General features: G+C 36.0%; 1 long non-coding RNA gene across 1 annotated transcript; it reads left to right on the top strand.

Annotated features, from left to right (window-relative positions):
* The first annotated feature begins 29,609 nt into the window (after nucleotides 1-29,609).
* On the top strand, nucleotides 29,610-68,157 carry LOC134475760 (uncharacterized). The gene is made up of 4 exons (XR_010046995.1): nucleotides 29,610-30,154; nucleotides 58,072-58,174; nucleotides 59,362-59,559; nucleotides 63,433-68,157. It is a non-coding gene; the product is annotated as an uncharacterized LOC134475760 (long non-coding RNA).
* The last annotated feature ends 3,932 nt before the right edge of the window (nucleotides 68,158-72,089 follow it).

The raw sequence follows: 72,089 nt of genomic DNA, 5'->3' as shown, positions 1-72,089 counted from the left end.
TTGCTTTGACTGAGGCACTAAAACTAGCCACAGGAAAGAGGGTAAACATCTATACTGACAGGAGATATGCTTTTGCTACTGTACATATACATGGAGCCATCTATCAGGAGCGAGTTCTCTTAACCTCAGCTGGGATTAAGATTAAAAATGCTCCACAGATTCTAGACTTGCTAGCAGCTGTCTGGCTACCTCAATGAGTTGCTATTATTTATTGCAAGGCTCACCAGACAGCAGGTGGCCCTGTCACCCTGGGAAACATTTTGGCAGATCAAGCCACTCAAAGAATAGCAACCACATCAGAGGGGCCAACCAAGGAAGTAACTGCTCTGATGGTAATCCCTACAACCTTGTCAGAACCAGTCTACACAAAGAAAGACCTAACTCGGGTTTTTATTCCAAAACTCTACAAACTGACCACCTCTTTGAGCTTCAGATGCCCACAGTGCTTGATAGTCAACTCAGCCAAGAGCTCTATGCTGGAGATAACCCAACATTGAGGAATTGTTCCAGAAGAACATTGGGAAGTAGACTGCACAGACATGGTAAAGCCTGGTTCACAGGGGCACCACTATTTCTTGGTATTAGTAGATACCTTCACTGGCTGGGTAGAGGGTTTCCCTACTAAATCTGAGTCAGCCTTAATGGTAGTTAAAAAGCTATTTCATGAGATCATACCTCAATTTGGCCTCCCACTATTAATGGGGTCTGATAATGGCCCAGCTTACATAGCCCAAGTCACCCAAAAGTTAGCCCAGACATTAAAGATTAATTAAAAAACTCCACTGTGCCTATCAGCCCTATCGCTCAGGACAAGTAGAATGTATGACCCAAACATTCAAGGACATTTTAGCTAAGCTGTCTTGAAAAACTGGTGATAATTGGGTGAGCCTTCTTCCCTTTACACTGTTAAGAGCTAAATGTACCCCAGATGTTTCTAAAATTTCCCCCTTTGAAGCTATGTTTGGGAGGCCCCTGTCATTGGTTCCAAATTGTCAGAAGATAAACTAGCTGAAATAACTAATCAAGATCTCATTAAGTCCCGGCAGACTCTCCAACCCATGTTGACTTCAATCCATCAGTTGTTTAGACAAAAACACCTGGATCTGACTTCAGAGACGCCCATCAAAGTGCCAATCGAGCCGGGGACTCCAGTCTTGGTGCCATGTCACCATTGAGACTCTCTCAAACCCCACTGGGAAGACCTTTTCACCATGGTGCCCAACCCTCCCACCGCCATCAAAGTAGCAGAAAAAACTACATGGATTCACCATACCCATGTCAAAACACTGGAAGCAACAGACATCGAGGAGTGTTCTCAGTGGACTGTACAGCAGACTGGTAACCCCTTAAAGTTAAAATTAACTAAAACATAGTTAGATTATGCCAATCATGTACTGCTTTAGCTTGGTTGTTTTGATTTTAATAACATTGATGCTGACCTTGCATGGTGGCTCTGGCCCCCTGTAAGCAAAGAACAATTGTTAAGATCTTTATATGGAAACCCCTGTGATTGTGGAGAGGGCTATATTACTAAAGGTAAAGACACCAACTGGGGGGGAATTATACATACAATAGGAAACAAGGATCAAGATCCTTCCCACACAAATGATAAATTGTATACATATAGTCTTCGGACAGATTGTAAGGACGAGTTAACATTCCTTGTTGCTATATTATCAGTTACAGGGGTTTTGACTAAAAGATGTGTATGTTAAAGCCCTGCGTGATACCTAACAAAGGCAGCCAGCCAGGGCCATGCCCTCAGAATTGTTCTTAGTATTCAGAAATGCGTTCTTCCTGCTATGGCTCTGTACAAAAATATATAGGCATAGATAGCAAAACTTACTTCACTGCTGAGCTTATGAGGACAAGGGCTGAAAGAGTTAGAGGTGATTGGTCCACCAATCTGACAGTAATAGGAAGTTCAAAGTATACCCAAGCCTCATGTCTCGGCATGGTTGGTAAAACATGTGCTAGAGCAGGGTGGCCCCTGTACATGTGTCTGATGGGGGCAACCTGCAAGATAAGATCAGAAAACTCATGGTTGAGGAACGAGTCAAGCAGCTAATAAAAATAATGTTTCCCCAGATACATTACCACTCCTTGATGCTGCCTAAATTGCAGGGGGTTGATCTGGATGCTCAAACTTCTGATATTCTAGAGGCCACTCATAAAGCCTTAAATGCTTCCAACCTAATTTTGGCTGAAGAATTGCTGGTTATGCATGGCACAGGGCTTCCCTGTGCGCCTTGCAATCCCCACCAATGTTTCTCTGACTATGCTGGAGGAACAAGATTACTTAAATTATAGTGCTGGTTCCCTCGCCCCCCTTTAGAGTACAACCAGTAGGATTCAAGGCCTCTATCCCCAAGGAGGTTTTCATAACGATACCTCCAATACTGACATGGGGTTCATTGCATTTACTAATTGTAATTCCATAGTTAACTGGACAACCTCCCTTTATCCCGCTGAAGTACAAGTATCTATTTGTGGAGGAAATATGGCCTATACTTTCCTCCCAACTAACTGGACAGGGATATGTGTAACAGCGGTCCTATTGCCTGATATAGAGATCCTACCCGGGGATGAGCCTGTCCCCATTCCTAGTTTAGATTACATTACAGACTGCTCAAAGAGGGCACTTCAATTTATTCCTTTATTGGTAGGCTTTGGAATATCAGGAGCCTTAGGTATGGGGGCAGCAGGAGTAGGAGTTTCTGTCCAACTTTCCAACCAGATCGTTAGTGATGTGCAGGCATTACCTAGTACCATTCAGGTCATTCAAGACCAAATACACTCATTGGCTAAAGTAGTTCTCCAAAACAGAAGGGGATAAAATCAAGAGACTACAAGAAGACCTAGTTAAAAGGAGGAGAGAGCTATTTGAAAACCCTTTATGGAGTGTCTAAAATGAAATCCTGCCCTATCTCCTGCCCTTGCTTGGACCATTGTTAGGGGTACTGCTCATGGTCACAGTAGGTCCTTGTATACTCAATAGAATAACTACATATGCCAGAAAACAAATGCAAAGCATAAAGTTGATAATGTTGTGCCAGAACACCTATGAGCCCGTACCTCAAAATCCTTAAAAATTATGTCAAAGATTTGACCTCAGTCACAACATCAGAGGAGAATGTTATAGCCTAGTTTTAACCATTGCACCCCCTTCCTGTTCTGTATGTGCTGTTTTAATAGAGATTAAAATTCCATCTTCAGTAAAGACTTAATTTTCAGCTCCTTGTAAATCCCTTTCCCTTCCTATCTTTCTAGGTTAAGTTTCAATTTCCTGAGAAAGCTGTAAAAGCCTTAGGTATCAGTTTCCTGTAACCCTCTCCCCTATCCCTCATCCAGCTATCTGTAATAAAATGTGCTGTTCTTTAAGAAATGCTTAACTTCAAGGAAATTACAGGAAGTTCTATAAAGCCCAGATGCTACATAACTGTGTCAGCAATTACAGCATTCTTGTGGTTTTTGGCTTTAAAACCCAACCTTCTAGCTGTAAGGCACGCAGTCTTCAAATTGGCTCCTGGAGACTGTGACGCCAGGCCTGGCCTAAAATAAAGCATTTGCTCCCCAAATTTTAATTTCTTGCTTCCTTAGGTTTTATTCCGGGGCCCGAGCTATCACAGTTAGAAGAAAAAGAAGGTAAAATTTTTGAAGACATAAGTGTAGACAGAGGCTTCATGAACAAAACCCAGATTGTATGTGAGACACTGCAAGAAATCTACAACTGGAATCTCATGATACTTCAAACCTTTGCACATAAAGAAATCACCAACAAAGTGAAAAGCCAACCCACAGAGTGAGAAAAAATCCTTATCCAATTGTACCTCAAAGCACTTATATCTAAACTATTTAAGAATTGAAAAAAATCTGACCCCCCCCAAAAAAAAACCAAATACCCTATCCAAAAATGGCTATCTAAGATAGATGAAATATAAACAGCAAATGATTATATGAAAAAATGTTGCACATCATTGGTCATTCAAGAGATACAAATTAAAACAATTCTGAGATTCTATATCACTCCAGAAAGAATGGCTATTTCAATGAATCAACCAATACAAATGTTGGTGCAACTGTCACTAAAAAGGAATCATTCTCTGTTGTTTGTTGGAGTGTTAACTGGTGTAACCAGTATGGAAATCAGTTTGGAGATTTCTCAAAAAACTAGGATTAGAGGTCCCATTCTATCCAGCTATTTCACTTCTGGTTATTTCCACAGAAGAATTAAATGTATCATACCACAGCAGTATGTACCAAATGTTTATAGCACCACAATTGTAACGGCTAAATCTTGGAAACAACCTAAATGCCCATCAGCTGATGAATGTATAAAAAAAGATGTAATACTATTTACAATGGAGAGCTACGCAGCTATAAATGAAGATAAATTGAGGCTTTTATAGGTAAATGAATGCAACTTGAGAAGATGTGCCTCAAACTTGCATATGTAAGCAGATGTCTCCGGAGTATAAGAATCTGAGTCAATAGGATCCAAAATGTGTAATAGATATTTTGAAATAGAAAAAAACTATTCAAAAGAAAGGAGAAACTACAATGGGGGAAAGGAGAAAAGAAACAAGGGAAACATCTTAAAAAGTAATAGTTAACAATAGGTAAGATGATTATACTGCTGATTTCTATTATTTCATTAAAAAGAAAGGTTTGTGTTATCTATTTTGATCTGTTTTTCAAGTCTATGGCTTGTAATCTGAGTAACTACTTTGAAAATAACAGCACACAATGTAGCAACGATTGCTACTCTCCTATTATCTGGTTTTGAAATGTTGTATTTTTGTTTCTCTTGGTTTTCTCCTTAAAATAAAAAAAGTCCCCATTGTGCACACTTATGATGTTTTTCACTTTTTTGTATTTTTACTTGACTTTGGTAACTGGGTTAACATTTGAATTTTAACTGAGTGGTGTCCCATTCCAAGTTTATTTATGTACTTTTGAACAATTGTTGCACAGACTAGGGGGTACACAAGATTTAGCTCATAGATGAATGCTTCTCAGAAGCAGTTTCAAAAGCACATTGCCTTCATCAGAAAACTAACTCTTACAATTATTGCACCAGTGACCACGGGCAAAGCACTTAATCTTCCTCAGTTTCAGTAACTGTGAAATTGGAAAACTAATAAATCTTCATAAGGTAGTTTTGATCCAAATAAAATGAACTTGACAAGGACTTCACTTAGTGTAAGTACTCCATAAACATTGATTGTTGTTAATTACTGAAAAACGCAGACTCTGGCCTTAGTTTTGCCAGTGTAAATGTTAAATGACCTTAATTAAATGATAATCTGAGCCATTATAAATTATTACTGTTTACTTTTCAGTTTAGTAATGATTTATAAAACTTATAGAATTTCTGATGATTAAATTTGTTGTTACATAAAATATTTTATCATCTGAAAAACTCTATTAAAGTAGAAAATATCACATTGAGACATATGGAATACAAACATCAATAAAAATATAAAATGAATATAAAAAAGAAATAGTAAATTGATTTAGTTTCAGCAAATATATATAATTGTCAGTATTTTCTGATGAGACTTCTTACATATAAAAAGTAAAATATTAGCACAAAAGCTAAGGGAAACTTGAAAAACCCTGGGAAATAAGGATAATAACAACAAAAGAAATCATCATGAAATTTATTGCTTGTATCTAACAAGCACTTGCAACGGCATCACAGGAGAGAGAAGCTAGACATGCGGTTCCAGGGTTGTGATTATTTTCCCTTCACTTCCTGTCTTCCTGTTTTGATGATTGCAATTCAGATGTGAAAACACAGTTCAATCTATGAGTAAGGTGGATGGACATGCTGACTGAGAAAGCAGCCCTGGTGCTTCCCATGACTTTCAATTGTCAGGGACAGCACGAATGTCACAGTGGAGGGGGAACTGATTTTTATCCTGGTACCGATAAAAACGGAAAAAAAAAAAAAAAAAAAAAAAAAAAAAAAAAAAAAACAAGAAAAAAAAAGTATTTTACGTTAATATTTTACGTTAGTATTTTACGTTTTGTTGTTATATGATAAAGAACTATCAGTACAGCATGACCTCTTGTTGGCAAATGGATGACAATATCAATAAAACTTCTGAATGATTCAAATTTTTGTATATAATTACCAAAAGAATTTCAAAATTTAAACTTATAAATGTTATTTTTCCCTAAACACTTAGTTAGACAGGATTTTGGCTACATATGTTATGGTCATTATATGTTAAACATTAAAACATTTGGAAATCTCTTTTTCTTTTTAATACTATTTTCTTTTTAATAGTACCTTGGAAGATATATCAGGTAATTTTCAAAATTTATATGTGCATGTGTGCACAAGTGCACGATTTCTGATAAATAGGGATCACATTAACTATGTTAGACCTCATATGTTTGATATATAACATAGATTTCATCTAAATTATAAGGATGTGGTTATCTATAGCACTATTATTCTGTATAACATTCTAGTTGATTGATGCATAAGGGTTTATTGAGTCTTCTATTGATAACCATATATATTTCAGTAATTTATACTGCCTATTTGTTTGGCCTTGTGCTTTCTATAGTCATTGTAATATCTGGTATGAAAATGAATAATAAACCAGTGTAAAGATTAATGTCCTTTAGCTTGTTAGGAGACTTGAAGGAGATGCTTCTTTTACTTGGGCTTTAGATTTCTGATTTATTTAAAATTATATTAATTTGAAAGTAGAAGACATGATTTAAGGGTCTTCCACTTTGGACAGACAATGAATGTTGAAAGCAACATATTTTTTTTTAATAAGGATACATTTCAATTATCTGTAATGCTGATAAGTTGTGGAATATTCCTTGCATAGCTGATTTGGGGATATATAAGAATTTATATAATCAAAGACAAATACATGGTAGATTAAAAAGGTACGTAATAAATATAAAATATGAAGTAAAGCCTAAGGAAAATAAGATTTTAAGAATGTGTGTCACAGTACACGCTGAGACAGAAATTTGACTTTCAGTTTCCTGGAAGCTAGCACATCAAAAAACACAATCAGCACAGAATTCCTCCAGAAAGTTACAGTGCTTTGAGAAATTTTCAAGCTAACAGAAAGAAAACAAATATTGACATTACACTATCTTCACATACATGCAGACGCACACAAACCATAAAAAATCAAAAAATCTTCTCTGAGCAACGGGAGATATAGGCTGCCCTCTTTTCTAAGCTACCAGTTATAATGCAAGTAGTCACTTACTCATCTAACCTTAAAGAGTCTGGCTGCATTCAGATTAAATGAGCAACAAAACACAAGCACAACCTAAAAAATAATTCTCCTCAAGAAATAACTTTCCAAAGGTAATGTAAAAATTTTCCAAAGGTCAATGAAAAACACATGTCTGGCTGGTCACGGTGGTACACACCTGAAATCGCTTGCTATTCAGGAGGCCAAGAAGGGAAGTTACAGATTGAGACCATCCTGGGCAACTGAGCAAGATTCTGTCTCCAATAAAAGGAAAAGGACTGAGGATGTAACTTACTGGTAAGACATTGCTTGGATTTGCAAGTTCCTAGGTTTATCCCAGAAACTTCCCCTGGGGAGCTGTGTGTAATGGTGAGTACACAGCCACAGGGAGTGGGATTTAGATTTAATAAATTTTATTTAAATTTCCTTTGGTCAGTATGGATCGTTGACGTCTCAGATGACCATAAGGAGCAGGAGTATTGCACCTGCCTCTCCGGCTGTCTCGTGGAAGTATAGGCAGCTTCACCTGAACTGTGACTGCCTGAAGGGATTCAGACAGGAAATACCTATGTGTGTGCCACTGCTTTAACACGGGAGGCCCTTGATAGCCCTTGTGATCCTGCAAGGTGATTTCTTCAAAAGACAAACTTGACACTGAGGCTAAGATGTTGATTTTGTGTTTTAAGCAAAAACATTTCCAAAATAATATAGCTATTCTAAAACTTCAAACTAAAAAAAAAAAAAAAAAAAAAAAAAAAAAAAAAAAAACCACCTGGAAAACAATGCTCAGTGTTGGCCGTGTTTATTATGTTTTACACCTGGAACAAAGAAGTCACACAGAGTAGGTAAAAAGCTATTGACAACAAAGATTTAAAAGCTGTTTCTTTGATGGAACATCAACAACCACAAGTGTCTCCTATTTGCATTTGGATCTTTGGCTCTGGTCTAATTTCAGCCATCCACAGACAGTGTAATAATGATCTTCATGATAAATAGATAACTAAATAGCGAACAAAGGAAATGCACAACTAGTAAAATACGTTGGGTTTTCCTAAGTGTTAGTATCTTTCTTTGTGTACAATGACTGGATTGATTAGCAATTGGTTAGCTACTAAGCAGAGCTTCATTGTGGAAACCAGCAATATTTTTCATCACATTTCATGAGCACAAAGGGAGAAGGAATGATTCAAAACAGATCAAGTGTTATGCTTTTAATCCTTCTCAATCATTAAAAAATGAAATGTGGAAAAGAAATTAACATAAAAATGGACTGGAAGCTCAAAAAAAAGGAAAGCCTGGCATGACAGTGCATTTGTAATCCCAGCACCCCAGGAGGCAAAGGAAAGAGCATTCTAAATTCAAACCTAATTCAGCTACTTGGCAAGACCCTGCCTCAAAAACAACCCCCCCAAAGAACAAACAATAAATTGGATTAATATCGTAGGGATGTAGGCTCCCCGAGAAGACCCTGTGTTCAATTCCTAGTACTACAGAAAAACCCAAACCAGAACAAACAAACAGAATGCAAAACTAGGTACTGGGGTATAGTTCAGTGGTGAAGCTCATGAAGAGTGTGTGTGAACCCCTGGGTTCTATTCCGAGCACCCAAATAAAATACCAAAATCAAATAAGGTTAAACAAAACATCTTCAGGAAGAGAAATATATTTGAGCTCCAGCTCATTTATTTATTCTATAGATAGAAAAAGAACATATTGTAGTGAATTGGGAGATAATGGATACTCTACGATTTTAGAGATTAAAAGAAAACTGAATGAGACAGGCAATGAGGAATTGATTGTTATGTTTATTGCATTCATAAATGCTTACAAGTAGTATAAATTTGCATATACTTGACTTAGGAATATGGGAAACAAATTTGGGTAAATATCTGTGTGATTACAGTAAAATTAAAAAAAAAAAAAACATTAAGTACCAGTGTATTTCACCTATTGAGAAGTGTTAAATTATTTTAAAGGTAGTTACTACAGAGTTAATATTCACACATTTACTATTAACATGGTTCTTTGGCTATACTTCAGCTTAAATCCACATCCTAAAAGCCACATAGAATATCTGGCAGCACTACTGAAACAAGATCATGAAGTCATGAAGTGTTACTCTTGCCCTAGGAAGTAGCACATTTCTGTAATTCTAGCACATAGGCAGGCTGAGGCAGGAAAATCCTGATTTGAAACCCAGCCTTGGAAATTGAGGGAGACCCTGTCTCAAACTAAAAATATTTTAAAAAGTGGGTACAGGTGAGGCAACTCAGTATTGAAGGCCCTGAGTTCAACCCAGATACCACATAAAAACAACACCACCAACAAACTATATTCTTAATAAGAATGTTTAATGCAAGGAGGAAAAAAATCTTGCTTCAATATTTTCATCTGTACCACTAGACACCTGAATATAATAAAACAACATTTTTAATTATGCTGAGGCAAAATGTAAGGACTCGAAGTTCTCTTCACTGTTGTGCTTTGATTCATATGTAACTGCAGTGAAAATATATGTCTGAGGTCTTTAGTCACTTAGCAAACTGATAAATATGTACTTTAAATGGAAAAACTACTATAATTAGAAATACTGCATTTAGTAAAGGCTGTTGAACAGTGCGTCAAATGCAAGACTACTAAAACAATATAGGAAAATGTTGACATTCCAGAACCAAACTTAAAAACATTAAGAACTACTTGTGTCATTGAATATCATCAGATGGTAAAAATGCATTACTAATATTGAAATACTCCTGATTTAAAATGATAACATGAAAACTGCAATCTGTCATTTTGTTTTTCTTACAAATATTGACAAATCAGCGAGGATGGAAATACTTTATCTTTTTTTGGCACTATTGAGGATTAACTCCAGTGTCTTCACACTGAGTTATAGTCCCAGATCTTTTTTTATTTTGAGACAAGGTTTCTCCAAAGTTGTCCAGGTTAGATTTGAACTTGTCATCCTCCTACCTCAGCCTCGTTGGATGAGGTCACATCTTAACTACATAGCATGAAAGAGCAGCCTCTAAACACCATTTCAAGCAACTTAGTTATCACTGAGATCAAGTTGTTAAACTAAAGTCTAAGTTTTTAAGAACTGTAAATATAGTTATCAGTGGATGTTTATAGGTAAAGAAGAAAAGACACAGAATACTTTAAATCAATGGAAAACATGAACTGGTGAAATGCTAGGACTCTTAAGCAATTCAATTTAAATTTTAGAGTACTTCTCAGTTTTTATGGAAGAGAGAAATTGAGTTTTTCTTCACTTTTGTTACCTATTCATTAAAATGTTTTATGAGAAAAATAGAATGATGTAAATCACTCAAGTCCAAGCAGTTGGTTGCATGCTTTTACCTGATTTCACTGCAGTCTCTTGGAAGTTACGATGGGGTCTGAGCATTGGATCTTGAATACCTCATGTTTTCTTTAGGAGCATCTGAGGAAGGGAATGTCGTAATGGAAAGCTGAAGAAATTGAGTAAAGTTTCATCAAGAGCATAATCTTCATTCATAGATTTGATTTGCTAATTAAAAAATATAAGGAGGAGAGCAGAGAAGCAGGGAAACATAAATAATCATGGCTGGAGTTTAAGGCTTATGTTTGCAGAAACGAGTGACAAATTTGAAAACAGAAATGAGGCTGTAGTTTTAAGGTTTAGAAGATGTAAGTCGCTGTATTTTCAATTGTATTCCAAAAGTGCTGTTTGTCTCCTCAAGCACTGGCAAGTTATATGATGTAAAATACCCCATGTTTGACCTCTTTCTATGAATGCTACCTACATGTGAAAAGGGATAAATATTATAATACTTATTCCTAGGTTTTCAAAATTTATTGTTCATCATCTATAACTCATTTTCCTCACTAAATCATTTGACAGCTTGTTAATCATAAAGTTGAGTGTCATTGCTGTAATCAGTATAAAATCATTGTAAATCACCTTCCTGTTTTTTTTTTTTTTTTTTTTTTTTTTTTGTCTTTTTCCTTTTTATCGGTACCAGGGATCAAACTCACGAACTGCCTGCTTACAAGGCAGGCGCTTATGCTGCTGAGCTAAATCCCCAGCCCTCTGAGCTAAATCCTCAGCTCCATAAATCATCTTTTTCATTAAAAATTACTTTGAGAGAAAAATGCTAGCTGTGTTATTTTAAAATACAATAATTAAGTGGATAACCAAAGAATTGTCCTCTAGACTTTGAAACTGCTTGTTTTCTCATTTGAAGAATAGTCTTCAGAGAGCAAAGACCACACTATGGCTTTTTAAGCAAGAGTTAAGATGCTCTTGAACTGCCTCAGAAAGTTCAGATTTATATCTATTTTCTGGTGTTATTAATAATATAATAGGTTTACATTCTCAAAACATTCCCAATTAGCGATTGCTCAGTCACCATAGGAAATTCTGTTTTAATATTTTCTCAGCACTTTTGATATGGACTAAAGTGTGATGTGAAATTTTATGCATATGAATATTTTGATACATTTAGAAGCCCCAAATAAGAGTATTAAATATATGAAGGCATGTACAGAAATAAAGCTCAGAAAAAAAATTAAGTTTACTTTTCAGACCATGGTTTTAGCTCAGCCCCACAAGTGCCTGCCTGGCAAGTGCAAGTTTGGTTGTGAGTTTGCTTCTCAGTACAAAAAAAAATTTAAAAAGTAAATTTTTCTTTTCATTGTACTAACTTTTTTGGAATGAAGCTCTTTAGTCATTGACATGTGACTTGAATTGCATATTTTTCTTGTATTTACCCTAACATGTGTTTTTCCACATCTGATGGCTCTGTCATAATTCAAAATATTCTAGTCAAGGGCTAACAACATGTAAGCAGGAATGGCATGCTGTGCACAGAATGACTGATACTGAACCAAGTTGTGCTTTGCTCCCAAAATCTAGATCTCCAGGGTGAATATGGAAGGATCCCATCCTGGAAGTGTGTGTAGGCAAATTTGTGAATTATTTCTCTCTGGCCCCTTAGTGACCTATGGGTGCACCACCAGCCATCTCTTGGTGACACTGTAGGAAAGGGACAGAGGTTAAATTACCTACTCCTGAGGCATCACTATGCTTTTAATAGAAAGGCATATTCCTGTGCAAGGAAATTCTCCACTGGTGGAACATTATTTACAAATGACAATTATACTATTTCAACCACAGCCGCAATCAGACTGTGATTAAAAACTATCCAGACCTTCATCAGAAGAAATTAGAGCTCTTAAAGGAAAGTAAAGCACTTTAAATATTCATAAAAAGAACAAATGAAAGTTGAAAAATGAAGAAAAGAAAGAAGAGAAAGGAAAAGATAAAATTGTATCTAAAAATACTTTTTTAATGAGATAATTATTCAGTTACCCATTAAATTTGCTCATTAAATCTCATGTTTATGAATGAAGGATATTTATTTAAAATGGCATAAATATCATTGCCTCTGCAAATTTATTTTGAACAATGAAATTTACATTTTTATTTTTACATATTGAGAATCATCTCTGGTGGTAAAATTGGGGACATCATTTATTTTTCCATACATTTCTTAAGAACTTGTTCTTGTAATGAAGATTAGCTTTATAGTCATAAATTTAAAATATTATTTACAACAGGAGTATTTTTTATAATAAAACTCAATAAGGAAGTTACCTTTTATTGTTCAAGATATTTATTGTAAACCAATGTGCCATTTACAATTTAAATGTAGGGAAAATATTCCATCCTGTTGAGTTCAGTGTGATTGAGTTCACCTGTGTGATATAAAATGCAATTTCTATTAGTTTGTGTGGCCATAAAGTCAATAAAAAGAACAGCAGTCTTCCCCATAGAATGCTCACCTACTGTAGTTTTCAGCTTATTATATAGCAAAGAGGAACAAAATACTCATAGTAACAATGTATTTTTAATAGGTTCTCAAGCTGTCCCTTTCACAAAGAGTGTGGCTGAATATAGATGTGGCTGCTGTGAAGTTTTATATGGATGGATGGCTGAACAAAAACCAGGTAGGGAGACATTTATCTAACACAAATGCGTGGGCTCCTCAGGCATACAGCCTACTGATTTTCCACTGGGTAACTAGTTCTGTTTTCCCTGGATGTTGCTCAAATTTCATGGGCAAAATGCTTTCTAGAAAGCAAAGCAAAGATTATCAAACATAAGTGTTGGAAATAAAGGAAAATACTTAGAGGCATTGACTAATTCAAACACAGAGAAACACAAATCATTACTGAGACGAGTGGTTATATCCTCATAGACTCAGATGAGTAACTACTCATCAGTTTTAATTTAGCTCCAAAATGTAAATCAAAGTTTAAAATTAGACATAATAAGCACAATTATATTTGGAGAGCAAGTTTCTTCCTGCTAGTGGTTGGATATGAGATTTTAAAAGCTTCTTTGTCCCATTTAAATCTTGCTATTTCAAAGCACTTTTCAATATTCTCTTTTTCTTGAAATTGACAGAATTCCTCAATACAAATAAATAATGATGTCTAGGTAAACCAAAGGATGGCAACCAATAGAAATGTCTATGATTATTAGGCAGTTAACAAAACGAAGACGAGTGCATTGTTTACTGTCTTCAATTTCCAACATCCTTCTGATTAGTGCTATAAAAATTATCTATTATGAAAAACATATTTATGCACTAGTTAACATTATCTATCTCTTTTAGTAAATAGAGCCAATGAGTGATGAATACATTGATAAATTAGAGATGATTTCTTGATAAAGGAAGGCAGGAAGAATGCTATTCAGCTACAGTACACTTGCTATGAGTGTTATTAGAGTTCTAGATATTTAAAAAAGTCCTTAGATTTAAGTTGACATTGAGAAAAAATGAAGCTAACCCACAATTTAAAGTGGATTGTTTTAATAAGATGAAAAAAAAATTCTACATGGTTAGTGAAATGTCTGTTTGCATTCCCTCCCCTTAGATTTGAATATGGAATTTACACATGGACCACTCAGAGGCAAAGTATACATATTTTGGGTTAAAGCAAAGAATTCAGAGCCCATTTGTCTGTGGTGCAATTTGAGTTGGGCCAGATACTAGTGGTTTAACTTTGAGGACAATACTATTAGCCATTATTAAAATAGTAGCTATTATAAATTAGCCAATAATGGATAAAAAGAAACTTTCTCATAAGTTTACTCATCTCTTTAGCATATAACACTGACCAGGTGCCAGAAAACATTGAAGAACTTTGGAAGATTGTTAGAGTTGGAAAGACTTAAGCGCAAATCATTGCTATCGTACTCAATAATTTTGTGACCTCAAAACATAATCTTTGTGAAAATTGGGAATAATGATCCCTAACTTCACAGAGTAGTAATGAAGATTAGATTTCAAATATGTATATGCAATAATACATATTCCTCTATGGCTTTGCCTTGCAATTACTCCTCTGATGATATTGTTTTATATGGTGAGAATATTTTATATATGTAATTAATTTGATTTTAAAATAGGAAGATTACGAGGCATAGGGCTGTCCACTTGGTTCATGTAAGACATTTTAGGCAGAGAGTTTTGTGGTGAGCAGACATGCAAAACTTAAAACAGGAGTGGGAGCTGACAGCTAGAGTCAGCAGGTGGAGGGGAGAGCAGTGTCCAGTTATGAACTGGTAAGGAAGGCAATCTTTAACCTGTATTATCACGGAAGGGTCTGAATTCTGTCACCAACCTGAATGAAGCCAGAGGCAGATCCTTTCCTAGCATCTCTAAGTGAGAGCCCATTCTGATAAAAACCTCAATGCCAGCCATGAAATCTCTGAACAGAGAATCCATCAGGCCTGAATTGCGATTAGACAAGTATGAGCTAATACGTAGGTGTTCTTTGAGTCACTAAGTTTATGGTAAGTTTACACAGAAGTGGAAAGCTAATATATATGCATGCCACTTATTAGATACATATTAAATGTTAGTTATTACTATAATTAAATATTCGTTCAGTGAATCAGGATTGAAGATTTAGTGGTAAAATTCTTCCAACAGGCCAAATTATCCTAGATATAGTTTCACTGTTTTTTTTTTTTTTTTTTCTCCTCTTAACTTTCAAAGTGATGAGATTAAACATAGATGATTTACCGAACAAGAACAGCAAAACACTGGAAGGAATATGGGAAAGGAAAGTAAGTGAAGTATTGCTAGGATAACTGAATCACTCAAGGTAGTCCTTCCCCAGAAAACTTGCCTGAAAAAACTGATGCATACTCATCTGTAATTATTTTGTTATATCCAGTCTTCCAGAATTGGTCAGAAAAAAAATTCCTAACTTAAATACACTAGGTCATATTACTCTATTGGAAATATGTGTGGCCTTTTAGAATTGGGAGTTAGGGGTGATCCATGACGACCCTTATAGAAATGAAAAGTCCAAGATATTATGTGTCAATTTCATACTTTCTTTCTTCTCCTGTCGAAGTACGGTAGATATTTAGCAAATGTTTAAGAAAATCAGGCTCAAATGTCTAAACATATTGTTGTTTTCCTAGTGTAAGAAACTGAAATGTAGGTGGATCCAAAGGTAGAGTAGATATTGTGAAAGAGAAAGAAACTGTTCAAAAGGCAAAAAAAATAAAAAAAGCAACTGGGATGGGGAAAGGAGAAGAGCAGGAATATATATATATATATATGATAGCTAAGATAGTTGTGCTACTAATTCTATTAATTCATTGAAAGGAACAGTGAGCACATTGCTTGACCAGTTTTGCATGCAATCTAAGCAACTGCTTTGAAGATAACAATAGCTGTTGTTAATTTCCTATCATCTTGTTTTGAAATTCTGTTTTATTTTTATTGTTTTTTTAAATTCTCTTTAAAATTTAAAATTGAAAAATAAATTTAAAAAGCAAAGAAAATCATGAACCCTGAAGCTAAATTCAGGCTCTTGTTTTTGGCAACAAATATTTGAGATTCTGGAGAAAAGAGATAACTTTATACAAAGTAATAAGTAAATGCAAAAAATTTTTCTGTGACCTCTCACTAGGATTAGATTCTCTCCTTCTGTATCTATAGTTTTCTCTCTTCTACTCATTACTAATTTTCTAAATCATCTCTATGAGCAAATAGAAGAGAAAAAAGTATTGTTTATAATTGCTCTGGGCTGTTACATTTTTCAGACTGATCTCCCTGATTTTCAAAAAATTCCTTTCCATGTTAAAAGAGTCTTAAAAATATTTTATCAGTAACTATGTTGTTACTCAGACTAGACGTTTCATTTTGGCATAATCATACATGTATAAAACATACTTTGCTCAGTCCCCTAATACCTCCCTAGCTGCTTTCTCACCAATACCTTGGCAACCTCAGAAAGCATTGCAAACCTGCCTTGGTGCTTTTCGAGTCTTCAGAACTTGTAACAGTGTGACAAGAATTTGTAACTGTCTGGAGCAAACTACTTAACGTTGTACTTTTCCATTTATTTTCAGTCAAATATTAATAATTTTAGAAAAATACGATACTACAAGTGCTAAAATATATTTCAACTACTTACCTACTTATTGTTCAGGATCTTCAGATACAAAGCAAATAAAAACATGAGGAAAGTAAATGTAAACACAGAAAGGTAAATTCATATGTGCGTGACCAATATCAAATTGTGTGCTGAACAAGTAATTTAACCAGATGTGTTTTATCGGTATGCTATTAATATCTTTGTGTAATAAAAATGTAGCAAATTAGACCTTTACTGTTTTTGAATTTTCAACTATCAGAAAAAAGCAATTTCCAATATTTAAAAATAGTACAAAAAGAAAGCAATGATTTAGCCAAAAGTTAAATGAGAAAAACATCAAAACTTAATTACTGTGTATGCTTATGAATGATTGTGTTTGTGTGCATGCAGACGAGCTGGGTTCCTACTGGATCCAAAGGGAAACAAGGCAGAGGGGAGGGAGAGGTATTGGAGCAAGGGGACAGGGATTTTAAATAAGAATGGAAAGAAAACAATGGAAGCAAAGTTTTATAATAGGAGAAGAGAAGAAAGAAGTAAGGGAAGGGAGAGGAACACAGAAAAAGAATTAAGATGCATTATGTAAAGGTTCAAACCTATGATGAATGTGATTATCATGCATGTCAAAAGTGTACCAATAATGTTAATAAAAAAGATACGTCATGTACATAAGGAATGTACACATACATTCTTCCCCATAAGAAATGTGATCATTATATACTAGAAATATCTACTAATATATAATAAAAGCTGAAAAAAGAAAACAACACAAAACAAAAAAATCAAATGGACACCAGGACATGGAGGCAGCCCTGACAGCATAACTAAAGCGTCTCATGCAAGACGATGTCCAGAACTGCTTCAGAAAGCAGCAAAAATAAAGGAATAAGTATCTTTGAAGCAAGCAGGAGTATTTTGAGTGCAATATGTCTTTTAATATAGTAAATGTCTATTTAAAAAATGGAATAGGGATAAATAGGAAGGAGAACATGAGAAATCATGTGTGAAATTTTTTCGGTCTCTTGAGATAAACTGAAGATATATATATATATATATATATATATATATATATATATATATGTATATATATATATATATATATATATATGGTAAAAAGTTGCAAATTTGTGATATTTATGTATTTGATTTTGTATGTCTGCATTGTTTACTTTGACATTTCATATCGCTAAACACAGAATTACGTAGTTATACGCGTATGATTCAAAGTTCTCCAGAGAAATGAAACCAAGTCTAATTGGATGGATAGAAAGATAGATGATAGAATAAATAGATTAGATAGAGATAAATATAAGTAATTTAAAATGTAGATTATAAAAATTTGGCTCCACTGATTATGGAAGTTAATAAGCCCACAGATACAAAGTTAATAAGCTGTGGACTGAGAGAAGATAACTACGTATTTCTGGCCAGAAGCCAATGGATGAAAAAAACTCAGAAATGGCTGGTGCAATTCAGGTCCAAAGACTTGTAGGATAGAGACATAGAAAGTTGAAATTTCAGTTAAATCCAAATGCTGAACCAAAATTAATTCCCCTGCTCAAGTTAGCCAGATAAGAGGAATTCCTTGTTACTTAGGCCGGAAGCAAGATGGATATTAAGCAGACTGTCATGTTTTCAGGTCTTCAGCTGGTCAGAGAAAGGTGATTTGCTTTACTCAGTGTGCAAATTCAGTTCTTAATTTTACCAAAATAGATCCTCACAGCCACATCCAAAATACTGCTTGACCTCCACTCTGGTTACCCTGTGACCCAATCAGGATGATGTGTAATAAGCCTCATAGTTAGCTTTGTTACAATTAACACTTCAAAAAATCCAAATATGCACAAAGACCTCTTACATATTTGGCCTCTCTTTGCTAATCTCCTTTCCATTTCTATTTTCTTCCTATATTTTCCATCACATACAAATAATCCACATATGGAGTATTAGATTACTGAAAAAGCTAAATTAGGATAACTATCCAAATGCTTAGAGTGTTGTAAAGAATATTTCAAAATATATATTTATAGACTATTTTGTACAGAATAAAGTGAAAATAGATATGGGTTATTACGGAAAATAATGTTGATAATAAAGTTCTGGTATCCCTTTTACATTTTTTTCATACTCTAATGATTTTCAAAAACAAATTAGCAAAGTGTATTATTTTTCGTATAAGTTCAAAAAGATAAATTTACCCTTAGTGACTTCTACAGAATTTAGCATATAGAAAACACAAATGTTCACTGTGGATGTTTTCCATCATAAGCAAATATTACACAAAGAAAACAGTTAATGATCTTTTGTCAACTTTAAAGTTTAGCTTTCATCTTAAATCAAATCTTGAATCACAAACCACCCATTGAAAATATTCAGTCAACTGATGGCACATTTTATTTAAATTATTCACTTAATGACTCGAACTGTCCATTTCCATTCATACACAGCAAGAAAAAAAAAACCCTCTAGTCTAATTCTTTAAACCTGTTTGCACAAAACATTGCATGAAACCATCTGAGAAACACAATTTCTTAATAAATAAACTGCTACTATGTCAAACCATACAGTTATTTTCCTTTCCCTTTCTGGATATTTCATGTAACTTGATTGAAAACATGATTAAGCTTTTAATGATTATCATACAACAATTCTATTTAAGGCCATGTTTTGTTCCACACCAAATTTTGTGCAGAAAAGGAGATACCATAAGATAACATGACACAGTCATTGTTCAAATAGTTCAAATAGTATTTCATCAATGAATGGAGTCTCCTTTATTTTTCATTTGGTCAGTGTCACAAGATCTCAGGCAGAATCTGTTCTGTCACTGTGAGTTACTCACGCCAGGACACTAATATTTTACTGAAGTATTCCATTTCCTAATACTTCAGAAGCCATGAGAGTCAGTGTTTGGATCAATGTGGCTCAACACTGAGTATTTCTTGGAATACCCTGGGGATGGATAAGAGAAGATGTGGCTCTCACATTATTCAAACCATGTTAGAAACATTTGTGAGATTTGTACACCACCAATTTATGATGTAGGTGACCCAACGCAAAAGCAGCTTTGAGAAACACTGCCTTATACGTAGTTGATTCCCTGAGGAGTTGTAACTTTAGACTGTGAGGATGTTTTGCTTCTTGAACAGTTGAAAACATTTCCAAATCAGTGCTGAGGGAAGAACAAAGCAAAACCATGGAGTAATGGATTTGATGTCATCCAAAAACACCCCAAAGATAGTTTCCAAACAGAATATTACCACGTTTTCCTTTCTAATAGGTAAAGATCATCATAAAAATCATCAAATATACAGCAATGTTTAAAAAGGTTAAAACAAGAAACAGTCAATGAAATCATTGTTAATAATTTGGTTTCATATTTATTTATTTTTCCCTCCTTCCTCCCTACCCTCCTTGCTCTGTTGGAAATTGTTTTTCTTGTCCAAGTTGTTCTGTGTCTGACAATAACTCTGCACTTTTATCTGGCTCTCATGCTGTTTGATTTATTCTAAATATCCCTCTCACATGTCTGGATCACATTTTAATAAATAGATTATTATAGTAAAATGTAACATTTTTAATTATAAATATCAGAATCCTCCCGCCCCCAGTGCATGTGTGCGCGCGCGCACGCACACTACAAGGTTTGTATCTTGCTCTTCAAGGGAAAATGAATATACTTGCGTATCCCCCTATGACAAATAAGCATTCTCTTGCAAAATCAACTAGAAATCGCTCATTAATTTGTATATTAAATAAATTCCTTTCTTGAATTTCTACATTTTATACAGAGACATTGCAGTAGCAGACACATTAAAAATTGTACCTGATTATGACTCAGCATAGTGACTGGTGTGCAAAGGACATTCAGTGAATATTTTAAAGCAAACAAACAGAAAAAGGCTATGAGGAGTAATCTTTAAATATTTCCTTTCCTTTTAATATATCTTTGGAACAGTGTATGTTCCCCGTGCGTATTCCAAACGTATATCTCAGAATAAATTTGGGAGAAATAAAATGCATAAACTAGCTTTAAACTAATATATAGGAAGACTGGTAAAATAAAGAACATAATCAGATGTTTCCTGAGGGTCAGTCTGTACAAGCGACGTTAGAACTAGGAATAAATTACAGACAGTCCTATAACAACTGTAGATTCTAAATATCACCTTCTCAATAAAGCCAGGATCATAATACCAACAACCTCTGATGTTTGTTGTAAGAATTAAAAGAATTCACACATGTAAAGTACTTGGAGGATTCCCTGAGATTCTAAGTATAGAGCTATTATATTCACACAAAGAAAATAGCATTTTGGCACGCATTGTGAAAATTCCCTTGAAAATGTCTTCCAAGCGGAGACAGGAGAAACAGTCACCTCCTGCATTATCTTCACAATTTTCTTAATCCCCACTTCTATGCTGGGTACGGGCTGGTTTGGCGCATGGGTCTCTTTATCATCCTTACAAAGAGACACTATCAAGGGCATAACTGTTCCTCAGGTCTAGAGTGAGACATGAGAGAGCTAAGACTCGAATATATTTTTCAAAGGCTGTTTGTGATGGCTTAAAATAGCAAGTACATTCTAACATTTTCAAGAGATGGAAGATTAACAATGCAAACATCTATGTTCCAATGAAGGACAGGTAAAGTATGGATCCAGACATGAGATTTCTAAAATAGCAGCAATCAGTTTTAATATCTTTTTTCACATATGGTTATGAAACTATGATTTTGGCTAATGTATCATCGCTTCTAAAGAAAAACAAGAAGAGGTATATATTGGGTACCTTGCCTGATCCTCCTTCTCTCAAACAGGGTGGAAGAGTAAAATACCAATGCTTCCAATTTTATAAATAAACTTACAACAATTTGCTATGAGTTAGGAATTAATTTATCACTTCTTCAAAGCAAATGCTTAACCTCAGAATAGATAAACATTGTTGTCATTTACTGTATTTTTCTCTCCTAATTATATTTGATCACCTTGGTAATTCACATAAGTTCCTAGAACCTCTATTTCCCTTATCTGAAAAATGGGGCTTATGATCCTGGAGGAATAACTTCTCCAGGAATAATTTCAAAGGTCAAAGATTTTTTTTGATGAAAGGCCATGAAATACATGGATCATAACATTCTAAACCCAGAAATATCACGTTGTGGAATAACTGTATCAATTTACAAACATTCTTCATTTGTATGGTTGTGGGTGTCGTGCTCCAAGTATTACAAAGACTTTGATTTCCTTCCCAAAGAGCTGTATAGATAACCTCTCCCGATTCAGTAAAGATGAAGTTAATACTGAAGATGGATAGAAGAATTAACTTACTGTGTTACCATCCTAAATAGTAATTTCAAGTACAGAGAAAGTACAGGGATGAAGAAAGAGCAACTTTACTTGGTAGAATAAAAGGGGAGCCATGCTGGGCCTCAGGAAGGCCAGGTCCGTGAAGGATCTTAGGTGAGACAACAAATTTCCATGAGCCGGAATTTCCTGATGCCATCCATTAACCAAGGGCTTCGTGAATGACTATGATGCCTAAAACCAGAGATGTCATCACAAGAAGCATTCTATCATATTGTTTATTTCATTTACTAAATTGTGTTTCTGTAGTCAGTCTGCAACATGAGATTGCAGCACTTAGTACAGGACCTTGGGGATTCCTGCAACCAATCAGATACCAATTGTAAATGTTACATTCACTTAGGGCATTGTTTCTAGACATTTTTCATGGATGCATGTGCCAAAACCACAGAGCACACGTGCTTCCTCATACCCTCAAAACACCATCTCAGTGTAGTAGGATTTACTTACCCTCCAAAAAAGCCATCCAGAGAGAACGAGAATGTATGTAACCACTCAACCACCTTTCTAGCAGCTCTTTCTAACACACAAGCTATTATTCTTATTAGTACAAGGTATTTGTGATGAGAAATGATTCAATGTGATATTTCCATGTCTAGATTCTGCCACTTACTGTGTGAGCAATTATCCTTAACTCTCAGATGGAAACATATACCTCGTAAATTTGATTGGAAGATTAAATGAGATAAAAACAAACACAAGTTTTATACAGAAAATAATAATAGCATAAATAATAATGTTAGCTTATCTTTATGAAGTTATTTTATGCCACTTCAAAAGCATGACATTATGTTATCAGTGCTTTAGAATATCGTTTTATTAGGGATACTGCTAATTCATTTTGAGGAAGTTTTCAGGAGAAAAAGAGAAATAGTTAAGAGAATTGTTTGTTCCAAAATCCCTCATAACACATCACATTATTCTTTCCAGAACTTTGGGCTGTAATGTTTATTATTCCCATTTTACAGATTCGGATACAGACAGGAACAAGGTCATAAAGCAAGAGAAAGACATAGCAATAGTCACAAAAGCAATGAAAATGATAACAATAATGGTAGTAACAACAACTAATGCCTTTGACAAGCTTGTTGGGTTTCAGAAGAAACCTTGCTGAAGTGTATATATTTTCTAAATATTTAGTTGTTTTCCCACAAGGATATTCGGAGCAACAATTCTTAGCCCTGGATGCATATTAGAATTACCATAAGTACATCCACAAAAATCAATACTCTGTACTGATCCCAACAATATTTTGACTTAATTAGATCCTGTTTGTTGGTGCTAGATATTGTTATCTGTTTTAAAGCTCTCAGGTGATTCTAACTTGCAGTGAAGTAGATTATTTAGAATCTAAGTAAATTGCCTTAAAGTGTTTAAGAATCTGGTAGAAAGTCATTCATATCCACAGAACTGTGATAATTCTCTCAACTTGCTACTTAGAAACTGTTCCATTCTGTAAAACTGTAACTCCATATTCCTTTCATGGCACCAGTAGCTGTCCCTCTTTCCCGAGCACATATTGTCTCGGCTTTCCTACAGACGCTGGGTTCACACTGAATTCTTTTAACACCTGTTTGTACTCCTTCCCCTCTCATTTGGGCACAGGGAGAAAGGAATAGTTCTGAGCTTCAGCAGTTATTAGCACCTCCTTGTCAGACCGTATCACACACTTCTTGCCTATAATATGTCTCTGCACCTCGATCACAGAGTGCTAGTCTAATACAGGAGCTGGCTAAGAACAAGAGGAATTGCAAATATAAGCATGGGTAAGTGTTTGCACAGATAGCTATTATTAAGCTAGCTTCTTCTTGAATCTCAGTACTCCCTGACAGGCGGAATCAGAGAAACCAGTTAACAGTTATGACTGGAGATTTTATAAGTAGAACAGGTATATCATATAACCTCATCAAAACTCCATCAGAATTAACAGGAGGTAAGAGCAATTGGACATGTAAATTTCTGGGAAGAATCCATGTCTTCAAAATAAGAATCTCTGGTAGGATTAGATGCTGATAAAATTTTGAGATGATGCTCAAAATATAAGTAACAATATACTTTTCTTTAAACAGGATCTACCTCTAACTTAGTATGGCATCGAAACTGTGGGATGTCATAGGTCAGAGTTTGTCAACATTAATGCTACTGATGTTTTGGGCTGTACGTTTTTTTTGTTTTTGTTTTTGTTTTTTGCTTTTGCTCTGAGGGATGATGACTGAGATCTGCATTGTAGAATAACTATAATCTCCCTGGTCCCTGCATATTAGCAGTATTAGTATCTCTTTAGTTAAGACAGTATCTCTAGATTTTGCCAAAATCCCTTGTGAGTAAAAGTAAAATTACTCTCTGTTTAGGACCCCGAGCAGAGCTGAAAAAAATGGGATTCATGGTGTTTCAGGTCCATTTTTATTGCAAAATGATTCTGCACACAGCAAATTTTATACTTTAGTGTGCCTCATGCACACAAATCATTACTTTCACTGTTAATTATGTTATATAATTGATTGGATGCTCACTGCATACCGGGAGTGATACCAGGTAGGATTTTTTTTAATCTCATTTAATTTCTTCTACCATGTGGAGCAGTGCATTGTTTTAACAGCACAAGATGCATCCTCTGAGTGCTGAGGTTCCAATTTTATCTCTGTTACTTTAAAGCTACACAATCTTGAGAATGTTGCTGAGGCTTAGTTACACCAGCAGCATTAATAATAAAGAGAGAGGTCATAAAGGTAACTTTACTGTTATTTTAATCCTGTTTTACAAGTGAAAGAACAACACTCAATATGTGTTAAGCAACCAGCCCCAAATTACAGACCTGAAATATTTCAGTTTGAATTAAAATCCAAAACGAAGTGATTCAAATGACATATCATGTTTGCAACACAACAGTATGTAAATTGTTAAATAGTGTGTTGGTGCCCTTTTCCGTATATTTTATACTCATTTCTTTTAAATCTTCGATCCCTTACTCTGTGAAATAATAGCCCTGTATTCTGGTTCAGAGTAGCAAAGTTTGCTTCGATATTTAAGTCCACTGAGAAATGCAGTTATTAGAAAGTTATCAGCAAATGCCAGTGGAAGTTTCTATTTGTTGAAATGAAATTTGTGACAGCAAAAGGCACTGTGGTAAAAGCACTGGACAATTGTTATGAAAGTGGACTCTAGTCTTGGACTGGACATTAACAACCTGAGGTCCAGAGATGTGGAGACGCTCTGCAGAAGTTGTGTCTCTTGATAACTTACATTGCATGTTGATGCACTGAAGCTTGGCTTGGTGGAAAGTGACCTATGTGCAGAGTGTGTTCAATCAGTCTCTCTAGAAAGGATGAAAAAATGACTTGATTTCAAACCCATGATATTTTCAAAGCAGATTTCCAACAGATGACAGCACTTTTTAATTTCAGTTTGTTGATGCTCAAATATTCTGGCATCCAACATAAATCACTGAGAAAAAGACCCCTTTTATCAAAGTATTCAAATTCTAGTGAGGAGGGAATTTTCTTTAAAAGAACACATTTCAAAGCACTTTATTTTTAGAGTTCATTTAGGTTCACTGTGAAACAGAACTTGTTTTTAAAAAGTTCTTTTTCCAGAAGATAAATAAATTTGGTGACTTCAGTTTTGGAATTTGTTGTTTTACCTCCTACGGAAATACAGCAAATAAGACACATGTTATTCTGTTTGAATAATTTGTTTGCCCAATGAAATCCCCAGTCAACAATTAATATTGCAAGTTGTTTGAGAGTTTAATGTATTTATAGATAATTTGTAAGTACTGAATTTTTAAGTGGCTTTAAATATCCAAGTAAGCAATGTGAGCCTGGGACAATCTGCATGTTCATTTGCTAAACAATTTATGATAGAAAACACTGCCACAGTTGGATCTCATGTTTTTGTTTTATCATTTAAGTTTCTAAATTGCTGTTCAACACAATGGGGAAATTTCAACCTGTTAATTTTAGCAAATCTCGAAGGAATTATAATAATAGTTATCAATTATGGAAGGAATAATTTCCTGGTTAACCACCCTTTGGTGAGAAGGACCATTAACTTTGTCAGGATTCGCAGGACTTCCCATCACTGTTACTTTACTGCCTATGTATGCTTATTGATTAATTGACTAGAAAAAGAGATGCAGTATCTATCAACCTGTATTCTTAGAGAGAAAAAACATTGCAGAATGAGAGCTATAATTGCTGTGTTAAAGAGACTCCAATCTGGGGAACAGATGGGGAAACTAAACTAGATTTGATTAATATTTTTAAATGATGAAAAAGTTCTGATTCTAAAAACAATTTTAAATATTCAAAGCATTAATTTATTCAATTTCCTGTTGAAAATAAGTAGCACCCCAGATGTTCCTTAAATTGGGTTTATACAGTGGGAATAGCGATTCAGCTTTTTTTTTTAAACGAGACATGATCTATCAGATTTTATATATATATATATACATATATATATATATATATATATGGTAAAATATTTTGTGTTTGTACATAATAATATACCCAGAGGAAGCATCTAATAATATCTCACTTGACACTAATTCTTGGTAAGGCAATAAAAATCTGACAGGACTATATTTGCAAAGGAATGAATATGGGCCATGGAGACAGATCTTCCTGAGTTTATTTCCTGACTTTATAATTTCCTAGTGGTGTATGGCTTTGTTTATTAGTATATTTGGTATTAGTTAATTTTAAATTTACATACAGTAAAATTTAGGTGTTTAATTGTGTGAGTGTTAACAAGTGCATAGTGTTTAGCCATCACCAAAGTCCATTCAGCATAGGTAACAAGTTTCAGCACCCAAAAATATTATCCCTGTTGCATCTTTATGTGATTGCCCCTGCCATGCCAAGGCAACCACTGAGCTGTCCTTTTCCCCTCTATCTTCCCTTTTATAAACTGTCACTTAAGATAAATCATATGTAGCCTTTTGCATTTGGCTTCTTTAATTTTTTATAGTGTATATATAAGAAAAATGAGGATAAAAGAAATGGAAAGCTATCTCTTGCTATTGGATAGAAAAAAAAAAAAAAACAACCTAGTGAAAATGGCCATACTCCCAAAACATACTGATTTAATTCAAACCCAAAAATACCATTAACATACCTCACAGAACTAGAAATATTCCTAAAATTCATTTGGAACCAGAAGAGACCTAAAGTAACAAAAGCAATTCTAGGCAACAAAGGCAAGTCAAAGGGCATCAGAATAACAGATATAAAATTATACTACAAAGCTACTGTGATAAAATTAGCATGTTATTGGAAAAAAAAAAAAAAACAGGACTGAGAATGAGTGGAACAGACTAGAAGATTCAGACAAAACCCCAAACACATTCAGCTACCTTATCTTTGACAAAGGAGTCAAATATATTCACTAGAAGAAAGAAAATTTATGTGTTTGTTTATTTATTTATTTATTTATTTATTTATTTATTTGATACCGGGGATCAAACTCATAACCTTCGCATGCCAGGTGGGCACCTAGCCACTAAGTTAAATCCCCAGCCAATTATTTCTTTCATAAATGATGATGGAAAAGCAGGTTTTCCACATGGGCTAAAACTTGACCATGTATCTACCACCATACACTAAACAAAAGTCACAATGGATCAAAGATCTACATTCTAAAGTAGAAACTAAATTTTTTGCAAGAGAAAATACGTAGAAATCTCAAAGATATAGATGTAAGCAGAGACTTTGAATAAAACACTGACTGCAAGGGAAATATTATAAAGAATCAACAAAAGGAAGTCTCACCTTATTAAAAAGCCTTTGCACAAGAAAAAAAATCACAGTGAAAAGGTGACCTACAGGGGGCTGAGGATTTAGCTCAGCGGCATAAGCGCCTGTCTTGCAAGCAGGCAGTTGTGACTTTGATCCCCGGTACCAATAAAAAGGAAAAAAACAACCAAAAAAAAAAAAAAAAAAAAAAAAGACTTGTATGTAGAACATATAAGGAATCAAAAAAAATCAGACACCCCCAAATTCAAAGACTCAATCAAAAGATGGGCATCTGAAATGAATGCATATTCCCCAGATAAATACAGTTGACAACTAAATACATGAAAAATCATTCACTATCACTAGTCAATTGAGAGATGCCAATTTAAAAAAATGAGAATCCATCTCACCCCAGAAAGAATGACTATGAAGAATCAACCAATAACAAATGCTTGTGGGGTTCTGGGGGAACCAGGAACCTTCTACACGGTTGTTGGGAGTGTAGACCACTGCAACCACATGGAGATTCCTCAAAATCTAAAAATAGAGGTCCCATTTGATCCACCTATTTCTCTTCTATCTTCCCAGGAGAGTTAAAAACATCATATCACAGCAATATATGTGCACCCACCCATATTTATATCAACTGGTGAATATGCACAGTAACTCTTGAATATCCATTGGAATAATACTCTGTGTTACATCTCTGAAGGAAAAAAAAAAGCACAGAATCCCAAAGGTAACTTTTTTCTCTTGAATTGCTTGATTTAGCATGCCAGAATTTGAGCCATCAGGAAAATCAGACAATCTTGCTAATTCCAGATTGATGAGCAGTGCTGGATGAGATTTTAGAAGGATATCCTATGACTAAAGAATATTTATGGAGATCATAGGTTTAATTAGATGAAAATTAAATAATGCACACAAAGTACCTGTTAAAGATACTACAGAGTGTTCTTTTCTTTTGCCTGATACCTATAAATGGGGAAGGAGAGAGAAAGTACATCAGAGTGATGATGATGTATATAAATACATATCAAATCTTTTAATTTGTAAAACGGACTTATAGCAACCTCCTGGACTTAAACTAAACACACAAAATGTAGAATTATCCTGAAACATTCATTCAATCATAAAGAAATGCAAGTACAATGCTGTAAGTGTAGAGCATGAGATGTTTAGGTCAGAGCAGCCATGGACTGAACAAGCATTACAGAAGAGGATAGTGCAGACAACTTTTCACAAGAGTTTTAAGTTCTGTGATATGCTTTTCAGAGATCCATGAACCGTTCCATAGTATAATGTTTCAAAACCCTTTAATTTTCATCAGGTAACTAGTAATGAATAAAGAGGTGAGATCATTTCTGACCTTCTTCAGACACAGGAAAAGTGAAAAACAGTAAAAACAGGTCATTCAGAATCCTTCACATTCTTTCTACAGAAGCAAAACACAGTGTTCTTTAACTTTTGCAAAGCTAAATTTGTAGTAAGTTCTAGGAGACTTGTCTCTGCTAAGTTTCAATAACCAGCACAGTTCCTGGCAGGAAGGTGGTGCTTAAATATTGAAGGGACGAAGAAACTCCTTAACCGAATAGGGGGCATTGTGGTGCGAGTTTCGAAACTATGTGCAGCTCCACCCCCACAGGACCCAATGTTTCCGGGCCATTTGAGATAAACAGGCTGTTTTCTCAGTCATGGGACAAATGCCCATTCCTAAGAAGTGCCACCCCTTCTCGGAAGACACCCCCCTTGCCCCACAAAGAAACCCAATCCCTTAAGGACAGCTCACAATCAGCCAAGCTCTAATCACTATGATTGGCTTCTGTAACAAGGCTTGCTTGCTTTGCAGTTTTAGGCTTTAAAAGACACAGCCCTGCTCAAGTACAGGGTTCTCCATTCCCACCTGTTTGGAGGACCCCATGCACATGGAAAATAAAACCCCTTTGTTCTTACATGAGAGCTGAGTCGTTGGGGTCTTCTTCGTGACACCGGTCTTACATTTGGAGGCCCCAGCAAGATAGACCTCCTTGTGGAAGGAGGCCCCAACTAAGCACTCCAGCTAAGCACCTCTCTGGGGTAACAGCCAATTCTTGTTTACTTTCATTTTGCAAACGATTGTTCATTTTCTCTTCCTTTTTTACTGCCCTGGACTGTTCTTGTCGTTTCTTTGGTCCCGAATTCAAGGGCCATTTGTTTCTATTGGGGGATGCCCCAAGGCTCCCTCGTGGAATATTTGACTGTGGTTCTGCACCAATTTGAGTAGGCAGGTCCCTCCTGCTGAGCTGGGTAGGTTGCTCCTACCACCCTGTGTAGTCGTTTCACGGCTACTTTGCGGGGCTTCTTCGCCGATCTGTTTCCGCCACCTAGTGGTGTAGGTGAGTATGTGACGCCGGCTCATGAGTGATGTTCCTGAGTGTGAACCCCTTGTGTTTGTCTACGTGTCTCCTGTTCCTCGTGACTCTGTTTTCTTCCAGGATAATATGGGACAAACAACCTCTACCCCTCTCTCCCTTACCTTGGACCACTGGCCCGAGGCTCGGGAGCAAGCTCACAATCTTTCTCTCCAGGTTAAGAAGGGCAAATGGCAGACCTTCTGTTTTTCAGAGTGGCCCACCTTTTCAGTCGGATGGCCTCCTGAAGGGACTTTCCACCTTCCCCTGATCCTGGCCGGAAAGGGTGTAATTTTCTGCCCTGGTAGACAAGGCCACCCAGATCAGATACCCCACATCCTGGTTTGGCAGGACCTACATGAAGACCCGCCATCCTGGGTAAAACCCTCCCCCCCCCCCCAGTGAGCCAAACGCCTCTAAACTCCTGCCTGCAAAGGCACCTTCAGCTCCGCCAGTCCTACCCGACTCCCAATCTGATCTTCTTCTCCTTGAGACCGACCCTGCACCTCCCTGTCCCCTCCTTCTTACCCTCCCTCCACCCCACAGATGCCAAAAGGTGGCTCCCTCTCCGCAGGATCAACCCCGTCAACTGCAAGCCCTCCGCTTCCCCTGGTAGCCTGGGTGAGTCTACTCCATCATGAGGGCAGCCCTGCCGTGACTCTCCTGCTTCAGCCCTGTGGACCCATGATTAGTGATGGTACAGCTGAGGGAGAAATGCCCTCCCTACAGTATTGGCCATATTCCTCCTGGGTTGCCTGTTTAAACTTGTTACTAACTTAGGGGCTGGTTGCCCATTTCTGTTGCAGGATCCATATGGCTTATTAGATTCAAGGTTCATAATAAGAAAAATTATTTCCTTTAGCTCACCAAACTGTGCAAGAAGCACCCTTTGTTTGTGTCTTTAATGTTGTGGCACCTTGTTTAAAATGTAAGTCTTCAATTGATTGCTTGCAACCTCGGTATACCTTTTAAAAGGAGTATTTTTCTCTCTGGTTAAAATATAAACATGTGCACATATATATGTATATTTATGGTTATTAAGAATCATATCAACTTTACCAAGTAAAAACCAGGTCGTACTATATTTGAGCCAGTTAAAGGGTTACAGTTTTGTTTTTAAAATACAGCATTTTTATGTGGTAAAAGGACATAAAATAAGTATGTTTTAGACTACTAAAAGGTGACTTCAAGGGTTTTGTTAAGAGTTTTGGTGTTGTCTGAGAAGTGAGAGAAAAGGTAATTGACTGGTAATAGTAAAAAGAGGGACAAAGAGAGTAATCTTCAAATAAAGATGTCTGGCTGTGCCAGAATGTGAAAAAAGATAAAATCTTAACTTGGGAGGTATATTGTAAGTTGCACAAGGCTCAAGAGGATGTGAATTTTATTTGTCTTGATTTATAGTACTGCAAATAACAGGTTTGACAAGAAGTAAATGTGTTCAGAATTTGACAGTATTAGATCAGTTTTGGCAAAAGTATTCATAAGATTGTACTTTGCTGCAAAATGTTTCCATTAAAATGAGATTATAAGTGATACTAGAGATAACATACAAGTTCTTGCATGTGCTGTAAACATCTGGGAGATTAGGCAGCACAATTTTGTTACCTATGAAAAAGCCCTTTTTTGTTAAGAATATAATTTCAGTAAAATGATGGCCTGCCATGTGACACCCTTGGACAAAAAGTGGTGTGCCATCCAGATGAAGCTGGCTCTCTGATCTGGAATGCCAAAACTATGTTCTCCTTTTGTCCCACCCCGATTGGACATCCAGAGGTAAGGAGGTTTCCCAGTATTGCCAGTTGTTCTCTTTGCAACTCAGTCAGCCCCGCATGTTATTCAAAAATTGCAAAGGTTTGAGAGATTTGAGAGAATGCCCCTCAGCCAGTTAATACAGATAGCACAAAAGGTCTTTGAGAACTAGAAAATTTACAAGCAGCTACCAACAAAAAGATAACCAAGGTGTTATCTCTATGAGAGAAAATTAAAAAAAAAAACAAACAAACAAAAAAAAAAAACAGACGAGAGTTTCTGGGGCGGTTGGATACTGTAGGCTAAATTTTACTGAAAAGCTTGCCTCTATATGACTCCCATAAGGGAGAAACTCAAAACTCACTTAACTGGACTGATGAATGTGAACAGGCCTTGACAGAGGCCCCAGCCCTAGGACTCCCTGATGTTACCAAGCCATTTACCTTATTCATAGATAAACTCAGGGGCATTGCCAAAGGAGTCCTAACTCAGGACATTGGCCCTTGGAAGAGGCCTATAGCATACCTCTCCAAAATACTTGATACAGTGACAGGAGTATGGCCCCCCTGCCTAAGAATACTAGTTGCTGTAACAATGTTACTTAAGGAGGCAAAGAAACTCACTTTGGGCAAGTGATTTCTGTGGTAACCTCTCACAGTTTAGAGACTCTTATCAAAACCCCTCCTGAAAAAAAGGCTCTTGAATGCCAGAATTATACACTGTCAAGCCCTGCTTCTAGATCCAGAGTCAGTGATATACAAGACTTCTTCAGCGTTAAACCCAGCCACCCTTATGCCTGATGATGACCTGGAGGAACAAAGGACACCTCTCTATGACTGTGCTGACATCCTTGAACTGCAGCAGAACCTACGGGCTGATCTTACCGACCAGCTTTTGGGAAATGCCAACAACAATTTCATTGATGGAAGCAGCTTCATCCAGAACAGCAAACGAGTGGCCGGGGCAGCAGTGACCACCAAAAAGAAGGTACTCTGGGTTAAGCAGATAGAGACTGGCACCTCTGCCCAAAAAAGCGGAGCTTGCTGCTTTGACTGAGAGGCTAAAACTAGCCATGGGAAAGAGGGTAAACATTTTTACTGACAGTAGATATGCTTTTGCTACTGTACATGTACGCGGAGCCATATATCAAGAGTGAGGTCTCTTAACCTCAGTTGGGACTAACATTAAAAATGCTCCACAGATTCTAGACTTGTGGGCAGATGTCTGGCTGCCTCAATGAGTTGCTATTATTCATTACAAGGCTCACCAGACAGGAGGTGACACTGTCACCTTAGGAAACAGTTTGGCAGATCAAGCCACTCAAAAAAATAGCAACCACATCAGAGGGGCCAACCAAGGAAGTAACTGCTCTGATGCTAGTCCCTCCGACCTTGTCAGAACCAATCTACACAAAGAAAGACCTACAGTTAGCATCTCAACTTGAAGTAAAGTCCCCACCCCAGGGGGCTGGTACCAGTTACCTGATAAACAAGTACTGTTACTGGAGGCACTAGGGCAGGAGCTGTTACACTGGTCCTGCCAGACTACTCTTTTAGAAAAAAACTAAACTTGTGGAATTCTTCAGAACTCGGTTTTTTATTCCAAAACTGCAAACTGACCACCTCTTTGAGCTCCAGATGCCCACAGTGCTTGTTAGTCAACTCAGCCAAGAGCTCTGCACTGGAGACCACCTGACATCAAAGAATTGTTCCAGGAGAACATTGGGAAGTAGACTTCATGGCATGGTGAAACTTGGTATTTCTTGGTATTAGTAGACACCTTCACTGGCTGGGTAGAGACTTTCCCTACTAGGTCTGAGTCAGCCTTAGTGGTAGTTAAAAAGCTATTACATGAGATCATACCTTAATTTGGCCTCCCACTATCAATGGGGTCCAACAATGGCCTGGCTTTCATAGCCCAAGTCACCCAAAAGTTAGCCCAGGCATTTAAGATTAATTAAAACTCCACTGTGCCTATCAGCCACAAAGCATAGGGCAAGTAGAACGTATGAACCAAAGACTCAAGGACATTTTAGCTAAGCTGTCTTCAAAAACTGGCAATAATTGGGTGAGCCTTCTTCCCTTTACACTGTTAAGAGCTAGATGTACCCCGTATGTTTCTGGAATTTCCCACATTGAAGCCATGTTGGGAGCCCCTGACATTGGTTCCAAGATTGTCAGAAGACAAATTAGCTAAAATTACTAATGAAGATCTTAAGTCCCTGAAGACACTCCAACTTGTGTTGGCCTGGATCCACTAGCTGTTTAGACAAAAATACCTGGACCTGCCTTCCGAGACGCCTCTCAAGGCCCCAAGGACTCCAGTCTTGGTTCAATGTCACCACCGTGATTGCCTTGAACCCCGTTGGGAAGGACCTTTCACCATGGTGCTCAGTACCCCCACTGCCATCAAGATAGCAGGAAAAACTGCGTGGACTCACTACACTGATAGCTGCTCACCAGGCCTTAAATGTTAGTAACCCAGAGCTAGCTAAAGACTGTTGGTTATGCATGCCTTTTCGGACACCCATACCGCTGGCTTTACCTTCCCCCAATGCCTCTCAGCTTGAGCAAAACCAAAGCTGCACCCTCATGAGCCTCCCTTTTAAAGTACAGCCCGTAGGGTTCAATGTGACTGCTTGTTGGGTTGGACCCGCCCAAAACAATAGTTATGAACTTGATCTAGGGGGAATATCTTTTGCCACGTGTGAGACTGTATTCAATCAAAGCAACAACCAAGATTCACTGCTTTGTCCTCCCCTGGGACATGTTTTTGTTTGTAGCAACAACAAGGCTCATGTCTTCCTGCCCCAAAATTGGACAGGAGTATGCACCATGGCTACAGTGCTGCCTGATATAGAAATAGTGCCTGGCGATCAACCCGTACCTGTTCCCATGCTAGATTACTTTATAAACCACCCCAAGAGGGCACTACAGTTCATCCCCCTGCTAATAGGTCTTGGCATATCCGCCGGAGTGGGTACCGGCACAGCCGGCCTAGCTATGGCTGCTGATACCTATGCCAAGCTTTCCAACAGATTAATTGATGACATGCAAGCCATCTCTGGTACCCTTCAAGACATCCAAGACCAAATTGATTCATTAGCTGAAGTAGTCCTTCAAAACAGAAGGGGACTTGATCTCCTCACAGCAGATCAAGGAGGCATCTGCTTAGCCTTACAAGAGAAATGTTGTTTTCTCTTGTATGAACAAGTCAGGTATAGTAAGGGATAAGATCCACGAAATACAAGAAGGTTTAGCAAAAAGAAGAAAATAACTGTCAGAAAGCCCCCTTTGGAAGATGTGGAATGGAATTCTCCCCTATCTCCTTCCCTTGGTAGGACCATTAGTGACCTTAATCCTGATCCTAGCCATTGCCCCTTGCCTCATTAACCGGATTACCAAATTCATAAGGGCACAAGTTTCTCAGGTCAAGATAATGGTCATACGTCAACAATATGAACCCCTAGCTATGGCTGACCTCTAAGATTAGAGGCCATCTACAAGAAAAAGGGGGGAATGAAGGGACCAAGAAAGCTCCTTAACCAATAAGGGGGCCTTGTGGTGCGAGTTTTGAAACTATGTGCGGCTCCACCCCCACAGGACCCAGTGTTTCCGGGCCATGTGAGATAAACAGGCTGTTTTCTCAGTCACGGGACAAATGCCCATTCCTAAGAAGTGCCACCCCTTCTCGGAAGACACCCCCCTTGCCCCACAAAGAAACCCAATCCCTTAAGGACAGCTCCCAATCAGCCAAGCTCTAATTGCTATGATTGGCTTCTGTAACAATGCTTGCTTGCTTTGCAGTTTTAGGCTTTAAAAGACACAGCCCTGCTCGAGTACGGGCTTCTCCATTCCCACCTGTTTGGAGGACCCATGCACATGGAAAATAAAACCCCTTTGTTCTTACATGAGAGCTGAGTCGTTGGGGTCTTCTTAGCGACACTGGTCTTACATTTGCATGAATCCAAAATGAATGTGTGGCTTTCTAGATACGTGAGTCGAGTATTCTAAACAAAGTTTTAAAGTATAAAATAATGTCAAGAAAAGCTCTTTCATTTTTATAGCTTTGCTTACCCAGTATTAAGTGTTTGTTTATATCTCTGCCACCTCATTCCCTTCTGACCACACTTCTTGGAAAACACAATTTTATTAGTTAATCCATGAGCCTATTTATTAAAAAATGTGCTTACAGATAATAATTGATAAATAATTATTAATGACCTTCATATATATATTTTAGAAAACTTAGTTTCCTTTTTCTGATTATTTTCTTCTGATTTTAATACATCCAAAGTATTAAAGTATTACAAGACTTTTTCTGCATGGCCTAGACAGGCCCAAAACCTGTGGAGCCTCTTCCTTGACCACCAGGGAGCAAGAATCTTAAAACTCCAGGGGCCCAGGGTGGTGCGTAGACACTCACCTCAGGGTGCCCAGTTGCCCAATTGAGAGCTACAAGACTTTTTCTAGACTCTCTGCCTTTATTATTTGGAGAGTGTGTTTTCCTTATGCCCCACAGATGTTAATGTGAATTTAAAGACTTTCACATTTATCCAATTAATATAATATACAAGAGTTCTGAACTTGTAATGTTTTACATATTGTGAATTAAAACATATATTAGCTTTCTTAATAAATATCTTCTCTAGAGGACAGTAGTATACCTAGAAATCACTCATTGATCTGTGCATAATACACTCCTTTAATCCAGTCAACCTCCCAAAATATTTTAAAATATCACCTTCTCTTTGGCAGTTACCTAATTCATTCTTTCTTTCTATAACAAAGACTTACTACATTTGGATGGTGGTTCATTAAAATCATGCTCTGAGGTGGCGGTCTCTGGCTTAATTTTTTAAAAGACACATAAACAAGACAAAAGCAGTAACTATCTGCAACTGAAGTACAAATTTAGTGTTTAGCTAACTGCTGAAATATCTGAGAGCTTAGCCTGTTGGAACAGAACCTGTGCAGCTACATATTTTAGAAGAAATTTGCTCCTATAATAAAACTGAAAGAAGTAACAAAATTGTAATTCATGGAAGTAGTACTTATTTGGTTACGTCCTGAGAAATAATGAATGTGCTCTTTTTGATGACACTGGTATGTATCCTATGTGGAAATTTTCATTGAGATTTTTGATAAGACTTCACAATCAAGATCATAATTCACTAAAATCTTTAAAGTGAATCTGTAGAGAATTTTAATTTTAATTTCTTTCACAGTAGGAACATGCCCTGGTGAATTTCTAATTTCAGAGATGACTATCTACTTATCTACTATATTGAGGTCAGATTGGGTCTTAATACATTTTGCATTATCTCTGTGTGTCTCTCTGTCTCTGCCTCTGTCCCTCCACTGAGGACTGAATACAAAAGCCATTTGTCACTGAGCTATACCTCCACCGTTTTTGCTTTGAGACACAATATCATTAAGTTGTCCATGCTGGCCTGGCACTTTCTTCCTGGATCAGCCTCCTGGAAAGACTGTCTTTTTTCTTTGGGTACTGTGTCAAATATCTCGAAATGCCAATGCTCCTATTGGGTATAATTCCCAAGAAAAGATCTGTGTTCCGAAATGAGGCATCAGGTATGGAAAGTGCTTAAGGGAGGAGAGGAAAGGCAGAGAAAGGGGGTGAAAAGGGATTAGGACCATGTTATGTGCTTGTATCAATTCTTCATGATACATAAAGTCATTATGTATGGCAACCCTGTAGCAATAGCAATAGAAAGAAACAGAGAAAGAAAGAAAAAATGAAAGAAAGAAAGAAAGAAAGAAAGAAAGAAAGAAAGAAAGAAAGAGAGGAAGGAAGGAAGGGAGGAAGGAAGGAAGGAGAAAGAAAGCAAGAAAACAAGAAAGCAAGCAAGCAAGCAAGCAAGCAAGCAAGCAAGAAAGAAAGAAAGAAAGAAAAATTGATTCATACCAATCAGTTAAGATTAGCACAAAATATTTATCAAGTATTGTATTATAAATTATAAACCACTTTTCTGTTGTGATAGAATTACTAGTGTTTTAAAAGTGCAAATTTGTTTCTTAACAGAAGAATATTTATCAGTGTGACCTTGCTTAAAAAAAAAATTAGTAACCAAAGAGCTACAATTGCTTTTGTTCCTTCCTTTCAAATCAGTAGCACATTAGGTCATGCCACATCTTAAACATTCCCTTGACTCTGAGCCATGAATTTTTCTTTTGACAAAGATCCTTTGAGTTGGAATCACTTTGTGATATAAGTAATAACAAAAATGGGCAGAATAAATATAATTTCTTTAAGCATACTATATTGATATAGAAACATCACCCTTGTATTTACCTTCTACTAAATTGAAATACAAAAAAAAAAAGACAAAAGAAAAAATAAAAAATAAAAATATTTGAGGAACTTGCTTAATTGTTTTCACCATACATCATTTCACCGGGAAGTTACTGCTGTTTTGACATATAGTGAACCTGTAAGAAATACATATAAGAGACAAAATAAATATATTCTCTTTAAACACCATGCTCAGGTAAGCTTTTCTTTTAATGAATGAGGATGTGGGTACAGATTTTTATCTATACTCAGTTGTAATAAATATGTCTATTAAAAGGAAATAAATTCCTAGTTACTGAGTCTTTTATTTCACTTGAAGAGTAAATAGTTCTTATTCATAGTGTCTGGGAAATACCTTACATTTGCAATGCCCATCAATCATCGACATAAATCCATAATCTAACAGGACATTTTTGCATGGCCAATGATTCTTTAGATTTGCCCACTTTAATAGGAACTGGTGGTTCTTGAAGACTAATGACAAGATTTAACTTTTGAAAAAGCAGCAAGTCATTCCTTTCTGAAGTCTCCATCTTCTCAGAAGTGATAAATGGGAGAGCACAAGCCCTGTGCTTTTGCTGAAAGCATCACAACTACCCTTAGTACAAACTGAAATTCAACATAGGGGAAGAGAAAATAAGGCAAGAAAAAAATAATAATAATGGCAACAATCACCTAAGAACAAATAATAAAGTGGCAAAGCTAATTTTTTTTAACTTTTATTTTATGGAAAAAAGTAAATAAAATTTCATAAAAAATAAGAGGAGAATAACAATGGTTAATATATTACATGTTGTTATCTTTAAACTAGTTGCTTATGGCACAAGATACGGACACAATAATTAGCTGATCAATAGTCACACAAAAATTCCTTTTTTAATGAACAAAGAAACAATAATAGTGTAACTGATTAGCTTTTTTTTCCCTTTCCCCTACTGTTCTTTCATTATTCACCCATCCTAGCTTCCTTTTCTTTTTGAGAAATTTTTTCCCATTTCACAAAAATTTATTGTACACTTTAGAACTTATCTATTTTTTTTCAGTTTCTCACACCACAGAGAAAATATAATATTTATACACATAAGCCTAACTTATTTTACTTGAAGTATGGTCTCAATTTGCATCTATTTACCCATACAATTCTCTAATTTATCCTTCTTTATGATTAAGTAGTACTCTATTGTATAGGAACTCCAAAGTTTATCAATTCCCCAGCTAATGGGCCTTTGTGATTTTCCCAAGATTTAGCAATTACAAATTGTGCTGCTTTAAAACATGGGTGCACATAAATTGCTGCGGTGTAATGTTTTTACTGTTCCTGGGAAAATATCCAGATGGGAAAAAGGTGGGTCAAATGGGACCTCTAATTCTAATTTTTGGAGGAATTTTCACACTGATTTCTACAGTGGTTGTACCAGTCTACATTCCCACCAACAGCAGAGACAAATTCCTTTTTCTCCATAGTCCTAACAATACTTCCTATTGGTTTTCTTGATAATAGCCATTGTTTCTTGGATGAGTTCAGATCTCAGTGTTGTTTTAATTTATATCTCGTGAAGGAACAGTGTGATGTTAAACTTTTATTCATATATTTATTTGTCATGTGTATTTCTTCATCTAGGAATTGTGTATTCATCTCAGATGCCCATTTTTGGACTGAGTCTTTGAATCTAGGAGGGGCCTGAGTTTTTTCAACTCTTTAAATGTTCTAGATAGATATCTTTTGTCTGAAGGACAGTTGGATAAAATTTATTCCACTGTGTGAGTTGTATTTTCACTCTGTTAGTGATTTTATTTGCTGTGCAAAGGCTCTTTAATAAGGTGAGGTTATGGTTGTTGATTCTTTGAAGTATTTCCCTTGTAGTTTGGTCTTTCTTCATGAACTCTACCTACAATTATGCCTTCAAGTTTTCAAATTCCTTTCTCTTCCAGTAGGTTTAGTGTTCCTGCTTTAATATTTAGATCTTTGATCCATTTTGATATTAGTTTTTTTCATGCTGATAGACATGAGTCTCAAGATTTAATGCATCATCATTCTATGAGCATACTGCAAGAACTAGGGAAAACATTCTTAAAATTCATCTGGAACATGAAGAGACCTAGAATAGCAAAGGCGGTCTTGGACAAGGAATGCAGGGAAGGAGGCATCACAAATCCTCATTTGAATTATACTACAAAGCTACTGTGATAAAATCATCATGGTCCTGGCAAGAAAACAGATGTCAAGACCAGACAGATTATAAGATGCAGACACAACTAAAAATGCACTCAGTTATCTTTGACAAAAAGCCAAACATGTTCACTGAATGAAAGAATGTTTAATAAATGGTAAACTGAATCTCTACAAGTTGAAGTCTAAAACTGGCAAACTTAATTCTGAATACATTGCTAGTCAAATTCAAATGGCATAACAATCTAATCAAAAGTAAAAAAAAAAAAACAATGACTAGCTTGCAATTACATAATGATGAAAGAGTCCAATTAAGAATGAATGAAAATGTTGAATGAAACCTAAACAAAGAATATCAATTCTGATATTGAGTACACATAATTTGCAATCATCATTATACACTTATAAATACAAACTAAAAATATGGTGACTACCACTACGTAACTGTCAGAATGACTACAAAGAAAGAAACAATATGCAATAAGCACGCCAACCAAAACTCTGAATATGCTTAGTTCCAGTTGAGTATAAAGAATAAGTAAAATTCTCATATGTAGCTCTTAGAAAAAGAAATATTGTTGCCAGTTAGGAAATAGTTTAAGAAATTATCATAAAGTTAATTCTACATTTATCATAGAGTCTAGGTATTATTATTCTCCATAATATTTATCCTAGATAAAAGGAAACATATCCACAGAGAAACATGTACAAATATTGCAACTCTACTCTAACAGCATTGATCTAAAACAACCCAAGTGCTCTGAACATGATTAAACAAATGTGGCACATCCATACAATAGAATACTACTCAGCAATAAAAAAGAACAGAGTCATCATATTGTCTGACTTGTGTGGGAAAAAGAATGAGTAGATAAGATCCAAAATATACAAAAGATATTGTGACCTGGGAAGAAACCATTCAAATGAAAAGATAAACTGTGATGGGGAAACAGAAAAGGAAAGATAAAGAAGAATATATATATATATATATATATATATAATAGTTAAGATAATTTACAACTAATTTCTCTTTGTGCATTGAAAAGAAAAGTTTGTGCTAATATTGTTTGGACAATATTTCATGCTTATATCTTACACTCTGAAGAGCTACTATGAAGATAGCAATATGCAATATACCAATGATTATTACTTTCCTATTAACCTATTTTGAAACTCTTTAACTATTTTTCTCTTTACATTAATTTTTTTTTAAATTGTAGATACACACAAATTTCATGAATCTCCAAAGTATTATCTGTTTTCCTTCTTTATGGCATTCTTGCCAACACAAAAATATTCTTAAAGATAAATTACTGGTAGCCATGAGAAGAGAATGTCTTTTTCAAGAGACAGCATAAAAGAGTTATTTAGAAAGTATTTGTATACAGATTTTGATGGCAGTTAAATGAATTTATACAACTATCAAAATTCCTAACATTATGCACAGAAAGCAAAATGGTTAATAAAATACTAGTATTTCTCCTAAAATAAGGATATGGTAACAGATATGCTTTGCTCTTATCAATATTCCTCTCTGCCACAAAATGAGAAGAAAGCCTGCAGTGTGCAGTGACACTCAGGAAATACAAAGAAATTTTGGTCCTTTTTACTCAATTTTTCTGTCATCTTAAATCTCTTCTAGAAAAGTAAAATCTACTTGAAAACACAAACACACACACACACACACACACGCACACAAGAATTGACCATTTTTACGTTGTGTGAAATGCATCACAATACATTCTTCAAAACCTTAAAGGAAAAAGTAGAGCTCTGTTTTCATATTTCACCTACTTTAAATCATTAAGAACAAACTGTTACACAAGAGAATAGAGAAGGGGGACAAGCAGAGAAAGCAAATATGAATGCATGGAGTCAACACAGAGTTCATGATCCTAGGAAAGTTCATGCTGTTAAAGGCTAAGAAAATTCCCTACTGGTCATAGTTGTAGGCACCTCTTGACAGGTGTCTTTGACAGTTTTTTCTGTACCTTAATCATGACAGAAATCTGTGATGGAGGCTAAGACCACTGCACTTATCTTACTCCTACTCCTGCGCAGTAACTGAACTTCAATGCCCAGAAATTTCCTCAACCTTATAAGTGTCAAAAGCTTCATTAACTTTTTCTAATTCAGTAACAAAAGCTTCATGTGTAGTTCAGAATGGTTGAAAAGCAAACCAATTTTGAAAACACCAACAACGTATTCAACACACACAATTGCATCAAAATTGTCTCTGTTGATCCTCAAATCAACTATGATACTTAGGTGTGAAATCACCATGTAAGGCAGAAATTTTGCACAAGTGGAATCCACATTTGAGTATCTTTTTAAATTGCATTTCAACAAAGCTTTATTAAGTGGCAAGATCAAGTCTAGCAGAATGCTCAATTCTAGTCTCTGCTGAGTCCCAGGATCACAGAGTAGTGAATATAAAATGAAGCACATGCAAACCAAAAGGTAACCAAATTTACTTGCCATTTAGAAACATTTCAGTTCAGGTTCATTTCTTTGGCTGATAGTTTTCTCCATCACCATTATAATATAATTACTTCCCCAGCTGGAGGCTAACATCCCATTCTCTAGTTAATCTTTTTAAACCATAATCTGCATTTCGCCTCTCCCTTTATTTGTGGAATCTTGCCTATAGTGATCCTCTCCTTGGTGAATTAATTCCATCCTCTCCAAATGAGCCAGAGAATCTTTGTTAATATTCTGTTCAACTGCAGGAATATAATCAATGTTGTCTTCCTTTGCCAAAATCCAGATAGATCATTGTATTTTTTTTCTTTTCTATGGTCACTCCTGGTATCACTGACCATCTGTGAAGAGAAATCCTGGTGAGTTTTAAATATCTCTTTGAACAAGGTCCTCTGTTAATAGCTCCAAAACAAAGACAGAATGTGGGGAAAATGTCAAAGTGAGAATCAGAGATTTGCCAATAATGAATAATGTCCTTAGATACTGCTAACTTTTTTTTCCAATTATCTTCCTTCCGAACTTCTCAGGTATACTAAGAAAATAGAAGAATTCAACAATTTCTTTTAAATTTACTCATCTTATGTTAATTTAGAAATTCTCTAGTTTATCTATGAAGAATCCTCGGTCAAAATTTTCCAGGTATTTGTTCCATTTCCATTTTTCCCCCTAAAACTGGCTGATACACTAATATTAGTGAGTACCTCGTCAACTGGCTTGTACAATGTTTGTCTTCCAATCTGCATACACAGTACGTCCTCGACCCAGAAGGCCCTTCCACCAATCTACCTGGAGATGAATTTATTACCGTCTTGCCTCAGCTTGGTGCTTTCCCATCACCATTCTAGGCCTTCTCTGGAAGGCCTTATAATGTCTTCTTTATAGTCTCACAAGCCAAAACATATGAAGGAGTGGCAGTTTTATAGAATAATTCTATCATGAGTATGATTATGCTCCTAAATCCCAACACATGCTTACGTACTGTATTTTTGTAGCCTTTCAACATTTTTTCACGGAATAAACTTCAGGAAGAGAGTGGCAATCAATAACTTATTTCACAAATAAGCACACAGACTCAGGCTGCACAAAGGAAGTAGTATATCTTGTGGTAGAGAAACAGGCTCATATAATTATGGAGACTGATCAGTACCACAACATGATGTTTGGGAGCTGAAAACCATGGAAAATTGGTGGAATAATTCTAGTTTGAATCTGAGGGCCTCACAGACACAATGGTGTCTAAGGATAGGGGAAGACCAATGTCTCAGTTCAGAGGTGTGTGGGAAGCAAGAGAAGGAGATTCTCTTTCCTCCACAGTTTAGTCCTATTCAGGTCCTGAAATATACCGGATGATGCCCATCCCCATTTTGATGGACCATCTACTTGCCTGATCCCCTCGACTCATATGATAATCTTATCCAGAAACATTCTGCTAGACACACCCAGAAATAATGCTTAATCTGAGCACCCCAGTCCAGTCAATGTGACACAGAACTAACCATCAGACACATAATAGTCCATCAGCAAAATATGCCCCCATTAATCATGGAACTGTTTCAGATGGGTGACTCAAAGAAATAAGTGTGGGTTCTGTTTCACTGCTGGGTTGATAAAACAAAAATATAAGGTGAAAAATATGTGATATATCAATATACTGTTACTGCAAATAACAGTAGGTCAGGGTTCAGAACACTCTAGTGTATTTTGTTTGTTTACTTTTTAGACCAGAAGTCCTCAGCCTTAACAGTATTAACCTAATGCTGCAGTTGTGTGTGGCTGTCATGTTTATCGTAAGATTCTCACCAGTATCCCTGGCTTCTGCTCATTGCATAACAGTATCACTCCAAAAATGTGACAGCCACAACTTTCTTCAGACCTTATCAGATGTCCTTGGTGGGGCACAATTCCCACAGCTAAGGACACTATTTTAATTTAAAGAACTTTCTGAGAATGAAGTGAAGGTGTTTGAAAACATAAATTTTAAAGTTTCCAGAGCATGGAAAGCTAGTTGTGATTTCATTTTAAGTCAGAAATAAGCTAGAATTGTGGTTTACTATATCAAAAATTTCCTTCTCTTTTTGCTCTCTTTTCAAAGAGTTAAATGGAATATGTATTTACATTCTATTCCAATGCCCTAAAAGTAACCCCTGGGATTTAAAGTGTCAGATAACTTGCCCAAGGTTATGAACGTCTATGTGAGGATTTGGAAAAGTAAACCAGGTTATAGGTTCTTCAACTACCATGCCTAATGCATGGTCCTCTTGTTTAGCAATGTCTGTGTTTTATAATTGCATTTATGCTTATTAGAAGCCAGTATTCCTATGTCCTATATTTAACAAGTTTCTATGTATTATTTACTTACAGCTAATAAAATCCCAGGGTCTGAGAGTAATAAATGGAAATTCCCTGCTCAGTATGAAACTAAGATGGACATTATTTTCTGTTTTTTATGTATATGTTCCTACCCGCTCTCTCTTCAAAAATGGGTAAATCATAGCAATGAGTTTCTGCATAACTCAGGTTTGTTGCCTCCTCCTCTTCCTCTTCTTCTCCGTCTTCCTTCTGCAGTACTGGGGTTTGAATTTAGGACCTTCATACTATAACCCCTGGTCTTTTTTACTTTTTATTTTGAATCAGTGTCTCACTAAGCTGCCGAAGATGGCCTTATCCTCTGGCTTCAGACTCCCAAAGTGCTAGATTTACAGGCATGTGTCACCACACCTCGTCATTTTAATACTTTTGTCAGATCATGATCCATTGTCTAACCACCATCCTCATAGTAAATATAGATACAAATCACTGAGGTCTTCTGTGTAAATATTGTTATAACTTAGAAATAAAACCAATGTACTCTTTAGAATTTGCACTTTTATTGTGGAAAAATCTGAAATACTTACTGTTGAGTACTGGCCATGTAGCTTGCACATATGATCCAGGATTCAACACTTAAGAATCCTTGATATCAAAACTTATCCTTAAATACCACTCTATATTAATTTTTATATGAAGTCAGTCAGTAAAGACATAGATGAAGACCTGGGGGAAATTTAGAAGCCATGATAGTCATGCAAAATCAGAATTCAAAGTGCAAATATGTAAACAAAGGCAATAAATCTGTCTTTACACAGGGGTAAAATACATGTGACACTGTCATTAAACTTTGTATTTTGCTCTAATACTTGATATCCTTATTTATTTGAGGCATACGAGTCTTTGCTCTATCAAAGTTATAGTAAGAATTTCCTGACATCACAAAATCTGATATATAGCCATGCTGGGAGAGAGAGAGAGAGAGAGAGAGAGAGAGAGAGAGAGAGAGAGAGAGAGAGAGAGAGAGAGAGAGAGAGAGAGAGAGAGAGAAAAGAAAAAGGAACATAAAAATAAGAACAAAATAAATGAAAAGAAAGAGGCTCTGGAGAAAATGGTAAATAAACATGATTACTATTCACAAGAACAGTGGATTAGAGGGGTTTCTTGAGAAATGAAAAGGGGAGCGTTTTCATAATTTTCCCTTTAACTTTAATAAGTATTTATCTAATATATTGCAGGAGAAAATTTAAAATATAAAACATATACATGTTTTATTTTTGTGAATTTGTGAAAAAAATCACCTATTAAAAATTGAACAAAGTTATGGCAGAAATTATTCTTTTAAAAGATTAGTGAATCAGCTTCTTCACTAATTCAAGCAGCACATCTGAGCACTTACTATGAGCTGGAATCTTTTCTGTATCCCAGGGATTTACAGTAAGCTCCAAGAGACAGGAATGCAGAGGAACATGTTTTATTTGACTCATTTACCTGTACTTCAAATTTGAATAGAATTTAGGAATAATGCATCAGAATATTTAAAATCTGGTGGGAGGGCAGGTAAACTTTATCCACAAGTGATGAGTGCACAGGTCAGAAAAAGGCTAATCCTTTGGTTTGAAAAAAGCAAATGCTTTATGATAGTGGAGCATTTTAGGGAAGAACTTGAAAAACTGTTATAGAGAAGGAATGGATAGGGTTAAGTCTACATTAAAATGGACTTTTTGATACAAGATAGTGTATTATCTTTCCTTTTTAGAAATATTCCATGAAAGCAAAATTAGCACAAATTACCATCAGGATCTCTCTCTCTCTCTCTCTCTCTCTCTCTCTCTCTCTATATATATATATATATATATATATATATATATATCTGTCTGTCTCTCTCTCTCTCTCCTCTTTCTTTCTCTCTCTATTTGATCAACAGTTTATATAATTTTATATTTACTTTTAAAGCAGATGATCCCCTTTGTTAAATTACAGAAGCAAGAAGTTGTATATTTAGAAAAAGAATTTCTAATAAAAATGTTTTCTTTTCTCCAAAAGGCTTTCTGGATTCAGTACTGCCTCTGCAGTCCAAAACGTTTGTCAAGTTTGCATCACAAATTAGACATCTGAGAAACAGGCAGCAAGTTGGTTAATTATTGGGATTAATTTAATGAACTTATTCTCATTAGGCTTTATGAGCCATGCTGTACATGGCGACAAGTGAAAGTCCACAACCACAACATGGCAGTGTCAGTAGGTAATTAAGGACACTGATGAAGATTTTTGCAGAAACAAGATGTGGCAAATTGTGTAAAAGTATTATTATTACATGGAATTGAAAGCTGATAATTACAGAGAATTAAGTAGAAATCATTTTTGTTGCAACAAATTAAGAGAGAAGTCCTTTTGCCTCCCAAAACAAATGTTGAATACACACATAAATCATATTTTTTTCACAGCCTACACTTCATTTTGAGCGTGATGAGGTATGTAATAGTTTTTACTGCCACATGATCTGGAAGTAGGCACAGTTTGTCATCAGAAGGATTTTTATAGTGTTGATCTTTCAGAAAAAGAATCTCACACTTCCAATGACCTCATGATGGAAAACATATAAAACAGGTGTTCTTTTTTCTCTCTATTTTTAAAAAATATACTGGAACTTGGTTGTTATTGATTATGAAAAAAATGGAGATGAAGTATGAATGGAATGTGAAACTTCATCTTACAGCATATACATTAATTCACTCAATTTCTTCAAAAATGAGAAAGCTGTGGAAGGTCAAAGTGGGTCTGAACTCGGCACTAAATTAAAATATCTGTTTAAAAAATCAAACATGAATTTATGATATCCTAAAAATTTTGTCAAGTCTAAGATCAAACTTATGTGTCTCTAACGTATAACATTTTAAAACTGCTTATCTAAAATCATATTGTCAGTGTAAAAGAGTTAAAGAATGGGCAAATAGGAAGTAGATGCACCTTTAAAAAGACTGAAGTGTTCTCTGCATTGTCTTTAGCATTGTTTAACTGATAAACTTAAAATAATACTCATATTTTCATGTATCTCACATTTGTGATACATCAAAGTATATAAACACTCCATTATTACAACAGAAATAATAATATTCAAGTAACTCTAAAGTTCAGTGTGTGAAAAATTAATGGAGTTAATGACAAAAATGATGATGTTAATAATGATAATGTAATTATTACTGTTATTTAAGTGAAACATCAAATTTGATCTTTTTTTAAAAAAATACCTTTTTTCTTTACTTCCTTCTATAACCTCCAGTGACCAATTACTGTTATTAGTTTAATTTTGTGTAATATATTCATGAAAATGTTTGTCCTTTTCAAACTTTGGATGACTAGTCTCTTTTCAATTCTTAATGTAGGCATTTGGCTTAATGCCAGGGTTTATTACCAAATCAGGAAATAAATCTCACAGTTATCAGTGTTATGCTTTTGTTGGTGTGGAGATTTCAGTATGGCCACTAGAAAAATCTGTGTGTATGTCGAATATCATACTCTTTAGAGAAGTACTTTTCCTCCATGGAGACCTATTTTATAATTTAAAATAAATTAATAAATTAAAACTTTCGGTCTTCTAATTAGATGACTTCTGTCTGATGCCTATCCCAACTGTTAGGAGTTTGCTAACAGTCTAGAGGGCAGAATCGCTTGAGGGAGCTTCTGTTTGTGTGTGTGTTTTCTACATTTGTGCTCTGGTCTTCTAGGTGGGAGTGGTGATAATCAGAATGTATTTCTTAATTAAACATAGAGAGATACACATACCCCAAGGCTACAGAGATTCATGCAAATAATAAACTAGATATAAATAATAATAAAGAAGCATGACATTTAAATAGCAGGCTTATGGATTTCACATGAAATAGCTGTACTGCACAGCTGAGAGGTTCAGTAGGATTAGGGCAATTTAATTAGTGATAGTTTGAAACGGAATTTCCAGACCCATGTGACTTTCCTTAATGAAATCTTGTCCCTGAATATCTAGTTTAGTCACAGGTGGAATGATGAGAAGAAGACACAAGAGTTCTTGAAGACATCCTCAGAAATTGCAAATCTCTGGAAATCAATTCCAATCAACATGGACTTTATTGCAGAATTATCTCGAATGTTGAATGAGTAATAAAACACCTTTGACATTACGAGTATTGAGATATATAGTAGGAAAACAAGCCATTTGCAAATGTGCACTAGATCATGAGTTTTATTTTACTTTAATTTTTCAAGAATCTTTGAGGAGCTGAAATATAGTTTGGTGGCACAGTGCCTGCCTCGCAAGCGCAAGGTCCTGAGTTGATTCCCGGTACAAAAAATAAATAAATAAAATAAAGAATCTTTGGATTCTAGAACACTATGAAGCCCACTTTGGATAACACTGTTCTACTGGTAGATAGGCATATAGGAAATGAAAAGATGATTATTAAACAAGCGGGCATAAACGGAACATGAGATAAAAAAAGATCAAAAATTTTCTGCAGTCAGATTTAAGGACCAGTGCCTGAAGACTTTTCAAATGACATCAGTTTTAATAAACAGAAAATAAAGATGATGTGGACCAGACTACTCTGGAGACATGAGTGAATAGAGGGTAAGGTCTACTACAGAACTGATAATTACTTATATTCTGTTGTTGGTATTTGTCTTACTTATAGACTGAAATAATCAATAGGATTGTGAAAACGGCTTAATTATCTACATACAATATTGGAGAAGGGCCTGGCAGTTAATAAGGACACAACAAATGTCTGCTATAACCATAATGGTTTTTCTTTTGTGGAGTTTGAAAACTATATTTGTATCTGACATGTGAAAGAAGGTCTCTCAGCAGTAGTGAGAGATGGGCCTGGCTGGACAGAGTGGGCAGAGAAGTTTTGTATGGAATCAACACCTTCTCTTAAAAATAAAGAAAAATCTGTGGAAGGTTTGTAAGGAGGTTTAAAATATGTTACTTCTTCAGGATGCTGAGCAGATTATGAAGGAAAGGCACAACCAAAGGTGAATACCTTCTGGTGGATAATGCATTCTCCATGAAAAAGAGATGATGAAATATTGAGTTTATAAGGATAACACAATGGTTTGTGTTTTTTTTAAAGTATTCATCTAAATACCCAGTCCATTTCAGGGTAGTACGCATGCATTGATCTTTCGAATGCATTCTTCCATTCTCTCATCACCAACCACATTTCTCAAGTCAGGTATAACAGTGAATACACAGAATGTGTTCAGCTTCTAAAGAAATTTTCTTCCTCTTTTGATTCGCATGTGGATCAGATAGCAGGTTGCGGAGTATACCTAACAAGATTTTTAGGAATATATAGTCTGTATGAAAATACAGGCTAAAAGTTTAAAAAATAAAAAGAATAAAATTACCTTTCTTGTCCACCCTCCTCCACCAATTCTGTCCTTTCCACTTCTAGTTGTTAGGGTTAAAGCACAGGAAATTTTCAGTTAATGCCTCTAGTTCTCCAAGAGGAAAATATCAAAACCATGAAATAAGATACCTTCTGTTTCATCCCCGGTATTAATCTCAAAATTACCTTTGGTTGTTCTTACTCAAAGAAACAGGCTTCACCAGTCATGTGACAGGTCCTCATTTCTTCCATTTTGGGTTAATAAGTCTATTAGAGTCTTAGGGTGGCATGTGTATGCCCCAGGAAGTGGATTTTGAGAGACAATTGGCATGCAGATGGTGTATGAGGAAGTGTTTTTGGAATTACCACCTGTTGAAGGAAAGAGCGGTGCAGAATTATGGAAAGGAAGAGTTGGTGGTGGAACTGAGACCTGCCATCACACAGAACTCACAGCAGGATGGACGTTCAAAATGTCCCAGGTCTGGCACAAGTGACTGGATCTTTACGAGCAGGTAGCTCCTAACCCTGGATGCACATTTCCCAGGAAAAACTGTAGCCTCAGGCAAGGTATTTTTTGTTTTTTTCTGCTACCATTTTGGAAATCATGAACAGTCAATTAGCTTCTGAGTTTTTCTGAGAAAAGAAGAGAATATGCTGGCTATTACTCACATGTATTGACCAACTAGGTGTGGATTATCGAAGGATAAAATACGACCTTGGATAATAAGGCCACTCTCTTTAGTCAAGGTAACATTGAAAAACACTGAAAGTTAAATTCTGGGATTTGCAGTAGCTGGGATCCAAGTCTATCAGTTCTTCAGTATGGCTGTCATATTACAGCATCTCTTACATTGAGTAATAAATGGAAAAGCTGATAAAAATATGTCAGTTGATTATATCTTTACGTCACCAGGCCTCACAAAATTTCCATTTCTTTGCAGCCAGACTTTGCTCAAAAGTGTCGCATCTTCTGGCTATGCTTCTTGTAAATACAACCTCCGAGCTCAGAATGAGCAAGTTTGTGCCAACTATTGTTGTCTGCCCTCTCGTTTCCCCAACACATAATTGGGAGGGTAGACGCCTCATGCTCTCATTTTTTTAACTTTCCTTTTTCACTGTTAACATTACTAAGTCCTGTGCTGATTGTTAATATATACGTTATTATATATGCCAACTCCTCTTCAAGTAGGTGACTATCATAGACTACAAACATGTAGTAATAAAACTGAGGGAAAAAAAGAAAATATAAAAGGTTAAATAAATGATAAAGTAAACATGTATTATGCCTACCTAAATCTATAGAAGTCATCTATATTTCTTTACATATAGCTATTTCTTTTCATATTAGCTATTTTTAAAGATTTAATATTTATCATGATCAACTATAATTACATTAGAGGGTCAAAATTTTGTATGTTCATTATAATTTATATACGATTACCTGCCTTAAGTTTTGCATTTTTATTTTATAAATGTTAAATGCCATATTTTATACATTCCCTTTCATTATGTTTTCACATTGTGTTATATTCACTTGAGTATGCTACCATTCTCAATTATGTAGTACAAAATATGGGCAATCATTTGTTTAATCTAATACTGAAATTAATTTGGACATTTTGAACTGATGTAAATTAAACAAGACATCACTTTTCAATATTTTGATATTTAATAAAATGCTTATATTTACTCAATTATCATTCAATTGCATTAAATTTATGCAGTGAGAATTATAGCACTAAAAGCTATACTTTTAGTATTGGTTTATTGTTTTTCCCTTATTCTTGGGAATAAATAAATCGCTATAGTGCTAAGGAACAGTGAACAGCCCTGAGACCCTTCTCACTGGGGTGTTCTCACTTCAGCTGGCAGGGCAGGCTCCTCCTCTCAGACTGCAAGACAAGGGAAAGATGTAGGACGCATGATTCTCCTCCTCATCGACAAATTACAAATGTTGCATAATTTGGGGCCTGGAAAATTCAGTTGTAAACATTGAACTCTATGTTGTTTCTATAGAGCTAAACTATTTTTTGTTCTAGAGAATTTTTGAATGGAAAACACCATTTTAGAAGTTTAGCTTTTAGCAAATTCTGGAACTTATGGCAATTTCTGGAGGGAAAAATCTCTAAAACAAACAAAATAAAAATCTTTATTGGTGCAAGACAGGGGTCTTCTTGTTGATTTTTTTTTTATTGGTATGGAGGATCAAACTCATGACCACGTGCTTGCAAGGCAGGTGCTTGTGCCATTGAGCTAAATCCCCAGCCGCTTCTTGTTAATGTTTGATATTCAGTGGAAAATTCCTTTGCATAGCATTTGGAGGAATTATTTCATTATAAGTGGAAAGTGTGATACTAATTGAAATTTGCATGTTGACATGTGACATATACCTTTATGAGAAAAATCTCAGAAATGGCTACATTAATATGGGTATTTATTCATTAAATTTGGCATCTCGAGGTCTCTTCCATATGGAAACATGTTCTTCAGCTATGGCATTTTTAAACTATGTCATGCCTCTATTTTATCTTTCATCTTTAGTAGTTATTCTTTTTTAGTTTGTGTTGTTTTTTTTTGAGACAGAGTTTTCAGGCTGACCTTGAACTACATAATTCAGGCTGACCTTGAACTCGCTATGTAGCCCAGACCTTGAACTCACAGAGATGCCCCTGCTTCAGCCTCCCAGGGGCTGTGATTATGTGGGTGTGGCACTATTCCCAGAATCCAGAGCTTTTCTTTTTGGTTGGAAGACTATAATGAAATAAATTTGGACAACTGTTTCTAAGATGACAATATGTAATCTATTAACTAGTGATTTCTTACTGTATATTTTTTTCTTGAAATTCTGGATTACTTGTACCCTTTTACTGTTTTGTTTTGTTTTTTCTCTTTAAAAATACGATTGATCTGTAAGACACATTTCTAGTCTTTTAAATTTTGTGTACTGTGTTAGCTTTCTGTTATCAAAAACCACCTATACAACACAATTTAAAAGAAGAAAAATGTATTTTGGTTGCCGATTTCAGAAATTTCAGTTCATGACTGCACAGCAACATGACTTTGGGCTATAGCAGCCAAGTTCAGAACATCATGCTGGTGCTGTGGTGGGAGAGCTCTGTCATCTCTCTGGGCTTGGAATCTGGGGCTGAGGCTTGATGTCCTAAAGCCACGTGAAGGCAATGACCTCAAGGCCCTGACACCTTCCCCTGGGTCCTGCTTTCCGGAAGCTTAGCCTTCCAGGAGTCCCACAGATACAAGCCTTTTGCACACGACTTTTGGGGAGCATTTAAGATCCAGCCACATTTTTCTCTGGAACGTGATCTCATGCTTACCTTCTACTATTCTAACTATTCTGAGGATGACATTTGAAATGGTTTTAATGTTTTCTTTCCATTACTGTTTTCTGTTGTCGACTTCTCTCATTTACATTTATTTGTTTACACTGGTCGCTTTGGTATTAGATATCCAAGGTCAAATTTGCTGGTCAAGTCTTATAAAAGAGGCATCAGAAGAGTTGTTTGAAGATAGAGTTTTATTGCTGATAGGACTCATGTTACAGTGTTAAAAAACACAGAAATGGGCCATTTTGAGGGAGCAGCTGTAGGCCGCCTCGTATCTAAGATTGCTTCTCTGACTATTTTGCCCAAAGAAAGTTCCAGCTGGGGAGTCAAGCAGGAGGAGACTGTGAGTCTTGCATTGCTGTGTAGACTTTCACTCATTCTTCCCCCTTTTACTACGTTGATTTATTCCTATCAGGTTTGATGGGGTTTCCTGGTATGTTGCAGGTGCTCTACTAGGGCTGGGGGAGTATTCTTTGCTTATTGTGTTAGTCTGGATTTTCCAAGAAGTAGGCAACAACATGGGATTAAATATGCAAAGAGTTTAATAAAGGAAAGAACCGTGTCAGAGGAAATGAGGAGGAAGCTGAAAAAGCTTTAAAATTTCAGCTCCTGAGTAATGTAAAAGCAGAGAAGGCTGAATGGAAGCACACCAGATTACTGTGAATCTAAAATAACAGGTTTCCTGAGAACATCTGGGTATCCTTGAGTCAAAATGGGCATGAAATGAGTTCTGTTTGTCACAGACACAGACCTGCCTTCTTTGAGCTCTTTTTATTTTGAAGAAAAGAGTTTGTAAAAATATGCCAAATGGTCCTCCTGGTGGCATGAAAGAGTCAGCCATCCAGCGCCTAGCTGCATCATACATCTTAGAAATAAAGCTGGAAGCACTCTTTTATGCTAGATTGATTTAAGCAAAAAGACTATTATGTGACTTCAATTTCATATTGCTGCTAAGACAAGCTAGTTCCTCAGCACTCTTCCCCCATTTTCTATAATGAACAGGAAAAAAATATCAAACAATCTGTTAATGAGCATTTGGCAAAGTGTAATGAATACAGTCTAATTCACTAATTGAGGCTCATTCCGCAACTCTCCACTAATAAGCATCTTAATGTGCTTAACTGCAAGTGTCCAAAATAGTTATTGAGATGTGTGGAAATTTCTCATTCTGTATGTGAAAATTTTGGCAATGTTGTTGTTTGATTAATTGAGAGAAAATGTTACATTAACAATGAAGAAAATGTAAAAGCATGAAAATAACACAATTACGTGCAAAACAAACTAATTGGCAGTTCAGATGTTTTTGGAAGAACTTTTATTGCAGTGTGACACCGATTTTAGTTTCCTACTGAAGCCAAATGAACCTGATCTTGGAAATTTTCCAGATTAATTTAAGGATTAACACATAGACTGGTCAATATTTTATCGGTTACAAATAAAAGAGTTACCTTTTTTGGTTTCATAAAAATTTACTTCACAGAGCATTTTAAGTTATCAAAGTCATAACAGGCTCAGATTACTCATTATGTTAAAACTCTATTTTGTCCACTCCTCCCTTTCTGTCTCATCTTTCTCACAGGCTTTATTTTCACAGGATAATTTGTGAAAATGGCTCTCCTCCACTACTCCCTAGAGAGCTGCTGTTCCATCCATCCATCTTTGGCTTGAAAAGATATGTAGCATTTCTTAGAAAGTCTTTCTCTAAGTTTTTACATGGTATTTTATAAAGGGATCAGTAGAAAATTGCTTTGAAAGCGTGAGTGTTTTCCAGACTGTCAGTTCCTTGCGTCTGTGACCTTTCCCTCTGTACTCTTCCTTGAGGACAAGTGCACATTTGTAAACAGAAAAGACCTGCTGCTAATGTAATTACACAAAAGAAACATACATCATTTTCGGCACCTGTAACCAATCAAACACATTCACACATATATGCTTAATGTCCAGAGCAAGCAACTGACCTCTGTGTAAGAAAGTATGAGGAGCCAAGACTCATGTTGCCGATCAGCTAACACCACTGTCTCTGACCACAGCGCTATGAGGGTGTGAGCCTCAGTGTTTGTGTCTTGATTTCCCTATTGCTGACATTAAGACAGAAAAACCAAGTGTGTAGGATCACTAGTGTTTGGTGAGTTTATGGTTAGGTACTTCCTATAGGTATATTTGTAATTAAAGCCACAGGGATAAACCTTGAAGGGTCTTCTGTTTTAAAAAATGTCATGGCATTTCTGAGAGTGGAAAAAATTGAGACAACAAGAGAAACAGCCCCCACCAGAGTTGAGAGCAATTACTGTCACACCCTAAGACACCTTAATTCTTAACACGGGTCTGGCATTGCATTTATCCTATTGTTATTTCTATTTATTAAATGAGTAAACAATAACTAAGTTTTTAATAAACTCATCTGAAGCACTTAATGAAAGAAAAGGGTTTCCGTCACAGGTGGTTTATTTCTGGAGACTATATTCCCAACCAGAGGCTGTTTTATAGAAGAGCTGTTCCGCATATAGTTCCAGAGAAGCACAGCCAGCTTCCTCTGGAAATTTGTTACAAACGCAGATTCTCAGATGCCCCTGCTGAGTCAGAGGTCGCTTCCAGGAATCTGATATTTTAATGTATTTTCAACTCAGAAAACCACTGCTCTGACATCCTGACTTCTTGACTCTTTCCCAGGATTCCTTAACCTTAAGATTAGGTATTAAAGCCCTCATATGTCTAGACATAGGACCAAACACTGTAGGGAATGTCTTTCCATTCTTAGAGAATGCTTGGTGTGGCTCCTTCGGTAAATCTCATTTTACCAATCAAAAATGATGATCTCTAACTTATATACTGACTCCTATCAATCACATTAACAACCTCAGCAAAAGGTTATCTTGGTAATTTATCAGTACCAGCTACGTCTCACTGTGACTCAGACATTTAGAGACACAGTTGCAAATGTGTGATTGCAGCATTTGGAGGGAAGTGATAAACAGAGAGGCACAGTGATCCTCTGAGCTGAGGATAAAGACATGCAGATATTTGTCATTGATACAACACAACAAGGATTTCTGAAATGTCCTCTGATGTCCAGAAACAATAGAGTACTTATGGGTTCTAGGAATCTAATTTATTGAACAAATAGAAAATTAAGAATATGTACACCTCAGCAAATTAAGTAATTTCAAGTACGTTTGTAAGTGCGCTTGTGATTGTGTAAGTGGCAGTGTAAGGTGAGAGTACTGCAGAGGTAGAACACAGTCCCAAGGTCTCAGGGTGGTCTTGTCAACACACCATGGTGAGACTGCAGGGTGTGACCTCACATACCTCAGGGTATATAATCTCAGGGAGTCTGAAGTGGAAAGATGACAAATTTGAGCCTATGTCAGGCAATTTTGCAACTTAGAACTATCTTGTGGGTTTTTATTTATTTATTTGTTTGTTTTTGGTATCAGGGATTGAACTCACGACCTTATGTTTGCCAGGCAGGCGCTTATGCCACTGAGCTAAAACCCCAGCCCAGTATCTTGTTTTAAAATTAAAAAAAAAAAAAAAAAAAAGTACAAAAATAAGTGCTCAGTATGTAGCTCAGTGATAAGGTCTTGAATTCCACCTCTAGAACAATGCACAGCAAAAATTACTTATTACTCAATTTCAAAAATTTTTTAAAATAGGAAAAATTCTGAGAGGCTATGCTAGAATCTGAACTTGAGATTTTTATATACCCTTGTGTGATCAAGAGTAAATTATCAGATCTTCAATTGCTGTTTATTCATCTAGAAAATTAGACTTGTGATATCTACCTCACAAGGTGTGATGATTATGTAAAATATTTGTAAAACACCAGCTTCAAATTTGTTTTCTTTTCTTACCTGTGCTCATTTCCTACTACAATCACAAGTTAAATTCATTTATAATTTTATTATTAAGATTTAAAGGTTTGAATATGTGTTAAATAAAAAAAACTTGAAGATTTCACATGTATGAAATCTAGGTACTACAGGGAGATGAATTATTTTCCCTTAACATTTTGTTATGGATATAAAATGAATCACCTATAAGTAACCTGTTGTTAATATGGAGGAAAGAAGAAATTTCTCAATAGCTAGAAAAAACGTAGTCACATTTTATTTTATTTTATTTATTTATTTATTTATTTATTTATTTATTTATTTGTCTTTTTCCTTTTTATAGGTACCTGGGATCCAACTCACGACTGCCTGCTTGCAAGGCAGGCGCTTATGCTGCTGAGCTAAATCTCCAGCCCCCGCTGTCACATTTTAAATGGGGTTCCTAAGTAAGTTAAGGAGCTAGAACCCTGAAATATGATGTTGATAGTAGTCTGGAGAAACTGAAGCATAAGAACCACCACTCCCTTTCCAGTGGAGCTCAGAAACTTAGAGGGTAGATAAGGGAAACACATTAGGGTTAAGCAGTACTATTATTATTATTATTATTATTATTATTATTATTATTATTTTGGTACACTCTTGCTTGGGTAGAAATTCTACTATTTATGCCAATTAGGAAAAATGTTCTCTAAAATTTTCAAGTGTGTGAGTTATAAGCCCTGGGAGACCATTTGAGGATTGATAATTGACAGCTTATTTACTGGAGGCCTTAACAGCATTCTTAGATTGAACTCACCTATGCGTGTTTGATTTAGAACTAGCCAGGTTCAAGTTTGTTCCCTAGAACGCAAATAAAACTTTTAGTTTCTGTTCATTTCTTAAAATCTGAGCTGGCTTTATCATTAGTAAAGGGGATTTCTATAGCAGAGCTAAACAGTTTGGCAACATATTCTGTTGTCTGCCATGTGGATGGTGATACTATTTTCCCCTACTGGTTTTGCAGCAGTCTTCCGTCACTGACCTGACTCCTTTCTGCAGCCCTTTCCTGTCCCTTGGCAGCTCTCCTCAGGTCTTTGAACAGCCAGTCCCCTGTTATGGGGATCCTACAGGAGCAAACTCAGAGGGTCTGCTGGGAGCAGTCTGTGCCCTGGCTCCCCAGTGCTGCAGGGTGGACCCTAACCAAGCCTTTTTTAGGTGGAGTATTTTTGCCAACTCATGATTTCTCTCTTGAGCAAAGACTCCTCAGCTGCTACACTAAGAGCCAGTGAAACCAAAGGCCGCTGGTACTGTCAGCAGCCAGCAGCCAGAGCCCAGAAAACCAAAGGTTGCTGGCTGAAAGCGGTCAGCAGCCATGTCTGGCAACACTGAAGGCAGCTAGCAGCAATAGAAGAAGTGCAAAGGGAAACTGTTAGGAACTACCTTCCCTCTTGGCCAGCAGCTTTCCCAAGGCCTGCTGGTAGCTGCTGGCTCTAAGGTGCCAAGAACATGGATAACCCTAAGAGATGACTGCATTGCCGTTCAGAAGTCAGCTTGGGCTGGGGAGGTAATTCTGTGATCCATGGCTTGTTAGTGTCTGTTTTTCACTGATGCCCTCAGGGTGTGGCTAACCATAGGCTTCTGCCTCCCTTCCCAGATCCATCCATCTCCATTAATTTGGCAGAGGAGGATGCAGTATAATTGGCCCCAAACCCAGGTCTCTGGAAATGGACTGCAGCATTTGTCACTGGCAGACAGAGAACATCTCCTCATAGCAACCACGAAACTACCCTGTCAGTAACAACCAAATCAACAACAGTAATAGCATCAAAGACAAACCGGATATTGACATACCGTAAGAACCTTTAATGTACCACCTTTAGCATTAGAAAAGAGTGTCTTAATTATAGTATAAGCACTAAAATAAACCAAATATTGACATGGAGTAAATAGCTACTAAGTGCATCATTTACAATTGCACAAACATTAGAAAATTATTCAAAAGTAATAACACAGAGTTAACTATCTAAAGGTCAGTAAAGCGAAATAACCATGCTAGCACAAATGAAACAATGAAAGAAGACTAATTTGAAAAATTGAGCAATGAAAAATGAACAGAGGAAAAAAATGAAAGTCAGAAAATATTTTCCTAACTAAAGCTTTTTAAATATTTATTTTTCTTTTTAACACATTATCTCTGATTAGACATCTTTTATTAAATTTTAGAGTCTTATATTATCCTGGGCAAGTATTAACAAACAATAGTGTACTGGCATGTGAACTATTGGGTGGCTTAGAAGACTTATTATTAGTTCAACAGCCGTTTTCCCTCCTGGCACAGTAAAGAGAAGAACCTTTAATGTGTGACACCCTTTGGAAGCGGCCTGGAATAGCTTCCAACTTTGTAATTCTCCTCCTGTCTTTTCTTCATGCGTCCCTCATATATGCTGCCTAGTTCCATGTTCACTATAAAAAAACTATGTCTTCCAGTACCCTGTTTCTGTTTCATTTGTTTGCTGGTTACTTTCTCTGAAATTCACAATATCAAGTTGTATGATCACTGGGTTCTGACACTTGAATCCAGTGTTGCTCTAATTTACATGGAATATTTTTTTCTGTGAGTAAATTTAATCAGTGTCTACAGGATGGACATGTGCTGCCTCCTATTTGTATACTGGTTTGCTTCACTTTGATTTATGAAGCAGAACCTGCTAGTTTTCTGTACCTATTTCCCTACTTCATATAATTTAAAGAACATAGAATTCTCCTGTCTTGTAGTTTCATGGAAGATATGGGTGATGGGTTATTTTGATTACTCTTTTTGCTGACTGGCAGTGTTCTTGGAAATTTTGAGATTGCAAATTTTTATCCTAAAATTTTCAATTAGTCTTTTTTCCATTTAATTTTCAACAAAGATAGCTAGTGATGTAGCTATATACATATATAGTGTGTGTGTGTGCTCATTTGAGTATCAGTATGTAATCATAATATAATATATTTGGATTTAGTACTTGTGTGTATCTAAGGGACTGAGCCCATCTTACTAATAGCATAAAATTGACTGCTGTCTAAAATTTTTAATGAACAGATAATCTATAAGTTGTCATGTACAGATTTATGCATTTACACATAAGGGCTTACATTCATGCATCTCTAATGTTCTGGAACATTGTTTAGGCTGGAGATGTAGCTCAGCAGCATAGTGCCTGCCTGGAAAGTGCATGACCCTGAGTTCAATTCCCAGTATCAAAAAACAACATTGTTTAAGCATGTAATTAAAAGAAGCAGAATCAAAAGCACTATTTGTAAGACAGTTTTTGGTTGATGAGGGAGTTTCCTAAATACCCAACAGAACTCTGCCTAAGTCCTTAAGTATCAAGTTCTCTTCTATTCAAATTTATTGCTGAATCAATAAACAGATACATTTTTCAATCATTTTAGAAAAAATAACAATGATTTAGATTTTCAATGTCATTATGGATTATTCTTCCACCTTATGGCCATTAAAAACTTCTTTTCAGCTCTCTGTCCTCCCTAACATCTTTCTGAAAAAGACAAACAAAACCAAAAAACAAAATTTACTGAGTTAACTCCTGTACATTTCTAGCCATTTTCCAGAGCCAGCTGAAAACCAAGAAGAGTTCCAGGACACTTGCCCTGGCCAAGGAAATAACTTCCTGGGTATTTTAGAAAGATATTAGCATTGGAGATGCTAGGTTACTCATCACAGTTCCTATTTGATTGAAAACTGCGCAATAAATCCTTTAAGATTTCATATATGATAATCTCACTTCCCTTCCAAAAATAGATGGGATCATGTGCTTATTTTGAACTATTTGCTTCAGTGTTGCTGAAATTTTATTTTTGTTTGTTTGTTTTGAAGCATCCTTCTCATTTCCTGTTTTATATCATGATTCTTTTCTTTATAGTACTTTCAGATTATATTTCACATACTGTTCTACTGGATAAGAGCCATGTCTCCTCATCCTTCATTATGACATGAATTTCTCTCTGACCAACTTGTCTTAATATATTTTGCGCACAATTTATGTATAATTAGATCTGGACGAATGCATATGTACCACTCTGAGATTGACTTGCATTGAGAACTCTGTGTGATACTGGAAAACATCATTGATGTCTTCAAAATTCATCAAATATTTAGTGACTACCTGCCATACAACAGCAGTGTATCATTTGTGGAGTTATAGTAGTAAACTAGAAGGATATGTATTGTCTCTCCCCATAAAGAGATATCAGTTTCATAAGATGAAAGAGCTTGTCAGCATGAATTCTTCATCAAAATGAGCATGTTATGGAAAGAAATAGAGTGCATTAGGGGAAGCTAAGATATGCATGGTGAACGGCTCTTCTCTCAGAATCTCATTTGAAATCAAAGGATGATCAAGCCACTCTAGTGTAAGTAATAGACATTTAGGTATCATGCCACTTGTTTAATAGTGCCTTACCCAAATCCCTCATCAGAATATATTCATGAACATAGCAAAACTGTGGAGGTATTAATTTTCAGTGCTTTTTAAGATAGCAATAGTTGACTATAATAACAATTGTTGTCTGGAAATGATAGGTCACAATAATAAAAATTTTAAGCATATGACATTGGTGGGTGAAAACAAACATTCCCTAATAAGACTGTTGAGGAAGGACTAAAGAACAATGAGGAAATATTATCTGAGACTGGAGAAAGAGATGATTGTCATGTAGTAGAAGCTTTGACAATACTTTTGCATAAAGACATTTAGAAAAGGAACAGAGGGCCTAATTGACTTATGCAAAAGAAATTGCAGATAACTGGGAGATGACTAGGCAACAGGAAAAAATGGCAATTACTTACTATGTTAAAAGATGTGACAAAATTGAATTAACGAAAAAACTATTATATTTTGAGGGTAATTTAGTGGAATTATAAATGAATAAAAATTCATTTGATTATAAAATAAACCTGCTTCTTACCCCCAATCTCTAGCAAAATATTCACTAGATGAAAAGTAGCTTCAGTGCAAAAATGAGAGCCTGTGTAGGCTGTAATCTCATTTGTTAAGACTTCAGGTAAGGCCAGTATCCCAGAAGCTTCAAGCTATTTGAAAAGCCTTGAAAGAAAATATTGTAAAGAAACAACTCAGAGAATCACACACACACACAAAAAAAAAAAAACAGAGTTTCTAAGAATCTTGATGTCTTTGTCGATTGTAGCTTCACATGGGACCACCATAGTGAAAATCATGACTCAAAGAAATGGATAAACTTACCTGTTATCTAAGAGAGTGAACAACAATAACAGTCAAATCTCACAAAATCTATGAGTATCAAATTAAGGGAAGTACTGCTATTTTAGACTAAAATAGAAACAGTGGTAGGTGTGGTGGCACATCCCTGTAATCCCAGCTCTCAAGAAGCTGAGATAGGAGGATCCTTGCAAGTTGGAGACCACCGGGGCTACAAAGTGAATCTGAGGCCAGCCTGAACTGCATAGCAAAACCTTGTTTCAAAAAGCTAAATAAATTAGAAATAGTGAATTTTAAACAAACTTTTGAACTCCAAAATTTCTGAGGCCTAAAAACAAACTAAAATGCGAATTCAGGTATTTTTTTAGGTAAATGAATCAGGAGCACACAAGAGAGGAAAGAAGCATGGAAAAGTGTTCTCACTGCATCACCTTTCTGTGTTGGCCACATACAAAATATAAAACTATTTCTTTCATTCACAGATCTCCAGAGCAGAAAGAATCATCCTGAGGGGTCACTTGTGAAGAGCTTCTTACAAACCTGACCTTGATTCTCATTAGAGGATCCTGGACTCAGGCCAGTACTATAATGAGATGAAATCTGGGAAGTTTGAGAGGGTACAATTATACTTTGCATTAGAAGTCATTTATCACTGAACTATGTTCTATGCTGATGAAAGATGGCTCCGAATTCCTTGAAGGGATAAGTTCAATTCCTTTGTTTTAAATTGGGATTGATCTAATTGTTTATGCAACCAATAGAATGTAATGGAAATGACATTTGGAAAATCACTCTTGGGGATATTGGGGACTAGGTGAGAAATCTAAGTACCTAGAGACCTAAAATGTACAGAGAAAGACAGACAAGTGGTATATAGGAACAGGCTGCCAAAGGCAGAAGGTGCCAGTCAACCAAAAAAAGATGTGGAGAAATCCAGAATTGCATAAAATGCAGTTTAGAAGAGATTTACAGACAGAAGCATATTTTGGGTAGTTAGAAGATCGGAGAATCTTCACAACCCAGAACAGGAGAAAGGGTTTTATAGCTAATGTGGACATTTAATTTGTCCTACTGTGGAATATACTTGGGCTTTCTCAAAAACCACTAGCATCTTGAATACTACTAAAGAGATAGGCAGTCCTCAGTGCACAACACAAAAAATTCCATTATATTAATGACATTGTTTACCCTATTGAGTTCAGAATTTGTGCCAGGATCACCTATTGCAAGAATGGTAATTACAAATAAGATGCTTGCTCTCATGTCTTTGTAAAGAGAGAGCAATAATAAGACACAGAGAAAGAGAGAGAAGGAGAGAGAAAAGGGGAGATGGGAGAGATGAGAGAAGAAGTAGATTATCTCTTTGCATATGTTGGATTATCTCTGAACAAACCCCATTAGTAACTTCAAACTCAGAAAAAAATGTTAGAAAGAAAAATGTGAAGAAAGTAATCCAAATGAGAGTCAGAATTGACGACCCAAATACATGGGCTCATCTAATGGAAATGCCATCTCCAGAAAGCTAAATCAGCCTATGTTGTAAATAAGATTTACAAGGAAAAAGATTTAATACAGGACAAATAATTTATAGGATTATTTTATAATGTTCACCCAAACAGTCAAATGCATAATGTGCAAGAGATCTGCCCATATGCTAGAGATCCAAAGAATCCAGCTGAAGGCCTGGATTCCAGAGCAATGTCCTGCACAAGTCCAGCTGAAGACCTAAAGCAGATGCAGTGTGCTTCATCAGTCCATCTAGAGGCCTAGAGCTCACAATGTCTCATGCAAACCTGTATGGAGTATCTGCCCTGGGAAGGTCCAACGGTCAGCAGTGAAAATCAGAAAGCCTACTCCAAACTGATGAGGGATCCACTCCAGCAGACTGAGGGATCTGCACAGGAGCCAGGAAGTGATGCTCAATGTAAGGACCAGAACTCTCCTGCAAAGAATCATAACCTTCATCTTTGTAAGTAAGAACAACTGAGTTCTTATCAGGAAAGCCAGCATGATAAGCTTCTCTGTGAGAATCAACAGTACACTGTCTTCCCCTCCAGTTATCCTTCTTTGTTGTTGGCAGGAATCCTTGAGTGGACCATCCATACCCAACACTGTGCTGTGTGCTACAAACTGACCATTGGTTAGTCTACCACAGCCTCATTGTGGACCTCTTTCATTCTGGAGCACAGAGTAGATCCCACTTTTAATCGATGCAGAAAATACTGATCTGCAAAACCATAAGGACATTAAAACGATTACTTTTTACATTACATATTGTAATGGTTTGAAATCCAACAACAAACAGTTCCTCAGCTAAACATTTTCACATAAATATTGATATAGGACCCTAAAGATCTAGAAGAAATAGCATTGTGATGGATACATAACTGTGGACATCATCAAGAAAACAGTAGTTGAAATAACAGGTAAATTAAATAGCTTAGGCAATGTGATTGGAAAAAGGCATATAAATGATACTAGAAATGAGCATAACATACAGCCAGTTGAGTAATTATATATAAACATTTTATTATATGTTAAAATATTTATGGATATTGTATTTGTAAGGAAGAGGCAATTTTCTTTTCTTGATTTGAAAGAACACAAATGATTGCCAAGAAAAATAATGCTTGGAGGGACTTTGATGTTTGCATGAAAATTCACCAAATACAATGGCTTAAAGTAATGCAGAGGCGTCCTTCCTAGGAATTGTGTAGAAAGCATGGTTCATGCACAGAGTTTGTGTTTCCTCTTTTTTAATCTGGGATCCTCAGTGGCAATGTTTTCTAGTAACAAGCTATGGTTCTCAGATATAATTCAGTTTTTATCAATGCAAGGTAATCTTAAGTGATACACTCCATTGTTGGGCTAGAAATTTAGGACATTTGTTTGTTTGCTTTGTTTTTTCTTATCTTAGAAGCAAAATATGAGAGCCTGGAGCCTGAGATCAGCCAGGGGCCTGAATCACCAATGTGAAGATCATTTGTGAGCTAACCAGGAACACCCTCATTTTACAGCTTCATGAATAAAAAAAAAAAAAAAAAAAATGAAATTCTGTTTGCAAAAGCCACTGAAATGTTAATACTTATTTGTAACACCACAATATTATCATCATTTGCTATTTTATTAAACGGATTCATTTGTGACATTAAAGAAACATGGAAAGAAAGATTGAAAGTTTGGAGGTATTTAATGTATAGAGTCCTATGTGTTCCTGATTAAATTGAGCAAAACTTCTCAAAGACAAGTACCAGGGGGTTGGTGTGATCCAAATTCTCTTTCCAGAATTAGCACAAAAAACAATTTAATTGTTTTTGATCTCTGCTTTTGCCCATTAACACAGAATATCACTTTAATTCAAGGCTTTTTGCAGTAATTTGTAACTCATGCCTTGTCATTTTTATCAATTTCTAAGTGCAGAGAGTATATACAAAAAAGGATCAGAAATATCATTTTTAAAATGCAACATACAGTGAACGTCTAATACCCTCCCATATTCATGGGCTTCTATGCCACAGAAGTCAGATTCACTGAATGGTAAAATAATAGCACTTGTCTCCCTCTTCACTGAACTTATTAGTGTGTGTCTCTCACTGTGAAGAAAAAGGAGTGAAATGTAACCACTTGATGTCTCTATCGTGTGTGTGTTGGTGTGTATAAAGGAAGAAAGAAGATCTTCAAGTGTCTTAGCTGTATTTTCTACAATGAGACATATTACGTAACTACTGCTTGTTGAACTGTAATTATAACGGAGCCACCTTTATAAACATGAATACAAGGAAAACTAATTAGGCGCTGACAATAAGCAAATATTATACTCTTAATTAGATCTTCTTCTACTGGAAATCCTGCTTTGGTCCTGCTACTCCAGTGTGAATGACATTTGAATCATAACAGTGTCTCACAGAAACGGTCTTTCAGGAATGAAAAAGACAGCGCAGTGTCACAGTCAATGAATACCTTTTCAAATCTTTGCTAATCTGAAGTCAATGAAACACTACTCCCCCTAACAGCTGCTTTTGCTGATTTGTATACCCGCATAATTACAGTGGAAAGTTCAGGCTGCACATTTTTAGTATACGTATATTTTGATAGTGCTTTTGTCACATATTATTTTCACATAGCTGATTACTATGAAAAACTGAACTCTGAGTTCTTAGAAGAGGAATCTAGAAGGCAAAATGCAATCCGATGTTTTATCAGTGTTTGATCTCTCATCTCCAAATCTCAGTCTTCCTGTCTCTGTCTCTCTCCCTCTCTATCTCCAGCTCTGCCTTTCCCTTCTTCTCCCCAACCCACAAATGTCTGCTCAGCACACGTATTTCCAAAGAATGATATGCTGAGAATCTGTAGAACGTTTTGTCAGTAGAGTATAATACATGAGAAAATAAATTTAAATAAAGAAGGATGTCTTTTTTCACCACTACTCAGAGGTTAAACGGATAGTCAATTGGCTTCCTTGTTTCTTGGCCTGTGGTGAGGCACCAACCAGCACATGGTGGGGAAAATCCGCACAGCTCATGGTGCCCAGGAATCAAACGCAGACAAGAAGGAGCCTTGGGGACAGATTCCATGCTTAAAGTGATGTCCCTGGGATCTGACTGCTGTAATCTAGGGCTTACCTCCCACAGTTTCCACCACCTCCCTGAAGCCCATTACTCTGTATCAATTAATCTATTGGTCAGTACCATCATGATCCAGTCACCTTCCAAAGATCCACATCTGAACACGGGTCTATTAGCAATCAGGCTTTCAAAGCAATAGCCATTGGACTGAGCCTTCAAAACATAGCAGAAGGTCCTACTGTGTGTAAGGTTCTGTGATGGGAGAGAAGAGAAGGATGTGTTTTCGTGGAGAGAATTTGCTCACTAAAAAAAACTGTAACCATCACCTTGTTAGACACATGCTGAGACATCCTCAGGTGTGGGTGAGGACTATCTTCAAGAGCTTTGCATAACAGACACACATCTATTCATGAGACCAGAGGGCAGAATCATGCTACTCTTTCAACTTAGAATGTGATTTTTAAAAAAGCAGGTGTTAAGAAACAGCTAAGCTCAGACATGCATAAAAAACAAGAAAACATTATTTTGTTTCCTAAAGGACAAAGAAACAGTGGTGATTCGATAGTCACATATCATGGATTAAATATCTGTGTCTCAGATCTCAAAAATGCAAAAATGATTTTCTGAAATGAACAAATTATTCCTAATTTTTCTTTAACACAGTAGTATTTGGTTTCATTCAATGATGATATAGCTAACAAAGTTTAATGGTAGAAATTGAGCAAATATGTCAGTGAGAGAAACAACAGTGACTCTCAATAAAAATATAATAGACATACTTATTTAAATATCTTGAGCTAACTCTTTATTATCTATAAAACTGTTATAAAATTTTGGGTAGTTTTGATGATAATCGAATCGCATCACATTGAAAATAGCAAGTAGACTTATGGTCAGTATAAAACATTTTTTTAAAGTTTTGTATACTATTCTAGGACCCATAACAAGCATAAAATGGAGTACGATGTAGTAAAGATGAGCAATTAAAATGATATTTAATAATTGATATTTTATAATTTTTATCTGAAAATACCAGATTTACACAGTTTATCCTAAAATCTACCCTCAAAGATATCAAATTTAATGCAATTGAGAGTAGAATTTAACAGTATTTAGGTTATTAGATGGTAATACATATAACAGTGAAATGTACCATAGGAATATAGAGATAGGAAATGTTGTATTTATCTGGGAGGAGATTGTATTGTGGAAGTTTTTTCATGAACTTTTCATGATGTTTGTCAGGTAGTAAGGCAAGAGAGAGAAACAGAGAATATGCAAATACCAAAAATGTTCAAGAAATGATGTGTATAAAGGAAAAAAGAAGATCTTCAAGTGTCTTAGCTATATTTTCTACAATGAGACATATCGCATAATTACTCCTTGTTGAACTGTAATTATAACGGAGCCACCTTTATAAACATGAATACAAGGAAAACTAATTAGGCGCTGACAATAAGCAAATATTATTCTCTTAATTAGATCTTCTTCTACTGGAAATCCTGCTTTGTTCCTGCTACTCCAGTGTGAATGACATTTGAATCGTAACAGTGTTTATCTTATATTCATTTATCTGAGGTTACATTATGCTATTTCCATAACTTCTAAAATGTATTCTTCAAAAAATGCAATTCATTTACATGCTATATAGATGAATGTAATTAGAACTTTACTGGAACCCTAATTCTGACTGTTTCATTGGTTTGCACACTGTAAGGTAATCTAAAAGTAGTTATACATTTGGTGATTTTATATCCTACCATTTCATACTGTATTTGGGCATATATTTTACCTACCTAAGTCTGTTTACTAGTTATTGAAATGTACATAATCATAGTTATCTGAAAGACATTTTGTATGCAATATATGAGCCTACATACATAAAATAATGGAATGTGTGGATAAAATTTCATCAACAAATTGTAATGCGTCTGTCTCACCATACATGGAGAGGTCATTTCCTTTCAAGACTGGAGTATTTTACTCTACTATTATTACGCAATTATACAATTGTTAGAGAATTGAAAAAATCTTTACCTTGCCATCTTCTAGGAATGCTGCCATTTTATCTTTTTCTCCTGGTTTCTATGTGAATTTGAAGAAAACATTAACCTTTTGTTCCACCTGCTCCATCTCTTTCTGAAATGTGATTTATATTGTGAACATTCATTTCTTTTTGTAAATAGTCAGAGTCTCTATTTATCATTTTAAGTGATAAGGAAAGTAAAGCTCAGTAAAAGCCTGACTGCATGGTCATAAGCAGAAAATAGATATCAGAAGTCAAAGACTACATGGAGATATTATTCGTACTCCTATGGTAACCGGTTTTTGATACCACCATTCCTGAGGGTCAGTGGCAATAAAGGAGCTGAGAATTACTAGGTGGGCTCTTTAGTAGTGGAAGGAATGAGGGTATTTCTGGAGAAGAATATAGAACATTGAGCTCTCTCATGCAAATTCCATACAAAAATTCAGGAGTCTTCAAATGTCCCATCTACATGCATTCATTCATTTGTGTAGGTACACATATAAGTGTATGCAGAGATACACATACGTAAACATGTCCTCAAATACACGTGTGCATGCATATATATATATATATATATATATGATCTTTTATTTATACTGATGATAAAACAGAGGCTCAAATATTACAGAAATTTCATAAACTACAGTGTTTAAAGAATAATGGAGGCCACAAAATTCAGAAGATTTCCACTGTCCAACGTTATAAGACTTATTTTGTAAATACAGAATCTGCCAAAAAAAAATGTATACACATTTCCAGAAAAAAAAAAAAAATAGCATGTTTTTATCAACAGATGGTGTTATCCTCATGTGGGGGACCCTAGAGACTGTCATGCATCTCAGAAAACCCGCTACATTGCCGGCCCTTAGAGAAGAAATTGAAAATGTATGTGCGGCAACTTCGCTGACCATGGTTACCCAAGCAGCAGTTTACCATACAAATAACTGTCTGGAAGCTGATGGCCACCACTTTGAGCATCTCTTGTAATTGCAAAGGCCAATGGTAGCTTGTATTAATCTCACGATGTCTCAATAAATTTAGTATCAAAGTATTTATGTTTGTGTTTTTCTGAAGTGTGTATATGTTGGCAGACTGTATATGAGTTAAATAGCATTCACTCATTCTTTTAACAAATATTTACTCGGCATTTACCCTAAGCCACTCTCCTAAAATTTATACATTAAACAATCTCATGGCCTTCCTTTTCAGGCATTCAGAATCTCCTAGGAATGACACATGTAAATCATAAATACTTTGAAAATGATGTAAAAACTGAATGGAACATCGATTAAGGTCTTAGAGTAAGGTAATTTTTAAACTGGATTTTGGACAACACAAGCATTCCAAGCCACAAGGACATTCCAGACAGAGGGAACAGCAGCACGGTGAGGAGGAAGGACACAGAGCCAAAACTGGCCAGGAGACATAAGGCTGGGATATAAATGCTGCCTGTCTCCGCTCTCAGCGTGCCTTCCCACTGCCTCCTGCTGCTCTCATCTATTTTCTCGCTCTGCCCTTCGCTGCACTCCCAGGCCTACCATCACATTCCCATTCGCCCTCCTCCACCTCCTCACCTCATGTCCAAAGCGCACGGGTATGTGAGATAAGTGGGTGAGCAAGCTGCAAACTGGTAAGAGGAGGGGTGTCGGGGTGTCCTCCTGGAGCAGCAGAGAGGGGGAAGGACACAGCAGTGACAGGCTCTCAGGCCTAAGAAACTCCGCAATTGCCCTTTTCACCTTGAAACCTTTCCTGCTGTGCGTTCCATGGCCAACACGGAGCTTTGGCAAATGACTGAAGCTGATAGCGCGCTTTAAGATGATTCCAAGGAAAAACGTGTCGCAGATCGTCAAATTCCATATATGAGAGAACAAGAAGGCAACGTACACACGAGAATGCTGATTATTTACAAAGGAAAATGTTTGAGGGGTAAAAAAGATCTTGAACAGTCATCCAATCAAGAATTTAATTTGTACACTTTCCTCAAGCAATCATCACCAGGTGATGCTAATTAGTCTGAATAGTTCACAGGTGTTACTCTGCAAGGAAATTAAATAAAATCAAAAAATAAATAAGTAAAATTCAGCTTTAACATGACCGCCCACTTGACTCCCTAATACCCCGCGAATAGCTACTTTTCATTGTATTTTTTTAAAATTTAAATCTAATGTGTTAGATCTGAAAGCATTTTAAACCTTGATAGTGTTCTTTCCTCTCAAAATACAGTGACCTGAGGAGTCATCCATGTATTCATGCATTCATTTGTACATTGATCTGTGTGTGCATTAATTTCCATAAATCAGCTATCTAGCCTATTTTGAACCAGTACTGTGGCTAGCACTAGATATGTGACAGTAGAATAAAATATCATCATCTTGCTTTTATTGGTTTACAGTCTATTAGACGAAAAATACACCAATTAAAATGCATAATTAAGTGATTGCTGTTTTAATGTCTCCCGTGGAGGAAACATCTAAGCCAGTATAAAAATATATATATAAAGGCTTCTTTCCTAAGGTCCTAAAAGCTGGGATAGAATTGATTCCTG

Source organism: Cavia porcellus, unplaced genomic scaffold, assembly GCF_034190915.1.
Source record: "Cavia porcellus strain 051 isolate PalLab524CR breed Dunkin Hartley unplaced genomic scaffold, mCavPor4.1 scaffold_4, whole genome shotgun sequence".
NCBI lineage: Eukaryota > Metazoa > Chordata > Mammalia > Rodentia > Caviidae > Cavia > Cavia porcellus.
This window is presented reverse-complemented; position numbering and strand designations above follow the sequence as displayed.